Raw genomic sequence first — 72,089 nt, forward strand, 5'->3', positions numbered from 1 at the left:
GCTAGAATGCCTGGCAGCGTTTACTCACTTTACACGACCACTGCAAAAGTCCAGGGCAAAAGTTGGTATACGTATGTTGTACACTGCCTTTTACCCTTTACTTTTGCACTCCACCCTGCAAATGATGAAAATGTGGTAGCGGGGAGCCACCTATGTATATATCAATGCGCAATGGCTTCCCACTTCCAAACTACTTATTTTAAGAAAACGATCTCATATATGCTTTGTCATAGATTTACACATCATTACTGTACTCAAGCCAATATATGCCAGAACACAGAACCATGTGGAGCAACACACTCCCAGACAGGCTTATGTCGCTACACTGTAATGACCATGGCACATGGCCATTGTACAAATACCAGTATGGGAAGCAAATTGACCACTCTTGATTGAGGCGTAAAACCTGTAAAACAAATGTTTACAAATATATTTTATGTAGTGATTCGTGCCAGATTGCCATCCCTTAAATGAAGCAAGTGGTATTGCAGCGCTTAGAAGTGGAAGTAATTTGGCATGAAGCACTATAAAAACACTAATTATTACTTTTTGTTTAGGGCGTACGCCTCTCTCAGATGGGAACCCCCTTGTACATGTATGACTTATGGAGAACAATCTCCCCATTTTGCCAGTCATCGAAACATACCAGTTCCACTTATTAACATGAAAGTAGTTTAGCTCACTGTGTGTGTCTCGATGTTTGTAATCTGCAAACTGCATGCAAAAGTGACACATCTTTCGGCATGAGAACACTTAAGGTTGCCTGCCTGATCCCTGCAGTTCCGCACACGAAAGACAGATGGCACTGCAACCAAACCAGAGCACAGGCCCCGCCGCTTCTCCTCTGGGTCTAACTCCTATTATCCACTTGTAAATTAATCTGTCAATTTATCAATCAACACCATCTTGGTTCTCCCCTGTTCCCCAGCCCGGGATTGCGGTGAATTTGCCTAGTAAATAACCGGGAAGCCCCCCCCACCCCTCCACTCCGTGTTTGTTAGTATCGTGAAAGATTTTATTATCACTTTGATGGCTGTTCTGAATCCCAAAGGCTGCTGGGAGCCCGATAAGCAGAAAGCGCACACACACATCATCCAGGCCCAAACTATGTTGGAGATAAAAACATGAGCAATCGTGATAGCATCTCATTTAAATTGGAGAAAAAAAAAGTCATAACATCTATTTTTGTGTGTGCGCACCTCGGCATATTCTTGTGGAAAAGTGACAATCCGTGATGATGTGTTTTCCCTCACATTATTGTTATTATTTTAAGTCAGGGCTGCTATAACGAAGCACCCAAAACCTTTTGCCGAGGACATTAGGGGGGGCTTTTAATAGCATTGCAGGGCATGCTTAGAAAATGCAAATGGCCTCAGTCGTTTGCATCGATTCTGAACGTTGTTGTCGGTGCGCTTTAACACCCGCAGCAGGACGCGCATAGCTGTATACTCATTGCGTGTTTAATGGCATATAACGGCCCCCGGCGAGCATAACTAATACATGCGGGAGGCGGCGCGTTGTGCCTCTACGCGGTGTTTTATAGATCCGCGGTATGGATCTCTAGCGTAAACTGCACATCAGGGCTGCTGTTGGCGCGGGCCACGGGTGGGGGCGGCTTCCCGAGAGCCCCAAGGCTACGTACCGCGTGCAATGTGCGCAATCCGAAAAACAACCTGTCCCGGTAGTTTGCAACGACTACCGGGCTCAGAAGGCGAACACAGCTCTGCCTATTGGTTTCACACACATTTGAAGTTCGTTTTGTAGCGGATGCCCCCCCCCCACCCCCAACCCCTTTGGGGTATCCATAGCGCCCTCGTTTCACTTCCCTGAGGGTTAGCACCCAGCAAGTTCTTGGGAAAGTAGGGTTTCGCCTGTTTTATCATTCATATGAGCTTTTCTATTATTGGAAGTCAAAGTAGCGGTAGTGGAATAGTGAGCGCTTTGAAACACTTGCTTGTGTATAGGCGCTATATAAATAAACAAAACAATACAATTGCCAGCCCCTCAGTTAATAAGGTTGCATGAAGCAACCTGAAGTAGTGGGTATCACTACGGGAAAGAGCAAAGCGGCTGTGATAGATATATATATATATATATATATATATATATATATATATATATATATATATATATATATATATATATATATATATATATCACCACTTCACCTCACAGGCCCCTTTCAAAGTCCCTTCTAATCGCATTAGGGTGACCAGATTTAAAAAGAAAAAACCCGGGAGAGGGCAACTAACATAAAAGTAAGACTAACTCTTGAAAGTGGCTGTCAAGGCACTACACTTCAGTAGCGGTTGGAGGCGAAGGAGGTTTAAGTGTTACTGTTGGAATAAATAAACACAATTCATAGTTCATTTAATCACAAACTACTTCTATCTTAATTCATTCAAGGCAGTGGGCCTGATTCACAGAATGTTTTCCAGTGGGATTGCGCCATTATACAAGGCTTCTATGAATCAGGCCCAGTGCGAGGTGGTGCATTCCTGCCTGCCAGCTATGACAACCTACTACCAAAAACTGGGACCACTGCAGTCTCCAATGGGAACTTAATCTTGAGAAAGGGGGGACGGAGCACCCAATTCCGGGACAGTCCCGGCAAAACCGGGACGGCTGGCCACCCCGAATCACATGGAAGCAATGGCAAGACAGTCTCCCACTTGGTTTGTTTTTAGCTGCTTGGGGTGCCATGGATTGTGGACAGGGAGTAGTGGTCTGTGGTCGGGAGGTCTCGGAAGGATTCGTGGGGGTCGAGCAGCTATAGGGATTACATTATATGTATTGGCAGCTGGGCAGGCTGAAATAGCGCTCTTATTTATGTCCAGTCCATGTGTCTATGTTTATGGTGACGTTGTAGCACGTCTGGCTCTTGCGTGCGTGAGTGGGGTCAACGCAGCGCGGGAACCTGCACTCCACTCTGGACACACCGAGGCGTGCTTCCTGCAAACAGTCGTACCCCTGGATGAGCGCAACGCGAGCACTGTGCCAATACAAGGCATTGTTTTCCTCCATACATATTTTACGAGCGCTTATGGCTGGGCAGCAGATATACCATTCAAACAGCAGTACATCCCTGCCGAGCCATTTAGCGCTTCGCCAAAACGCGCATTTCATCTGCACCGCTCTACTCGCCAGGCGTCCTGTACAGTGGGGTACACCGTGGAGGGCGCGGGTCAAAGGGTGTGACTTTACATGGACTGTGGGGCAGCCTCGCCCCACGTGGCAGGCTGTTAGAGGCACGGCAAGTCAGAGATGAGTCATCTGTGCTGTGTTGTTTCTAGGTTAAAATGATGTTCTGTTGGGAGGGGGCGGGCAGCGCCATGAATCGGACACGTGTACAAAGGCCGTGAATTTCTTTGTTGAATAAACGAAGAACGGTCGAATATAGGGTACCCCCTCGTTATGATGCCCTATATATTATATAGTATATATAACACACGCACCACATTATATAAAGCAGGCATCTCACGCACACACTGACACTTTTATGTAATAGTGCATTCTCCGTTTCCCAGTGTTCATGTTGCTAAGCAAGATGTCGGACTGAGACGCACGGAGTTCAGGTGTGACCTCACACACCTGGAGAGGATGCGTGCACACATAACCCTCGCCAGGCACTATCAGACTGCACATACAAACACACGCAGCCAATAATGCACCCTCGCCTGCCTGTTAGTGCATCGTATTGCAATTTGCTGATGCTACAAATCCTATTCACTTGATCAGGGTTCTTACAAAATAGTCGTCATATTGTTCAGATCGAAAGTGCTTCTTTTGGCCGGGAGCACGAGTCCGTAAAGTGCCAGGCTTGCACTCGGCGTTGCATAGAATTCGTGAGTAGAACATGAGCACCAAATCGGACTATACACGTCTGGTGTGGCGCACGCCCTGGCTCGTCATAATACAAGGACACTCACAAATAGTCAACTCCGATTCTGGGACAGATGCACAAGACGTGGAATTCTTATGCTATTTTCTGACCTCTAATGGTGTAGACTTTTTGCCTATTTGCGAATAAAGGTGCGCACCTTTTATCTGGCAATCCTGCGGCTTGACATCTCATTGTCTGTGTTATTACTAAGAAGCAGTCATTTAGGACATGCCATGTAGGTGACAGGTCTGTCCCCTTGTATAAATGGCCAGTCATCTTCTTTTCTAACTATGCGCCCTCAGAAAAAGAAAAAAAAAAAACGATGAAAGGCATTCTGTCTTTTTTTTTTATTTTTCCATAGTCACTTCGGTGCTCAGTGTTGATGTTCGCGCCATGCCTAACCCCTGGGGTCAGAACCCATAGCATGACAAGCTGCACAAACCGAGCACCATGTGTTGTCTTGTGCAGTAGAGAGTGCAGCTAGCGTCTTGCTGTCTAATCCATACATCAGGGAGATGTTTGCTGTGGGGCAAACAGGCAGCGCGCGCCTGCCCGATTCTGTGCGTTCTTGATCTGAACTCGAGGACATTCAGAGCAATTGCAACACACAAAAACAAAAAATAGTAAAACAGCCTGACTCCTCACTTTTCTTTGTATATGAAAAAAAGAACAAAAGACATGCTATGATCACATTTCCAAAAGTGAAACATGAGATTTACCCCTGGGGAACATATATGTGCTCCCGTATGAACCATGTTATGCGTCAAATTAAGCATAACACCAGACCCCACATTTCCCTTTCATTTGATCTAAAACACATTTTTATTTGCTATATGGAAAGAAGGACAACCTGTACATTCCATAATTACTACAGAAGCAGCAACGCCTGTACAATAATTACGGTGCTCCATTTTTCACAGGTGCACAATGTTTACAATTTGCATTTTTCCTCGAGGAGACCAAAACGGTTACACACGGTTATAGGACCAAGAGACACATTTCGGTTACACGTAATTAAGTTCACACTATTAAAAAAAGAAGAGCAATACTAATATGAATGCAATTAAAATGCAGCCTTCGTTAGTGGACGCATGCGCCTTTATTAGGCGAGCGCACACAGTCCTCGCTACCTCCTCGCACGGCCGAGGCCCGCCATTATTGCCTCAAAAAGTACGTAACGTTTCTGGATTTCACGCCGTGCTCTTTTTTTGTGAGCATGTGAGAACTTTATACATAGGCTGAATGATCTAATTGGAGTGAGAAGAAGAGACGTAGCACGACGTGGGATGAGACGTGCCCGCGATGGCCCTGCACACGTGCGCGGTGCACGTTTCCGCGTCAGAGTCTAACTACGGCTGACGGGGTCAATCTTACTGTCCAGGCGATTAGGCCAGCGCTTTTGCGCGTGCGCATTGCACGCTGCAGCACCCCGCCACATTATTGTTCCTTGCATGCAGTAAACTTGACACAGGTGGATGAGCTGAGTGCATTGTTCCGATGAAGTGCAGTGCAAGTGCAGGGAGTGCAGCCTTCTAAAGACTGCACATCCTTTAGACATCACACTGCAAACTGAATGTGTCGAGTGTATTGGGAGATGGTCGTTTTTTAAATGTTTTTGTTTATTTTAGTGGATTAGTATATGGCACATTGCAAACTCGCCCCTCCCTCTTTGCACTTGTACCTTAAATACAAAAGAAAAAAAAAAACAGGCAGCAAGAGACTCCAAGTGGATACACCGGGCGTAAAGGGATTGGAGACCCCAGGGCACGACACGCACCTCAGAAAAGCCTCTTCTGAAGTGCAGGGCACGTGTCATTCCAATGTGAAGGGTCGCCCATGGCAAGGGCCAGCCACTCTGGGCCAGGAAGCAAACAGCTTAAACGTCACACGGTCCAACCTAGAAGGGTACTTCCGCAAGCGCGTGCGCCGTTATTATTATGCTATGGTAGGCTATTTACAATGCGCAGAGGTTTCTACGCACGGCCCGGGGATCGAACCTGTGGCAGCACGTTGCCCCTGAGCTATCCTCCCGAGAAGACTTATAACTATTATTATTAGTAATAGGATGCATATAATTACTGGTATTTTGTTATTTCTATTATCTATAGCCGTTGTTTTATTCTTCTCTGCTACACTATTATTATTATTATTATTATTATTATTATTATTATTATTATTATTATTATTATCATTATTAATTATTATTATCATTCTTATTATCATTCTTATTATTATTATTGTTATGATTATTAGTAGTGGCAATATTGGCAGACATATAACTAGTTTCAATTATCTGTAGTAGTTGTGTTCTTGTTCTTCTGCTTCAATATTATTATACTTATTTTCAATATTATTATTATGATTACCTTGGAAGATAGTTTTATTTTAGAAACGCAACACCTTCAGCTCAGGAATGACTGAGAGCCCTAAATGAGAAAAGGCGCTTGAATAATCACAATCTGTGCGGACCGCCCACCGGGCAGTTGCAGAGTCATAGTGTTGCAGGTAATGACACTTTTCCAATATCAGAAGCCGCCTCATCAACAGTGCTCCTACCTGTGAACAGGTCGAGGTATTGACCCGCCTTATGCTGAGAGCAGATCCATTTTTATAGCCACCCGGGGCTGACTTGGGCCAGTTGGAGAGATCAGTTGGTGGGCGTCCACAGCAAGGATCTGTGCCTAATATGCAGGTCAGAGGTTTGCATTGTGCCTACCCAGCCTTTCATCCTTCGCAGGGTGGCAAAAGGAGTACCACAGAGGTGACTCATGGCACCTACTGTTCAAGTGCTAGGTCAGTTCGTGTTGTGGGCCTCATAAATGGCCAATACTATAATGCTAATATTAAATATTGGCTGTTTGCATAAACAATCAGCTGAGCTTTGTCTATTGTACTGTCCTTATGTACATTTGTCAAGAGTAACTGGTTCATGTAAGAACACCTTCATGCCCTCGGGTTTAGTGTGCTTTATAAATGGAAAAATAAATAAATAAATACAGTGGCGTACAATGACAGGTCCCTGCTTGTTCCAATATGTGTATTATTCTGCATTCCACTGCTTGCGGCAGCCTTGCAAATCACAAGTTGATATTGGATGAAATCCCTTCATCCCCTTTAGAAGGAAACATCAGAATCCTATTTTCACCCAAACAGTCACTTGCACCTTTTCCTTATGAGATATATGTGGGTATGCGGCTGCGGCGGGGCTAGTCCCAGCAGATAATTTCCATATACATTCACTATCCCTGGAGCTCCGTCCATATCTCGCGATGAATATGGAACGCACGGCGAACAATGATCGCCGTCTCGCGGGGGAACACTTGTTGTCATACACTTTTCTGAAATCCTATCATAATTACAGTCAGGTGGATGAAGCAGGCCTCATGCTGAACACGACGCCATCCCCCAAATTTATCTTCTGTAGAATGTGATAGGAAATGAAGGCATCTCTTAGAATGCAATTTGGGTATCCTGATAGCTTGTCCATTTCACTCTGCGTATAATTAAGATAGTGTTTAAATGTGAAATGAATTCTATATGCACATTCAGTTGGCTGCCACTGCACAATGAAGACGGAATCACTTTTCATTTTGTCATAAATTGTGTAATAAGCGATACGGTAAAAACCCGGGTTAACATCCCTCCGGCGTCGAATGAGACGGAGCGACCCCAATTGCCCTAATTCATTCAGATTCTTTTTCCGTTGATTTTTTGCAGAAAGTCTCTTTATTTTCCTACTGTTCACATTATTAGCTTATACATGAGTGCGTTATGAGAAAATAACAAAGCCAAACACTGAGATGGGAGAGCAAGCGGGAGAGAAAGAGAAGAAGGCCTCCTCGAAGCACAGTGCGCACAGAATTTGCCACCGTGCGGAATCGTTGATGGTCTTTCCACAGAAATGCTGTTTTTAAAGCTGGTTAGCAATACAGTATTTTGTTTCATTCCATTGATGTATTTACCAGAGTAGATGGTGTCCAGAGCCCCTTTTCAAATGTTAACAAATCGGATCTACCAAAATTTCAGGTGCATCAAATCTTTTCTATTTTCAGTAGCTCGTCCCCACCAACGCGCACATTCTTGCATTCTTGCCTGTTTGTGTTTTTGCAATACCTCTAAGGTTTTCTATCCTCCAAATGTAAAACATGCACTACTCTGGAAAAGCTACTGACTACAACAGAGCTCTCCTAATTTAAAAATATTCTTTAGGCAATAAAAGGAGTGCATCTTTTATTCAAGCCAATCCTTCAATCCTTCACAATTCACATCTCCCTTCTTTGCAAGGGGTGCCACACATGTTTCAACCAACTACTCCCCAAAATGTTGTCCTGAGCAACCTGTACTGCAGAATTTGTCTCATTTAAAAATGGGACGCATTCAAATGTGAATGCTATTTCAGTCTTGAAAGGGTTGCTGTTGATTTTAGAAATCAAAATGGAGCAGTGGTATGTTATTTTTTATTTGACCATGAGCGTCATGGAATAAATACAGAGGGTTGGGTTCTATCCGTGTCACCAAACTGTCTGAAATCCGAATTCTGCAAATTCAATAAGCTTTTTTCTATTTCAATTTTTGCCTTCAAGAAAAAAGTGTTGCCACATTAACCTTCTGTAACAGAATATAAAGCCTGGATGCTGTGCCTACATTGAAGCCTCCCCCACCCCCTTTATTCATTTGCAGTATATCGATGGAGATTATATCCATGATTCAATGTGTTCTGGGATACATGGGGGATCCCCCCCAGAGCCACCTTTGGACCACAAACACTCCAAGCCTGGCTACTAAAAGATACCGCAATTGCTGGGCTGGAAATGGTGAAGCCAGACTAATTTCTAGCAATCTGTCCTGTTCATTCACACAAAGCAACGGAACAATTATGAACACAATGTGATGACGAACGTGAATTGCATTTGATAGACAACACTGTTTTGGATCAATTGAAATATTCCTATCATCTTCTAATTTGGAAAAAAGAAGAATTGCACACAAATTCTGCTGAGCCAGCAGGTTGCACATGGGCCGGCTTTTAGAGTGCACCATTGGGCCCTGGAATTCAGTGCTTGTAATTCTTGCCTCTTTGAGTTAGCACGGATGCCAGGTTGGATGTGGGTGCAGGGATGATCGGTGCCCAACGAATCCCAAGAAAAGAGCCTACCAGGGACGGTGCACTACAACTGCCATATCTCCTGTGAATGCTTTAGTGCAGGTATCGCAGACGCCACCCACCATCGTTCACACATCTGCAGAAACCACCTACCTCAAGATCTGACCCCACCAAGGACGATCATAGATAATGGCTGCCCAATGAATCCCAGAAAAGAAGTCTATCATGGGGGTGCTCTGGAACGACTTCATATCCTGTGAATACGTTTATTTACTTATTTATTTATTAATTTCATTTGTAAAGCGCCTAATCCCTGAGTCACCAGGGCTGTGATGCGGACCAGTTATATGAACCAAAAGCTTCAATAGAGGAGTGACAATATATCCCTGACACACCCAATGCGGTAAACAGTACAGATTGGAGCGGTAGTCAGTGTTTGTGTTCGAGTGGACGCACAAGGCAGATAGCCAGGTTTTCAGGGCCTTGCGGAAGTCCCAGTAGGAGTCTTATGCTTTTGGTTCCGGGGGAGGGCGTACCATTGGTTCGCGGCCAGAGATGGGAAGCTCACTTCACCTCCTTTGGCACTTTATTTGTCACCACCCTCCAGGAATCTGCAGAAATCGTCTTCCTCCGGGTGGTACAATATTAGGGAGCCGGAAGAACACAAATATAGCGAGGGCACCCTTACCACCTGAGCGAAGTCATCAGAACTTTAGAAGAACGCGAAAAAGTGCACTTTTCAGGGACAATTCACCAACTGCTCCATGTCCTCCCTCTATCACTCAACCAAATCAAAGACATAAAGTCATCCCATAGAATCCATCTTGTGTAGTGGTTTATTGATGTTCTGTGGCTGTCCCCTCACACTTTGCCAAGTCACCCTATGCCACAAAATCAAAATAATCCTATACGAGAGACGTCCCTTGTAATAAATGACACTGAGATTGCCCAATGATTGAGCACGAGGTCCCATGATGAATTGGGCATGTGAGGCAATGCAGGGAGGCATGGGAACTGATGTTGGTCAGTCAGCCTGCCAATAATCAATTAGTCTCAAGCAATTCCCCTGTACCCCTGTATTGGAACATACATTGCTCCCTACAGACAGGCAATCATTATGGACAGCACACACATGCCCCATCGTGTTGCTTTCTGCTGGCATTCACCATCTCAGCACCCACGCCTGCCACATAACTTTGCTTTGTCCTTTGCCCTCGCATAGCACTAATTGGGAGAATCAAGGAACCCAGACATCTCTTCAACAGTTAAAAGCCACTATGCCCAATCACTGGACTTGGTATGCAGCCTGGTCTCGGGAGGATAGCTCAGGGGCAAAGTGCTAAACTTGGAAGCAAGACGACACAGAGCACCACAGGTTTGATCCCCAGGTCAGCGCTTAGAAACCTCTGCATATTAAACGTGTTATAAATGCCATATCATACCATATCATATCATTGTATGGCCCATGTAGAAAAGGCAGCTGGGAAGGGATGGCTAAAGTGAAATGGGGATAAATATCCCTCAAAACGTAGAGGGACCTGAACATGAATACAGCTTCCAGAACAGAGACGAAGAAGAAGACTATGGTGTGAAAGATGTTTAAGGAAAGACCTGATCCAACTTGAAGGCTTGCCACCAGAAGCCCATCCTTGTCACCTGAAGCAGTTGCAGTGTCCAGGTCTCTGCATCAGGCTACATCCGTCTATCACACATGCACTGTGTTGGGAGCATTGCCTGAGAGCCAATCTCTTGTAAAAGACATGCGAGAGATATGCATTAGATGAAGCATCAACTTCTTTCATGAGTTAAAGATGTGCTTTCGACCTTTAGACCTATCAGTTAGGAGTTCCCTGCTGAACCAGTCCTAGCAGGTCCCACCACACCTGACACACTTCGGCCCAAAGCCCTGCTAACAGTGGACAGCATACACACACGTTATCTTCATTTCAGAATGTCCATCAAACTGACTACAGCACAGTTATCTACATACATCATCAATAGGAACACATGTAATTTACAGACACAAGAATCTAAAAGTCAACGCCAAACACCACGCGTCCACATTCATGATTTTACAGTGCAGGAGATGTACACATGTGGGTTCCAGGTTAATACAGGATCCTGACACAGGTGCAGAGGGAAACAAGAAGACCTCCATTGGGTGAGCCATCTCAGTTTCAAGAGCGTTCAAATTGTTCGCCTCTTCGTATCACACTACGTTCACAAAAAGGTCAAATAAATAAGGTTCTCTGATCTTCGCGGGAACTGTGGATCAATTCCAGGCCTGCTCTTGGCCCAGTCTGATGCTTTTCAAAATGATATGATATGATAGGTTATTTATAAAATGCTTAATACCCGGAGGTTTCCGGGGATCTAACCGGAGCTCCGTGTCGTCTTGCTTCCAAGGCACTGAGCTAATGACTACGGATAGTGCACTGTTGTAGAAAAGAAACTCTGACTTCTCATTTTTACTGTGTGAAGTCATTATATTCTAATCTATGCCTGTAATATACCATCAATGCAACACCAATCATATTGGAGGAACTCTCTACCACATCATTACTTAGCAATGCAGTAACAGGGATGAATGGAGCATCTCGGGAAGAGTGATAGGATGGGGAAATCCATGGCACAAGCATCAGACTCGGGATACAAACATCATGTGCCGAGGCACATTCCATGTGGAAAATGGATTATAGCAAGTCTGGTGGTTTGGGGTGAAGGATCATATGGGCATGGGTTTGGTAGAAGGTGTGGGATGAGAAGACATTATGTTAATGTGGCGTCTATCAATCAAAACACGGCAATGATGTTACAACCTCAGGCGGGAGGAACACAGGCATAACGTAAATGATACCACACACATTTTTTTAATGGCACCCTATCTAGCTCTCTGTGTGTTGTGTGCACATGTTTGGAGGATACTTTTCTAAATATACCTAGAACTGTGCTTATCATCATCTGACCGATACTGACATTCATAAAATATCTCTCACATTTTAAATATAAAAGGGTGCCATGAAAGATACAACACAACTATCCATTTAAATAGGACCATCTGTTCACTACAATAATGACACGCATAACACATTGACATATTTGCTGTTCCAGCAGATCACCTAAGTGTTTGTGTTTGAGGTTGTCTCTTTTGGGAGTAAGATAATGACACAAAGGCAAACATAAAATGAGGACATGCTGCTGACCATGATTTGAAGTGAAGTGTGAGAGCACAAGAAATGTTGAGCGTTGGATGAGTACGTAGAGCTGAGCATCAGAAGAAAAGGTATTGGTGAGCATAGAAGGAGGGACAACATTTGTCGTGATGGCACAATATTCTGACGAGCACGTGATCAAGAGATGCAGGTGAGCCTCAGGGGAGAACGCCTCAGGAGGATAGCTCAGAGGCAACATGTTCGGCCTTGGAAGCAAGACGACACATAGCAACACAGGTTTGATCCCGGGTCCGTGCTTAGAAACCTCTGGGTATTAAGCGCGTTATAAATAACCTATCATATCATAGGTGAGCATTACAGGATGAAACAAAGTGAGCATCAGGAGACAACTCAATGTTGTGGATCAAAGGCCATAACAATGGTGATTATTAGTGGGGGAGGCACATTAAACAGGAAAGAATGATCAAAGGTTAATATGGTGGAAGATATATGGAGTGCATGAAGGTATGATAATAATGTGAGTATTAGAGGAAGGAACAACGATGGAAATCAGAGGAAAAGATAAAGATAAAGGTAATGATGAGAAGTGAGAACACGGGTCAGCATATGAGTATGGAAGCAATGTGAACATGGGAGGTGAAAACAGTTGTGATCATGAGAGCAAGAACCAGTGCTGAGCATTACAGTAGGAATTAATGGTGAGGAAACAAAGTACTGATGAGAAATAGCTTGGCATAAGAAGGTGCACGAGACACGGAAAGAAAAGTGAATATGAGATGATCAGACAATGGTGGTCGTGAGAGGCGCATACGCTGCTGAGCATTGGCGGTGGAAATTTAGCCGCCATTGTTAGAGAAGACAAAGGTGTGAAAAAGCAAGGTATCCGAGATGAATAGGAGAGAGGGGAGTATGAGGGCATGAGAAGAAGAGATAGCACGCAATATGTGGGGTAGGAAATGAGGTGAGCTTGAAAGGAGAGAGGAGAGGTGAGTCAGAGAAGAAGCAACGAAGGTGAGCACAAGAAGAAGAGACACAGAAGACCATTAGAAGATGCATCAAATGTGAAGACTGAGATACCAGCCACTGAAGAGACACATGTGAGCTTAGAAAGACATGCCGGTGAGCACTGAGAGGACAAGACAATGGTGAGTAATCCTGGAAGAGACACATGTGAGCTTAAGAAGACATGCAGGTGAGCACTAGGGGTGTCACAGTAGTAGTTTTATGATGGTACAATAACCTTATTGCCAAATGACGGTATATCATGGTTATCGCGGTATAGCAGGTGGAGTTAACTAATCTTAACAAATATTTTCTAAAAGGTCATAAATTGTCAGATTTATCATCACAAACAAAACCAGGCACCCAGGGTCAGAATTGGGCTTTTCAACATTCTTTCCACTGAAATGCCACCCCGTGCTTCCACCAAGCACAAACACACATGTGGAGAGGAGGGGGGCAGCCCTGCTGCGACTGGCAAAGCAAACTGAATAGCTTTTCTTAAGTGGTCATTTAGGCTTTTAGCTCCCCCACTGGCTACTGGTGAAGATGAACATGTTGCCATCTTGATAACCTGCATGCCACAGATCATTGGAGCCTGATGGTAGTATACACTTGTGCGCATACACACACACACACGCACTCTCTCTTTACGTTACAGCCTTTAGTTTACTTGCGGGCCAAAAGGTGTTCAGTAATCACGGACATGTTACCCTTTGGTATGGCAGCAGGGAAAACCCTCAGAGATGAGTACATTTTTCAGTGTGACTTATTATATTTAAATTCAATGATAGAATCAGGTAAATCCCCCATTGTCATATGTTTAGAAAACATTATCCATTATAAATATATAAACCCCAAACCGCCAACCCAAAGTAAAGCCTTTTCCTTCTTGGCACTGTATTTATTCTTCCTATTGCTAACATATTGATTTTGTATCAGGCACGTGTGGTTTATGGAATGGCCTTAAAAACAGCTCCAACTGAAACTACTTGCAGATGGCACATCCAACGGTGAAAGACCAAGACTGCGCAGCACTTGCTTACTGCAGCCTTTCCAAATCAGATTGAAAAGCACACTTAACGGTATGAACGGTATACCGGTATAAACAATGTGACGGTTATTATTGTTCAATTAAGTGGTTCACGGTATCTTAAACGGTATACCGTAATACCGTTACATCCCTAGTGAGCACTGAGAGGTCAAGACAATGGTGAGTAAAACAGGAAGAGACGCGTGAGCTTAAGAGGACACAAAGGTGAGCACTGAGGGGACCAGCCAATGGTGAGTAACCCTGGAAGAGACACATGTGAGTTTAAGAAGACATGCAGGTGAGCAGTGAGAGGTCAAGACAATGGTGAGTAAAACAGGAAGAGACGCGTGAGCTTAAGAGGACACACAGGTGAGCAACGAGGGGACCAGCCAAAGGTGAGTAACCATGGAAGAGACACATGTGAGCTTAAGAAGACATGCAGGTGAGCACTGAGAGGTCAAGGCAATGGTGAGTAACCCTGGAAGAGACACATGTGAGCTTAGAAAGACGTGCAGGTGAGCACTAAGAGGTCAAGACAATGGTGAGTAAAACAGGAAGAGACACATGTGAGCTTAAGAAGACATGCAGGCGAGCACTGAGAGGTCAAGACAATGGTAATCAAAACAGGAAGAGGCATGTGAACTTAAGAGGACACACAAGTGAGAACTGAGGGGACCAGCCAATGGTGGGTAACCCCGGAAGAGACATATGTGAGCTTAAGAAGACATGCAGGTGAACACTGAGAGGTCAAGACAATGGTGAGGAAAACAGGAAGAGATATGTGAGCTTAAGAGGGCACAAAGGTGAGAACTGAGGCAACTAGGCAATGGTGAGTAACCCTAGAAGAGACACATGTGAGCCTACAAAGACATGCAGGTGAGCACTGAGAGGTCAAGACAATGGTGAGTAAAACAGGAAGAGGCGTGCAAACTTAAGATGACACAAAGGTGAGCACTGAGAGGACCAGCCAATGGCAAGTAAACCTGGAAGAGACACATGGGAGCTTAAGAAGACATGCAGTTTAGCACTGAGAGGTCAAGACAATGGTGAGTAACCCTGGAAGAGACACATGTGAGTTTAGGAAGACATGCAGGTGAGCACTAACAGGTCAAGAAAATGGTGAGTAAAACAAGAAGGGGAATGTGAGCTTAAGAGGACACAAAAGTGAGCACTGAAGGGACCAGCCAATGGCGGGTAACCCTGGAAGAGACACATGTGAGCTTAAGAAGAGATGCAGGTGAGAACTGAGAGGACAAGACAATGGTGATTAAAATAGGAAGAAGCACGTGAGCTTAAGATGACACAAAGATGGGCACTGAGGGGCCAGCCAATGGTGAGCAACCCTGGAAGAGACACATATGAGCTTAAGAAGGCATGCAGGTGAGCACTGAGAGGTCAATACAATGGTGAGGAAAACAGGAAGAGATATGTGAGCTTAAGAGGGTACAAAGGTGAGAACTGAGGGGACTAGCCAATGGTGAGTAACCCTGGAAGAGACACATTTGAGTTTAGGAAGACATGCAGGTGAGCACTGAGAGGTCAAGTCAATGGTGAGTAAAACAGGAAGAGACATGTGAGCTTAAGAGAACACAAATGTGAGCACTGAGGTGACCAACCAATGGTGAGTAACCCTGGAAGTTCACATGTGAGCGTACAAAGACATGCAGGTGAGCACTGAGAGGTCAAGACAATGGTGAGTACAACAGGAAGAGGCGTGCAAACTTAAGATGACACAAAGGTGAGCACTGAGTGGACCAGCCAATGGCGAGTAAACCTGGAAGAGACACATGTGAGCTTAAGAAGACATGCAGTTTAGCACTGAGAGGTCAAGACAATGGTGAGTAACCCTGGAAGAGACACATGTGAGCTTAAGAAGTCATGCAGGTGAGCACTAAGAGGTCAAGACAATGGTGAGTAAAACAAGAAGAGACATGCGAGCTTAAGAAGACACAAAGGTGAGCACTGAAGGGACCAGCCAATGGTGAGTAACCCTGGAAGAGACATATGTGAGCTTAGGAAGACATGCAGGTGAGCACTGAGAGGTCAAGTCAATGGTGAGTAAAACAAGAAGGGGAATGTGAGCTTAAGAGGACACAAAAGTGAGCACTCAAGGGACCAGCCAATGGTGGGTAACCCTGGAAGAGACACATGTGAGCTTAAGAAGGCATGCAGGTGAGCACTGAGAGGTCAAGATAATGGTGAGGAAAGCAGGAAGAGACATGTGAGCTTAAGAGGGCACAAAGGTGAGAACTGAGGGGACTAGCCAATAGTGAGTAACCCTGGAATAGACACATGTGAGCTTAGGAAGACATGCAGGTGAGCACTGAGAGGTCAAGTCAATGGTGAGTAAAACAGGAAGAGACATGTGAGCTTAAGAGAACACAAACGTGAGCACTGAGGGGACCAGCCAATGGTGAGTAACCCTGGAAGAGACACATGTGAGCCTACAAAGACATGCAGGTGAGCACTGAGAGGTCAAGACAATGGTGAGTAAAACAAGAAGAGGCGTGCAAACTTAAAATGACACAAAGGTGAGCACTGAGTGGACAAGCCAATGGCGAGTAAACCTGGAAGAGACACATGTGAGCTTAAGAAGACATGCAGGTTAGCACTGAGAGGTCAAGACAATGGTGAGTAACCCTGGAAGAGACACATGTGAGCTTAAGAAGACATGCAGGTTAGCATTGAGAGGTCAAGACAATGGTGAGTAACCCTGGAAGAGACACATGTGAGTTTAAGAAGACATGCAGTTTAGCACTGAGAGGTCAAGACAATGGTGAGTAACCCTGGAAGAGACACATGTGAGCTTAGGAAGACATGCAGGTGAGCACTGAGAGGTCAAGTCAATGGTGAGTAAAACAAGAAGAGACATGCAAGCTTAAGAGGACAGAAAGGTGAGCACTGAAGGGACCAGCCAATGGTGAGTAACCCTGGGAGAGACACATGTGAGCCTACAAAGACATGAGGTGAGCACTGAGAGGTCAAGACAATGGTGAGTAAAACAGGAAGAGACACATGTGAGCTTAAGAAGACATGCAGGTTAGCATTGAGAGGTCAAGACAATGGTGAGTAACCCTGGAAGAGACACATGTGAGTTTAAGAAGACATGCAGGTGAGCACTAAGACGTCAAGACAATGGTGAGTAAAACAAGAAGGGGAATGTGAGCTTAAGAGGACACAAAAGTGAGCACTGAAGGGACCAGCCAATAGTGGGTAACCCTGGAAGAGACACATGTGGGCTTAAGAAGACATGCAGGTGAGAAATGAGAGGACAAGACAATGGTGATTAAAATAGGAAGAAGCACGTGAGCTTAAGATGACACAAAGGTGGGCACTGAGGGGACCAGCCAATGGTGAGTAAACCTGGAAGAGACACATATGAGCTTAAGAAGGCATGCAGGTGAGCACTGAGAGGTCAAGTCAATGGTGAGTAAAACAGGAAGAGACATGTGAGTTTAAGAGAACACAAACGTGAGCACTGAGGGGACCAGCCAATGGTGAGTAACCCTGGAAGAGGCACATGTGAGCCTACAAAGACATGCAGGTGAGCACTGCGAGGTCAAGCAAATTGTAAGTAAAACAGGAAGAGGCATGCAACCTTAAGATGACACAACGGTGAGCACTGAGTGGACCAGCCAATTAGCGGGTAAACCTGGAAGAGACACATGTGAGCTTAAGAAGACATGCAGGTTAGCACTGAGAGGTCAGGACAATGGTGAGTAACCCTGGAAGAGACACATGTGAGTTTAAGAAGACAAGCAGGTTAGCACTGAGAGGTCAAGACAATGGTGAGTAACCCTGGAAGAGACATATGTGAGCTTAAGAAGTCATTCAGGTGAGCACTAAAAGGTCAAGCCAATGGTGCTTAAAACAAGAAGAGACATGCGAGCTTAAGAGGACAGAAAGGTGAGCACTGAAGGGACCAGCCAATGGTGAGTAACCCTGGAAGAGTCACATGTGAGCTTAGGAAGACATGCAGGTGAGCACTGAGAGGTCAAGTCAATGGTGAGTAAAACAAGAAGGGGAATGTGAGCTTAAGAGGACACAAAGGTGAGCACCGAAGGGACCAGCCAATGGTGGGTAATCCTGGAAGAGACACATGTGAGCTTAAGAAGACATGCAGGTGAGAACTGAGAGGACAAGACAATGGTGATTAAAATAGGAAGAAGCATGTGAGCTTAAGATGACACAAAGGTGGGCACTGAGGGGACCAGCCAATGGTGAATAACCCTGGAAGAGACACATATGAGCTTAAGAAGGCATGCAGGTGAGCACTGAGAGGTCAAGACAATGGTGAGTAACCCTGGAGGAGACACTTGTGAGCTTAAGAAGACATGCAGATGAGAACTGAGAGGACAAGACAATGGTGATTAAAATAGGAAGAAGCACGTGAGCTTAAGATGACACAAAGGTGGGCACTGAGGGGACCAGCCAATGGTGAATAACCCTGGAAGAGACACATATGAGCTTAAGAAGGCATGCATGTGAGCACTGAGAGGTCAAGACAATGGTGAGTAACCCTGGAGGAGACACTTGTGAGCTTAAGAAGACATGCAGGTGAGAACCGATAGGGCAAGACAATGGTGAATAAAACAGGAAGAGACATGTGAGCTTAAGAGGAAACACAGGTGAGCACCAACAGGGCGAGACAATGGTGAGTAAAACAGGAAGAGACATGTGAGTTTAAGAGGACACAAAGGTGAGCACTGAGGGGACCAGCCAATGATGAGTAACCTTGGAAGAGACACATGTGAGCCTAAGAAGACATGCAGGTGAGCACTGAGAGTCCAAGACAATGTTGAGTAACCCTGGAAGAGATACACGTAAGCTTAAGAGGACATGCAGGTGAGCACCGAGAGGACAAGTCAATGGTGAGTAAAACAGGAAGAGACATGTGAGCTTAAGAGGAAACGCAGGTGAGCACTAACAGGACAAGACAATGGAGAGTAAAGTAGGAAGAGACATGTGAGCTTAAGAGGACACAAAGGTGAGCACTGAGGGGACCAGCCAATGGTGAGTAACTCTGGAAGAGACACATTCAAGCTTAAGAAGACATGCAGGTGAGCACTGAGAGGGCAAGACAATGGTTAGTAAAATACAAAGCAACATGTTAGTTTAAGAGGACACAAAGATGAGCACTTAGGGGACCAGCCAATGGTGAGTAACCCTGAAAGAGACACATGTGAGCTTAGGAAGATGTGCAGGTGAACACTGGGAGGTCAAGTCAATGGTGAGTAAAACAGGAAGAGACATGTGAGCTTAAGAGAAAACACAGATGAGCACTAAGAGGACAAGACAATGGTGAGTAACACAGATAGAGACATCACAGCAACCAGCCTTCCTTTCTCTGGTGATCAGAGGCATAGACAGGGTAGGGCCTGAGCGGGCAAGGACCACCCAAAATTGGTAAATGTCCAGTCAGCAGCACTGTGTGGGCATTTACAGATGTTAATGTCACTGTGATGGGCCCAACTACATTAGCTTCAGGCCCTGACTGACTATGCCACCCTTGTCAGCGAAGAGACAAGGCTGATCCGACTGAGCAGCTAGGACTGACATTGCAGGTGAACAAATGCCAGCAGGTTTCAAGATGGAGGTCCAAACCCCAAGGAAAAAACTCCCAAAACCTCTTGTGTGGATTTTAGTGTACTGAAGACGAAGGAGAGTCACTCCGTCCTTTTTGTAGTCATCCAGAACGAGGAGTAGTTGGAAAAGAGCAGAACAACTTGGCTCAGAATGGAGAGCGTGTCTGGAAGAATTTGTCAGAAAGAAGAAGCAAGAAGCAAATAACAGAATCCAGACGAACAGGCAATGCAGAACACACAGAAGAGACTGAGCACACGGGGAAAGGAACGTAGTGCAACAAGAGAGTTGCAATGCAAGCTTACTTATTCACCGAGTCCTTTCGTGTGGCTCCCATGTCTCAGAGAGACTACTGCTATTTTGGATGACGTCATACACAACGCACGCAATGGAACGCTCCTGGCATGTTGGAAGAAACCTAGACTGTTGCTTTATGTTCCAGCTGGCTGCACTAGACGTCTCCTGAATGCAAGAGAAGGGAGCCACCCTCAGTGCTGCCACAGTGCTCGGGGATGAAAGCGGTGAGTACTAACATCACACGTGAGCTTAAGAGGACACACCAGTGAGCACTGAGAGGAATTAAGAAAAGCGAGAATGAGCCCAAGAAACAACAGATGTGAGCATCAAAGAAGACACAAGGACGCACCAGAGGGCAAAGACAGACATTGATGGAGTAAATCTGAGAGCATGAGGCAGAAAGGAGAGACATACAGTGGCACCTGGTCATTTAAAAAAATAAAATTGCACTGGCTAACCTATTTTGCACAAATACGCGTGACGACTGACAGAGCGAAGGAGCCCAAAAGCGATGTTCAGGGAACTTGCCCCAAATTATTTTGGTGCATTATAAAGAACACTTTCTGTGAAAAACTGGGTAAAAAGCCAGACAGTTTTCAATCGGTTTTGTAGAGTAACACATGGAAAAAAATCCAGACGTTTCTATGCTGTCTGCACCTATACATACCAGTAATCCATATGAGAACATACTCATGGTTGCTTTGTGAAGAATGCCAGTACTGATACTGTAAGAAAACAGTCCAAGTTGTCTCTGCCAATGTATGCCAGCACATGCACATTTGAACACACTCCTGTTGCGTTTGCCACTAAAAATGTCATGCCACAATAAGAAAACATGTCTGACATGTAATAGCACCTTTAATGTTTGCCTTATCAAAAATACTGTGCCATAGTAAGAAATGGCTACATTGGCTGCAACAAAAGGCCAGTCTAGCAATGTAATTACACTTATCAAGGTTGCTTTAGCATAGTTGGCCAGAAAAACATGTCAGTATATGTATATGCCACATAATAATTGTAAAAATGCATGCTTCATCATAAATGCACTGTAAAAAAAAATGTCACGGCACAACAAGTAATGGCTAGACTGGCTGCACCAAAATATCAATCTAGCCACATAATGATAGTTGTCATGCTTGATTTATCACATATGCCCAGTAAAAATGTCATGCCAAAGTAAGACACTTCTAGACTGGTTACACCAAAATGGCACTCTAGCCGTGTAATAACACTTATCATGTTTGCTTTATCACAGATCATCTGTTGGGCTGATGGGCTTAATCTGCACATTCAAACTGCAATAATGGAAATCTGATCGGCGAGTGCCCAAAACACTGCAGATTTCGCTGGTCACTACCGGAGGGCTGCCTGATGGTTTTGGAGTCACTGGCTCCATTCCAAAAATCTTTTTTTCATTTATTTGTCAAGACGAACTGGTAAATGAAACAGCATTTAGTTTGTTTTTGGATCATGGCTGCCACGTTAGCACAGCCTCCTAGCTGCAATACCCTTTGGGCAGGCCTTACATGAGGAGCTGATTCCTTACGCCAGCTACCGGAAACTGGCTCCCACCCAAAGCCCACCTCTAAGGCTCCTGTCTGTGCCTGACTGTGTTAAGGAGGGCCTGGAGGTCTCCTACACAAACCATGACCTGTTGTCCAGACTAGTTACTGCTCCCCCATGTGTTTTCTTTCTGATCCTTGCACATCTACGCTCCCAGCAGATCTGCAAGTGAGTGAATGCTGAACTCTAGCATTGCCTCCTCAACCAATCCATCTGAACAATTTACTGTGCATATGTATTCTGCCTTCCTTGTCTCTACTAACCTACACATTCTCTCATTGCATTTGAGACCCCTTATTTAAAAAACGAATTTAGGTGGTTGTACTTTTACATCTGTGCACCTCTTGTCTCCTAAAATTCTATTTCCTTTCGGGATTGCATTTATGCCTTGTGACTACTTCCACTAGGCTGTCTGGTGAGTTCAGCTGGAACTGTGCTGTGCAGCCACCGTTCTTTCACTCCACAAGTAGCCTCTGCCACACCTATGGCTCTCGCCATCTCACCAATCTTCTCTAACTTCTACACTATCAACTATCTGCCCCTCTCTCATGAAGTCTGGTAAAGAAAGCACAAAAAAAGACATCTTGAGTACAAACCCTGGCCTTCTTATCGCAAAGACCTATGTCAGCACTTCCTCCGGAGAAGTTTTCACTGATATCACCAAGTGGGAAGCCCTCTTGGCTGGCCTCTCATCTTCACGTTGATTTGTTAATTTCTAATACCCAGGTACTATCCTGGTTCAGGGTCCTCAATCCAACCCCTGTCTCTTTGATCGGATCCTGCCTTCTCTCACTAATTTCCTTCTCCTGCATCTCCCCTCACTACTCTATCTCTCCTCTGACTGGTGTACCACGTGCCTGTACCCCACCTCAGAAAACTTGCAAAGGCAGAGACCTCCTCCACCTGGCGACTCTTAACAACCGCTCAGTCAACAAATACTCTGCTGACATCTGATTCCTTCTTGAAGACATTGATCGCAACATTCTCGCTCTTACCAAGACATGGTTCAATGTCAGCTTACTTGTTGCTTTTTACTCCATCCCCCCTGCTTGTTTTATACTCATCTCCAAGCACTGACCTCACTGCACTGGCTGGGAGGGGTTGCCTTAATCTTCCCTGAGTGGGTGCCTGCTTCCATCTTACCCACTCAGCTCTACTTTTGCTTTGAGAGCCTGGTTTCCAAGTTGGTCATCTCTCCCATCTTCACCCTGGCCATAGCTGCCATTTACTGGCCTCCTGGCACCACCACCCTGTTCCTCTAAAATAGGCTGATTTGTGTTCTTCCTTACTTTCATCTACCTCCAACCTTCTCCTCCTGGGTGATTTCAACATCCCACTGGACTCCCCTGGCTCAGCATACACTCTCTTCATTGACGTCTTGACCTCTCTTTCCCTCTCAATTCTCCCTTCTGGTCTAACCCACTCGGCTTGACACACTCTGGATGCCCTCATATACTCTGGCCTCTGCCCCCAAAAGTCACCCCTCTCTACTGTTCAGACCATTCTCTCCTCTCCTCCCACCTGGTTCCCTTTGGCCCTCTGACCACACCCCCAAAAGCCCTCCTAACCTCTTTCCCTAACATCTGCCCAATGAAACGAATGTCAGCTGCTGCCTTCGCTTCCACCTTCATCCCCCCTAACCCCCTACCTCAGTTTTTACCTCTGACTCTGCTCTCAGCAATCTCCACTTGTCCAACACCAATACTTTTGATATTCTTGCCCCAGTCATGAGGGCCTGCCTCAAACTGTCTCTAAGCGTAACACCTGGTACGACTTTGAAACTTGCAGCACTGAAACAAAAGTACATGGCGGAGGAATGGATGTGGCAAACATCTGGTTCATCCTCTGACAAACTGGCCTGCCGCTAGCTCCAAAGGAAATACACACTCTCCATCCATGCCAAGAAAAGAGCCCACATACAGGCACAGGTTTCCGGTGCATCCAACAACACGTCTGAACTAGTCGAAATCTGCAGGGAACTAGCCAACCCTTCCACAGTCTCCTCCTCCCCTCCTCATCCCAGGCCATCTGCAACACACTGGCCACTCACTTCTCCACCAAAACTCAGGACATCCTGAACACTCTTGTTACCCACCCTCCAAACCCATCTCACACCCCTTGCCTCCCTTTGCCCCTAACCCTCTTCTTTCCCCCTTCTCCTCCTGCTCCCCTTTCACACCAGAAGAAGTTACCACAGTTGTTCGCTCCATGAAGGTCTCTTCTAAACAGGTTTCCCCTTGCTCATCCAGGACCATCAAGGATAACATTGGCTCTCTTTACCCCCACACTCACTGATTTCTGCAATCATTCTTTTGTCAATGGATCTTTCCCCTCCCCCGTTAAGCACTTGTGTGCCACTCCTGAAAAAACCTTCAACAGACCCTACCTGTCCTGCCAACTACCACCCTTTTTCATTCACCCCCTTCCTGGGAAAGCTACTGGAGATGCTGGCATTGACCCAACTCAACTCGCACACCAAACTTGTTGGTGGTCTCCAAGACCATGCATCTGTATTCTGAGCATCCAGAGGCAGGAAAACTGCTCTTCTGAACACTCATGAATAACAGCTTGCATCTCTGTACTCCAACTTCCCAGCTGTCCTCATCCGTCTTGATCTCTCCTCTGCCTTTGACACGGTCAACCACTCCATTCTCATACAAAGGCTCCACAATATGCTTGGTATCTCAGAACGGGCACTGGACTGGCTGACATCCTTCCTAACTGACCACTTTTCCCAAGTAATCCTGGACACCTTTTCCTCTCCTACTTCCTTCGGCAGCTGTGGTGTCCTACAGGGTTTTTGATCTCCCCTTGACTCATTAACATCCACCTTGCTCAGCTTGCAATGTTATGCAGATGACACACAACTCTTTTTCAAAGTTCCTGCTGACCCTCTTGCACCCTTCATCATGCCTGATTGCCTATCTACCATCCAGTCCTCCTGCACCTGCAACGATCTCTGCCTTAATGCCTGTAAAACTGAGATCCTTCCCATCGGGCCCCTGTTCCCTCCTTCTTCGGTACACTTTGGCCTTCCTCCTTGGGCTCCCCCCTTGCTCCTGCATTTGAAGCCATAAACCTTGGAGTCAACTTTGACTCCCCTCTCTCCTTCCTCCCTCACACTCAGGGCATTGCCAAGCAGTACCGCTTTCAGCTCTACCTTCAAAAGGAATTCTCCCTTTTCTCACTTTCCCCCAGAGGCTCAATGTTGCCCGAGCCCTGGTTCCCTCTAGGCTTAACTATTGAATAGCCTTCTCCGGAATCTTCTTTCTTCCACTCTGCGACCCCCTCCAGCTAATCCAGAATAGGGCAACAACTCTTATCCTTGGCCTTAAGCTCAGGGACCGCATCTCTCCTGCCATAAAAAGTCTTCACTGGCTCCCGGTTGCTGCACAGATTAAATTAAATTCAAATCCCTCTGCAACATCCACAAGGCTGTCTGGGCCAGGGGACCTCACTATCTTCAACGTTATCTTACTAAATACTCTCTATCTAGACCACTACATTCCTCTGGAACCAACTCTTTGTGTCTAAAGGGTTTTGCTAAACAGAGGGTATGTGGCCGATCACTTTCCTCAGCTGGCTCCCTCCTATGGAACATCCCCCTCCCCTCTGCGCCTTGAGCAGGACTTTCTTAAATTCCAGAAGCTACTTAAGACTTTCCTCTTTACCTTCTACTTCCCTTTGTCACTCCTCTGCTAATCCCACAGTTGTTGTGATTGGTGTCTGGGGCCCCTATGCATTCTTGGGCCCCTGACCTCCCAATCGCATGTCTACCCTCAGCCCTTGCTTTGGGCAGAACCTCCACCCTGGAGGTTCTCACTTACACCTAACATGGCTCCATGCCGTGTAGTACTTAACAATCCAAGCACCTCATCTGTGGCTCACCCATGTGCTTTGACTCCCCAGCACTTACCCTCTCTGCCCTTTTCCTTGCTGCGCTTGCATGCCCTGAATACTCACAAGGCATAGTAGGTTTACTCCTTTTCCCTCCACTGCTTTAAATATTATAATATTGTGTTTTGTAATGTGTTTCACTCCCTTGTTTCCTCCCTTCGCCCTGTGGCACTTTGAAACAGCGTTTTACTTGCTTTATAAGCGCCTAACAAGTAAACAATAAATAAATAAATAAAATACATGTTTTACTAGGCAGCTGTGATAGATGTCTAGTATACATGTCATGCCATAGTAACTAAAGGCCAGACTGGTGGCAACAAAATGTCAGTTTAGCCACATAATAACAGGTATCTTGGTTGCTTTATCATAGGTGACAAGTAAGAAATGCCTAGACTGTCTACACCCGGAGCCAGTGTAGCCACATAAGAATGTTTTCATTGATCGATTGATTGATTGAGTGTTTATGTGTTATGCGCTTATACACCAGTGTTTCAATGCACAACCATGAATGGGAGGGGAAGACATAGGGAAGACAAGACAAACAATCTTACTAGGCATGGTACATTCAGATTATGCAGGTGAACAGAAAAGGAAGTGCGTGGGGGAGGAGGGAGTCAATAGGGACCAAGGGTACCCAGTCCGTCAGAACATGGGTTAAGTGTGGGAGATACCACTCTCATCAGTCATAACCGTAGTTCTACAGCAAGTGCAGGAGACAGGTGAGGAAAGCCTTGGACCTGTGAGGCTCTGAAGGTACACCAGGCAGCCAGTCAGCAAAACTGAGCAGAAATAGATGAGAGAGAGCGAGAGAGCAGAAAGAGGTTTTAGCGGGGGAGAGAGAGAGAGAGAAGGAGGAGGCAAAGAGGATATTCTTGAGGAGTTTCCAGAACATAAGGAGATCCGGCTCAAGATGTAGAGAGGCAGGGAGGCTGTTCCAGAGGGAGGCACCTGAAGTGGATAAAGAGCTCCTCTCAAGTCTCTGCCTGGAGAAGCGGCTCACCCACAGAGAGTTGGAGAAAGACGAGCGGAGGGCTCTGGAAGGCGAGTATTTAGGAAGAGAGCGTTGTAGATAGAGTGGGCCCAGGCCCCAGAAAGCCTTATGGACAATGCAAAGGGTCTTGAACTTAATCCATTCAGTCATGGGGAGCCAGTAAAGGGATTTCAACGCCGGAGAGATGCAATCCATGTGCTTGAGGCCAAGGATAAGTCTTTCAGTTCTGTTCTGAACGAGTTGAAGAGGACGGAGGGTAGAAGAGGGGTTGAGAATGAGGCTGTTGCAGTAGTCAAGCCTAGAGAGGACCAGGGATCTGGAGACAGCAAGCCTCTGGGGGAAGATAAGAAAAGGTAGAATACCTCTGAGAAGGTGCAGTTGGTAGTGGGACTTTTTAGAGATGTCCGCGATGTGAGACGAGAAGGAGAGAGTGGAGTCGAAGATGATCCCCGTATTTTTGCCTCGTTGGTAGTTGGAAGCACAGGGATGATGTGTTTTTACATGGCTAGACTGGACCGCATTGCTGCAGATAGTGTGGTTTATTTATTTTGAGATTAATTGAGGGCACTAAACCCAAAGGCATCAAGGCACTGGTTACAACAAGACATGTTACACTTCAACTAGAAACTAGGCAGCAAACATTGCAGCATTATCAGTTTGAATTGTCAGTTGACAACTGAGCGAGAGCAAAGATCAAACCACACTTCTTGTAAAGAGGAAAGTCCTCAGCTGTTTCCTGAATGACCAATAAGACTGATCTGATCTTAGTTCTAGTGGTACAGAGTTCCAGCTTTTTGCAGTGATGACCGGGAAGCTCCGTCCTCCGAACCTCGTCTTCTTAAATCTGGGGATTGTACGCTGGAGGGTGTATTAGGAATGGGTAGGTTTGATTGATTGTGCTTTTTTATGGTTTTAAGAGAGTTATCCAGGGGCAGTAATCTACAGGTATTTGTGTGTAATGGCCATGGTTTTGAAGATGATTCTTTCTTGAATTGGGAGCCAGTGTGCCTTCTTTCTTGCAGCAGAGATATGATCCCACTTGGAAGTGCTTAGAGCTGCTCTTAGGGCATTATTTTGGATGACCTATAGTCTCTTGATAATTTGTGAGGGGGAGCCCACAAATAATGCATTATGGTAGTCTAGCCTGGGACATATAAGTGCCCAGGCTAATGTCATGCATCTGTTGGAGGAGAGGAAAGGTATATATACATCTGTTGATCAGCTCAGATGTGTGAGTTGATTTAGAGACAATGGCATTAACCTGCATTGTGAGTGATAAGGTGGCGTCCAAATGTACTCCTAGAGTCTTGACAGATTTGGAGACTGGGATGAAGTTGCCTTCAATGTGGAAAGATTTGTAGGTGCGATCAAGTTTGCTGAGAGCGTGGTGTAGGCCTATGAGAAGGATCTCTGTCTTATCATTTAGGCAGACACAATGTACAGCCATCCAGGCTCTTATGTTATGTTTTCTGAATCTGGCATGCCATTTTTTACTGGGTATCATGATTAAAGCAAACATGACAATCATTATTATATGGCTAGAATGGCTTACATTGCCGCAGCTAATCTGGTTACATTTTCTGACTGGCACGTGCCGGTGAGAGGGCCTCTGATTTGGAAAACCAGAGGACTGGGTGCATTTTTTCACACATTCATCGACATTCTCTCATACACACCTAGAACACTCTCTCCTTCAAATGCGCCCACACACAGCAAACACTCTTTCGTTCACGCACGCACCCAAACATACATAATTCCTAGACAGATAGCCACACATACATTCAAATGCATATTGTTTTCTCTTACTTGCAGCCAAGCTTCAGAATCTGGTTGTTGCCATCAGTCGAGGGTCCTATGATGACTCTCCTGCTCCTGTGAAAGAAGAACAGGACACAGGAAGCAGGGAGCACTTTGTGGTTCCTGCACATATGCACAGGACCCAGACATGCTCTGGAGTACCCTTCTGCTGCTCTGAATGTCCAGAGAGGTGCATGTGTGCCTCCTCATATATTCAGAGCTGCAGTACCCCAGTCTGTATCCCCAACAAGACATGCAAGGATGGGAAAGCCAAACACTCCTGGCCTTGCATGGCCCCTTGGACATGTGTGCTGGGGTATGGACTGTGAAAGGGAAAACATGTTTAATTTTGCCAGCTCTGGAGCGCGCTCTTGTCTCCTTTTTGAAGCTGAGGGAGCGCATCGTGTTTAGCCTGGGCTGGCTTTGCGTCTCATCCAAAATGAGTTGTTGGACACCCCGTTGCTCATCATAGACGAGCCGTCCCTGGAAATGCAATCTCTTTGAGTGGAACATAAAGTAGTTTTAGAGCAAAAGGTAATGTTTTAGGATTTGCATGAACATTCTATCATCAGTGTGTGGTCCTCCTAAACCCCTTTCACTTTGTGTGGCCACATTTATATATGCCTCAAAACAGTCTCTTCTTTAAAGATACATGAGCTCATCCTTCCACCTTTAGAGACGCACAGCTCCACCTCACTGATGATGCCCAACTAGGCTGAAACACGTGCATGGGGTTGCTGTGGTACTCTTGTTCAGAAGATAATTGCCTTGCATTTCGGTGCTGGACTGCCCCTGGGCAGGACAAAGACTGATATGCAGGGAAATGTCTTGTCTGTGAAAAGAACAGTGAGCTAAAGACTTGGTTGAGACTCTCCCAGGGGCCATCCACCCAAGAACAGGTCAATGGGCTGTGTTCGTGCTGGTAGAGAGTTTCCCAGACCCCCCTCTGTTTTGCACCCCCACTGAAGTGGGTTGCCCATGTAGTGGACATGTCGATTCATGTGCCTGTTGATTACACTTATTTATTGCATTCTCATTCCAAGAGGGAGGCCAAGATTGACAGCCTCTGTGTGACCTTGGTGGTCAAAGGTGACGGTACAGATGCAGCGCCATGTAGTGTGGGGCAGAATGCAACTTTGGTTGACAAATATTAATGGAGAAATTGGAAAGTCAATGCAGAGTGTGCAAGGTCAACGTAGGGACCTTTTGATTTTGATATCATTGTGAGATTGCTTTTTCCTCACGAGTATCACTAGGTTTTTACACACTCCTGAATTGTTTAGATGTATCAATGCAGACCCATCGTCACATATTTACTGTAAATAAAGTATTTAGTAGTCCTTTTCATAGTGTTATGAAATGAAAACATCACAATAATTGTAATAATATCACATTTGTACAAAGTCCTTCATGCCAGATTCCACCCAATTCTAAATGCTGTTATTGTAGGTGTCAATATTAATAGGCTGTATTGTGACATGTGTGCCCTTTTTGCTGAAGTGACATTTTCTACTCTAACATTACAGGCAGAAGTTTTTTTTTGCCTTGTTTTTTTGAGATCCGCCATATAATGATGATGTTTGGTAACCCTGCTAATGTCCTTTTACAAGGATGTCAACTGCTCCACACCGAATATCCCAAATGAGATGAGATGTGTATGGGGCTGTTGCATCCTTGAGTTGGCCTTGGACTGTTAACTCTATTTATAATATGGTGCATACCAACAGTGTCTTGCCTGGTGACCCTGAACTGAAGGTGCACTTCCAGGAATGGCTACTAGGCAGCAACGTGACATGTGCACCTTGTTTGCTGAAATGACCGTCTTCACTGTCACATTACAGATAGAAGGGCTTTTTCTTACATTGTTAAACCTACCAGAATATGTATGGTGTTTCTTCAAAATCCCGTCAGAAGACATAGGCCGATACAGCTAGAAATGTGGGCAGCAGCCTTACTGATGACCCTATCAAGTTGCTAACTCCACACCATGTTTGCAGTGAAACTCTCTCTCTCTCTATCTCTCTCTCTCTCTCTCTTTCTCTCTCTCTCTCTCTCTCTCTCTCTCCATCAAAAGAGGTCCCATGCAAACATAACAAATGATATATCAAACCCCAAAATAAATAAACCAACAACATCTGTCTAAAGGAGAGAAAAAATGGTATCCCAAAGCTGCATGCCATACAGAGGAAGCCAATACAGAACCCCCAAGCACTCAAGCTGTTGTGGCCTTTGGGTCCACAGCCTAGCAGTGGACTCATTGATGAAACAAGAATACCCCTTTAGTTGACCAGTCTGGGCTCTGAAATGACCACTGAGAACATACAAACAACTTAACCCCACCCTTTGTTTTAATCAGCACCCACATTCCTCCACACTGTCACATTATACCAGTGCATTGAAGGGAACCTTCCTTTACACTAACCACACTACTGTACCCTTGTAGAATATCTTAAACCAACTTAAACCCAGAATTCTCATCCCTTCCTTACCTTCACACCACACAGTGATCATCACACCAACTGTCTCCTCATAGTTGAGCTCCTGCCAAACGAAATTATGTCTCTAGATGCAAAACTTTATCAAGCAACCAGACCACCATAGGATCTCAAAATTTAACTCAGACATTCATCACACAATGTTTTACACTTCAGCGTTTACGAACAGATCACGTATTCACTGATTTGCCTTGAAAGCAAACCTCTCTCCACCTTCTACCTCACTACCGGTATCCCCCACTTCTCAGCACCCAAATGGCAGAAACTGCACTATAGAACAGACAATAACATAACATCACAAAATATAACAATTTTCACTATAATCCTGGTGAAGAGCAGTGACAACATGAACGGCATAGTTTTTTTATACATTTTGACAAAGACAGGCCACTTTCTTGTGGGAATATTTGTATTTTTATACGTTGAAATCCTAGGCTTTGCTTGGTGGTCTTCCATGCATTTACTCTTAATTCTAAATTGTACCCAACAAACATTTCTACTGCTTCCATTTAAACAATGCTTCAATGATAACATTAAAAAGGGCAAATGTATGCATTTTCATATGGACATATTTCAAACAAATGTTCTGAATGCTTGTTTTTCTTCAGCATCAAAACAAGTTTGGCATCAACGAAATGAAATGAATACATAACATTTGATACAAATATTCCTTTGACTTATCACCCCTGTATAAGTGTGGGGTTGTGAATGTATTGGCTATGACTAGGCCATTTAATGAAGACAGTGGTCAACTCAATTTGGCTCCTGCAGGATTGAATTTGAGAAATTATACGTAAACATATTCTTGCACTGAGCTCTGAGTATCAGTGGATGGTGCCTTCTTAGAATATGGATGTATAGCTTTCTCTGAGCATGTGTGTGTGTGACGTTCTGTAGACATGAGTGTTTTACTACAGCCCATACCTGGGTGTGTGTGACTTTGAATGCAGCCGTGTGTGCAGCTTCAATTAAACATGTTTGTGGTTACTACTTTTAATATATTTGCATTTGCAGCTGTCAATCCATGTATACATTCACAGTTTTAGCATACCTGTCTGTAGTTTTCGGCCTGGGTGTGTTTTGAGGCTGGTGATATACTGTTCCCCAGTAACATGAACAATGTTATACATCCTATCCCCTTCCATATTACACATGTGACTGTTTGTGCATTCAAAGATAAGGTACTGCAGGGGACTGACACAGTTTAACATTTTGCACAATTTATATTGAATAGAACTAATTCCCTGTGCTCATTTCTGTTGCACAAACAGCACATTCATGCCTAGGCCTCCCCCAGCTGCTTTAATGAATTATATCTCTCAGAACATTGTGTGTCCTGGCAACACTATGATCCAAATGACCCTACACTGGTTAAAGCCACACATCCTATTTAAAAATGGTATTTAATTGTAAGAAATTATATTATATGGCATTTATAACGCACCTACACACACACGTGTTTCAAGGCACGAAGTGTACAATGGCAATTCTGCATTAAAGTGTCACCAAAACACATTCAGTTGTAAATTGTGTTTCTCGATACAAATACATTGGGCTTAAAGAAAATAACATCTCACTTCATGCTCAATGTAAATGGGGACAACATAGGGCATTATATTTAACACCCGTCCTGTGTTCCTGTTATCTAATTGCATTTCGCTCGATTCCCAGCACTCTATCCACCCATATTTCTTCTTGGACCATCTATAGGAACAATTTGTAAGTTATATTTGGGGTTTATTTACTTTTTTAAATGTGGCATTTTATTTTGGACAATGCCATTCAGGGTTCTATGTCTGAAGCTGCTACACTCAGTTTGGTCCTTGCTATGCTCTCTGTCTCTGCTTATCTCTCTCTGTTATCTCTCCAGGCTGCCTAGGGTCAGTCCTTCAAAATGGTGTCAGCTAAGCTCTCCCATCTTTCCCATCTCCAGTTGATTCCAAAATCCTCACTGTTCAATGCCCCATATTCCATAATAATCCTCTCTCTATCAGCAAGCATATGTATTTTGTTTCCCAGAGCTTGGAAGAATCTGCCCTTGGTGGTGTGGTGGCCGGTGTGCCATGGTACTGGGGGCAAGATTGGGGAAGAGGCCAGTTGCATGGGGTAGTTGGCCTGGTGTGTTGCGGGAGGCACACCGGCCACCACACCACCAAGGCCAGATTCTTCCAAGCTCTGGGACCCCTCACACTCCAGCAGGCCACAACATGCCAGGACACCAACAACCATTACTGACCTCAACAGGAGCCATTACCTTACTTGCCTTACAGGGCCGAACAGGAGCCACTGCCCATACAGGACGGCCACCACCACTTCGAACCAGGATCCCACAGGGGGCTAGAGACTACATACCATGTATTGCTCTCTTATAGAGCTACAGGTAATTGTACTGTGAATTCGTGCTTATATTTGACATATCAAATAATGAAAACTTATCTTAACATATTTTCAGGTTTTAATTGCTTGAAAGGCAAAAGTGCATCCAGAGAATCAGTGCCACTATTGTGGTTTGCCAATGCATTTCAAACCGAGTTCGTCTTTAGGGCTAGGGCACTGTGTACATTGAAAAATGAATACACACCAATAATGGCTGGCATACAATGCTTTTAACTTTGTTTTGTTCTGTATGGTATGGAAACATTTTTTTCTGTTCTTGATGAATTTACACACTAATAATGGCATGCATACAATGCATCGAATTTTGTTTTGTGTTTTTTAAAAATTTGAATGTTGTAAATAATGTTAATCTATACCAATGTACACAGGGCCCTAGCCCTCAAGACGGACTCGTTCTGAAATGCATTGGCAAACCACAGTAGTGGCACTGATTCTCTGGATGCACTTTTGCCTTTCAAGCAATTAAAAATTGAAAATATGTTAAAATAAGTTTTCATTATTTGAGATGGGAAATGTAAGCACAAATTAACAGTACAGTACCTGTAGCTCTACACGAGAGCAATACATGAGCATACCTCGAACTAGAATGCCTTTCTAGTTATTTCTCTCTAACAATTTCATTTTTGGGACCTTATTTTTGATCTGACAAGTGATTTTAATAAAAGTAACATTACCATATTCTGTAGATCATGCACACAAATAGGAGGTGAATGATTTTGCTGTGATAACCCTTGGATGCTTTACATGTCTTTACTCTTTATCCCATAATCGTTACATGGCACGATATGTACATTTTTATCTGGTTCGGTAGATATAACTTCCAGCTACAAAAAAGTTCATTTGTTTTATGTCAACCAGGCCTTGCATTACAGAGTTACAATTATTTTAATTATTAAATATTTGGAATTTCCATGCACTGCTTTCTATTCAATTTTGAAAGTGGAGAAATGTTGGCCTTCAGCCCCAATAGGGCACTGTTGACACATATGAAGTATACGCTAAAATAGATCATTTATGTCAATAGGCCTAATTACGAGGCTGGCGTCCCGTAATGAACGGTGCCGGTACAGGTCCGGCACCGTTCATTACCGGATGCCTGATTATGAGGTCCCCTTGCGGGACCCGGAACAGACGTCTGGTAAAACCAGACCTCCTTTCCGGGTCCTGCGAGGGGACCAAGGAGCTAATAACGTGCCCGTTATTAGCTCCATCCTCATTCCCATTGAGCCCTATGGGGGCTCAAATGGGAATGGGGAATGGTTCTGTGCATGAGGAATTACCGGGTCCTCCAAGGTCGGAATGACCCGTAATTCCTCCTTCACGGAACCCGGTATTGGAGCCCGGTATGGAGGCAGCCATGGAACAAATAGCACCATGGCTACCTCCAAACTCGTAATGAGGCCCAATATATGGTTTCCCTTATGCGGATTGGCATTTCAAGAGTGGGACAATGGTATCCCATTTGATCTTCCTCCAAATGTTCCAGATCACCATTGTAACAAATTTAAAAGTGACTACAATACACTGCCCATGCTCTGAATTCCTTAAAAGTAAAAACAGGAATTTTTTCAAGCAAATATAGTTCCTAGTAAATACAGGAACTTTTGAGTAAAACCACCTCCTGATGATCCACTGGAAACACAGTGGTAAAACACGTGTTCAGGGTACTAATCAATGACACACACACAATGGAGAGAACATAATACATTTCTAGAGTGAAAAAAGGATAAAACATAAGCAGTTGAAGCAAACATAAACCCATGTGTACTATTACACAAGCTACACATTTGCATGGAATATGTTATGGAATGCAATTCTGACTAAATAAAACATGAATTACATCAAAAGATTTTGTCATTTACCTTTTTGAATTTGCAAGTGATGATTTAAATATTATAAACTGACACATTTTGATTGATTCTTGTGAAAAAGATATGGTTATCCTTAGATGCATGGAGATCTGTTAATGTCTTGTGGATTGTAACAAGTTTATGATGAGTCTATCCGATATGAAATGTGTGACAGATGTCTTTGAATCTGACAGGCCGATATCTATTAAGCCAGCCATATGGCAGAAGCATATGAGGTTGTCCATTAGCAACACATTTCTGCCAAATGGATTGGTGGTTCTTTGTTGGCCCATGGGATTCCTCAGCTGGGGTTGGTGTGGGAAGCTGAATCTTCAAAGGATTTCACGTTTTCCCTTGGACAGTTTAAACTCCCTTCCCCAATCACAAGATTCTGGCAGATCTCTTCAAATTTAAAATACAATGATTTCAAAAATACATTCTGGGGCCCGATGAAAACCTTTGAGCTATAAATGAACTCCAAAGTTGCGTACCTTTTCTTTCCAACTTGTGGTATAGCTCTTGTTTAAATACACTCCATTCTCGAAAATGCCATCAGCATCATTGAGGCAGAAATTGAAGAAACATGTTGGCACTGTTGAGAATTGAATCCTCATGTCATCACAGTTATCAGCATTTTTCCAGCACTGATAAGCGAGTCTCTAAATTCACTGAAAAGAAAACATTTGGGCATTATTGTACATTTTAATCATAATCTTTTTCAGATGGTTTGAAATGTCATTGGGCATCACACAGATTTAATTTCACTTTACAAGGCATTCTCTTATAAGGGCAGCAAGCTAATGTGCACTGAAACAACACACTCTTTTTAACAGTGCCTCTCTTGCGCATTGTGAGGGGCTGTCTGTCTTCAGTGTATTATAGGCCATTATCCATTGCTCCAAAGTGTTTACATTCTTCCTTGGAGGGACACACATGCATGCTGATTGTATTCTGCAGTAGGAATTCTCTGTAGCCAAAAGCACAAGATGCTGCATAGATTTTACATTTTTAATTCCAAAGCTATTGTCAAACGATTTGAAATTTAGACTGGAAAATATGGCAAAACCTTTAAGATGTCACTATCAAGACTTTTTCACTTTAAAGGAACTTTATAAACACACACTAATCTTTAGTAAACAATCTTTAAGTGGTTATATGTACTACATGTAAGCAAATCACACTTGTTAGACATGCTATAAAGGAGTTCGTAAATGTGTTGTTGTTACTTTAAAGGTTATCAATGCTATCCAACAATTGTATACATTTCTAAATATAAAAATTTACTGTAAGTGTTATTTAAAACTGAATGGCCCTTCTTCTTGAAAGAAAGGCTGAGGATATATCTCATCTGTTGAGAAAGACACTGCACATTTTGATATTCATGTTTTAACCAAATTTAATTCTTAAGCATTAAAACCATTGTTTTTCTTTTGACAGCTGGAGGAGGTCAAGTTTAATAATGCTAAACAACTTTTCTATTGATGCACAAATAACACAATCAAATGCAAAGGCCACAAAAAAAAAAAAACAAGACAAAATCAATGCATTGGAATCATCTTTCGGTTTGGAAGCTTGGAAGCATATACGCCTCGCCTTGTCCGATCTGCAGTGGCTACTGGTTGTTTTCCTTGTGAAATGCAAGATGGCCATTATAGCCTTCAGATGTTTGCAGGGCGCTGGGGGCATCTCTTTGCACTGTTTTTTGCTTTGTACTCGAAAGAGCTCCTCGTAAAACCTTAGTTCCTCAGAGAAGGACCACCTTGCAATGCCAGTGCAGTTTCAGGCAATGTTGAGAGGTTCCTGCTCGTCAGTGCCATGCTACAGGTATGGTTCGCTCTGACCCATGCCATGTTTTGGAATCTAATTCACATCGAGTCTTCTTATCCTGCGATATCTATGAACTACAGGACTTAATTTACAATATCAGATATCATGGGCATTTTTGAAGCGTTCCTGTCACCATCACAATCAATACAAGGGAGCAGGGAGTTAACAATGTGGGGGTGCGGGGAGAGGCAGTTTGGCCGCAGAGGATCTATAAGCAACCAGGGTAGACACTGGGGGGGGGGGGGACAGGTGACCTATTATTAGTTTGAGGGGCAAGGGAAGTGTGTGTGGCCATAGGTGTTAGGGCACAGGTGATGTGTGAAGGCCTGAATAAATACCTTTGATGTCGAATCCAGATGTCACAAGAGCTTTGATAACATGTGGCTATGCAATTCACACCCATTCATCATTAGAAACAGAATAGCACTGGGGCATTATTATGAACGATTTGGTGGCTAACAATCCAAACAAAGTGAAACATGTTGCATGTTGCAGGTCGAAAACATTTTGCACCTGAGTGTTCTTGCAATGTTTTCCTCGATGTCATGGGATGAACAGAGCATGCGTGCACTGTCATGCATGCACTGGGAATATGTATGTGCAAATCGAGGACACAGCAATCTGAACACAGCATGTGCAGCAATTCACCCATTGGCTACGTTTTCCTATGGCATGAAGATAATCCTTTTCATAATAGCATCTCCGGTATCCTAAGAGCTCTGTCAAATTAATACGCTGCACGGTAAGTACATTGCTGCTTGGAAACAGAGAGGTCATATTGGTTGAGGGGGGTACAGTTGCGGATCCACCAACATATTAATAAAAACTGAGCTTCTATGTTCCACTGTGACCTGCACACTCTTGCTACAGTCTTCTAGGGTTACATGTCTTTATACCGAGATATTATATGCTGAATCACTTATATATCAAAACATATACCTTGGAAACCCATATATTGAATTATTTATTTATTCATGTATTTATTTTTATTTTTTATTTTTGGAGAGGACCCCCCACAAACCCCTGTTTCCGACCCCGAAAAACCCATCCTGACTGTTGCCCCCCAAAAATTAACCCTTTAACCCACCAGAAATATATTCGATATATGGGTTTTCAAAGTATATGTTTAGATATATAAGTCATTTGGTTTATAGTTTTCGATATGAAGACTGTATACTGTCTTCTAGATGTCCTCTCCCCATGGCTTTCCTTAATAGTCCATCCTTCAAATGGATCCATATTATTTAGGGAAGGGCGAGCTGGCTCAAAAAAAGATTCAAGCCTCTCTTAACAAAAGTGGCTCGACTCGTCTCGAAAGATCCACACCATTTGGAGCTGGGGCTCAAAATGGATTGAAACTATGTCGAGCCCCAGCTCCAATTGGGGTCACTGTTTGGAGTCACTCTTACGAATATGAGTACTTGGGGGTTTTACTCAGCTCAAACTCTGCGCCCTGGTAATACCAAATTCTCAGGGCCTGATTCAGCCTCGCTTGTGCCAAAAAAAGCTCCGCGAAGCTGCCCCATTCTTTCTGAAAATCCACATGGATATGATACATTTTTTTAAATTCAATTCATGCAGTGGTCTTATTATATATCCCTTCATTACCGCACTGGCCAACTATGAGTTGTGTAGAAAGTTTGAGCTATGGTAAATTCACCGACTTTCTGCCCATATTCGGTGGAATTACCGTGGCGGAATTACTGGCACAGTAATTCTGCAAAAAAAGGCCCCATTGAGTTCCAGCAACTCCAAAAAATGTGGACTACACCGGACCAAGTGGCCGTAATGGTAATACAGTGTGGTGGTCTCTGGGTGTATTTACCACCCAGATACCACCAAACTCGAATTGGGTCTCACACATTTAAGCTGAATCAGACATTTAGTGTCTTAGTTCGATTCGACTGAAGGCCACCTCTATGACGGCTCAACTAACTCGCTCGAGCTAATTCAAAGTTTTCTTCAAAGGTTTGAACGGGCATCCAAGTCGACCCCTTTAAGTCTCACCCATCCCTAACATTAGTGCACTCTATCAATGTACCCAAAAAACCTACCTTTTTAACATGGAGTAATCCTTATGACCCTTTCTGATCCTGCTTGCTATCTCTTGTTGTCCTGTCTATGTCTCTGTTTTATGGGCGCCCTGAGGCCTACGGGCATGCAGCGTGTTATAAGAATTAAAAATAAATATAAATAAATAAATACATTTCTTTTTCTTTTCGTGGCTGCAATTTATCTGGGTAGAATGAGACCAGATGTCACTTACAAACACAATCATTGGTCAGATCGCACAAACTCGAAGTGACATTTAAAACACTTGCGGGTCTGAATTCCATCATTGCTAATCCTGCAGTCCCTAACGCAACTCTTGGATGTTAGTGACTTCCAGTAAATGTACACATTACCCCTTTTTAAGAGCTGGAAGTGAATACTCCAACTTTCCCCAAAACTCGTAATTGAGCGGTGCAGTACTGTGAGGGTAACGCGATTACCGCCACATCCCACACCACCCAACTCGTGATGAGGCCCTATTTACACCTTGCTTTGACAATCTGCTTCTAGTATCATGAGACCTGAACAAAAAAGGCAGAAATTCACTTACAAAGTAACCTGAGCACATTCATTTCATTGGCTGCTTCTGTATTTTCGCTCAGAATCTATACATGTATGTGGGCTCATGCTCTATGCTTACTCTCAATATGAAATACAGAACATTTAAAACATAAAGAAAGGTGTGAAATCATTGCAATGGCTAAAATGGAGCAACACATGAAGTAACAATTGAAGTACTTGAATTGACAGGACACATTTAAGAAACACTTTGGGTTAAACAGTGCTAGATAAATTCAAAAGAATCAATAGCTGGACTTTAAGAAACAATAATGGGTGATAGTTACTGTAATCTGTGTTTACGACCAATAAGTTGATTATGACTGGAGAAGTTGCACAGCATCTATGAACTGCCAAGTTGTTCATATCTTCAACAGGATGCAAAATATCAGTAGTAGATATTTTACTCTTCCAAAGTATGCACACAACTGATATTTTCCCTTCAAAGACACTATTAATTTTACAAGTCATTTGCAGAAATCTCAGTATCATAGCATAATAAATACTGTAGCCTTATGGATGGAGGGATGGGTCATTATCACATGATAATGACCCACTACCAAGTTATGGCCTGAGGCAAGCCAAGGGTCATAAGTTGGGGAAGGGTCGTTATGCAGAGAGAAGGACCCCTCCAGAGGTCTGTTAGTCGATGAACACATGGTGCCAGGAGCAATACATGTTTTGGAGTTTGGGTGGTAAAGTACGTTACTTTAAGAGTGTGTAAAGTAAATTGACAAACTGAGTTAGTAAATGAAATGCTTTTTGTAGTATTTAAATAACATTGTTGTCTCCATCAGTTAAGCCTTTTGATTGTAAATGAGTTGAACTTGAACATGTTTAAACTGAACATACTTTAGGTGTAATGTAAAATTAAAGATTTCTCCTAAAGAAAGTGACAGCATTTCCCCGTGTATTAGCTTTCTCTTTCGTGTGTTTAAATGAATGTTGCATAAAAAAGGTCCTCCCAGAGAGGAAGTGTTTTGTTGAAACAAAATCATGCCTGGAAATTGCATTTTTGTTTCTCTCCTACTGAAGACAGAATGTTCAGAATGCTGTCAATACCAGTAGTTATTCACGGCCCTCTAGGCATTCCAATTGGCAGAGAGGAGGTCATTAACAATTTCCAAGTGCTAACGTAGATTTAAAGACAGAGGGAGGGGTCATTATCACTGGATAGTGATCTCCCACTTCAACCTGTATCATAAATTGGGAAAAGGTCCTCATCCCAAGCAATGATGACCCCTCTCTAGGGCTATAAGCCTAAGCCTATTAGCAAATCATCGTAATAGCATTAGACGTTTTGAAATTGTGAAACACTCAAAACTGTGTTGATAAATAAATGTGCTTTTATTTTGTAATATTTTAAAAATATGTTTGCCCTTATTGGTTCAACATTTTAATTACAAACTTGGTGAATTGAAAATGTTTTAACATGAGGACTACTTTAAAATTAATTGGTTTCTCTATTAGAGAGTGAAAGAACTTTACTTGTTTTTGCTTGCTTTTTGGTTCATTAAATTGTGTTGAAGCGAGAAAAAAAAATGATCCTTCCAGAGAGGGAGTGTCTTGTTGAACGAAATGCATTGTGGTTTCTGTGTCTGCTTTTGAAGTCATGACATTCAGAATGCAGTCAATACCAGTGGTTGTTGACTGCAGTCTGAACATTCTGATTGGCTAAGAGGAGGTCAATAACGACTTCCAAGTGCTATTACGCATTATCAGCCTTTTAAGTGCTCAATAACCTTGCTTCGACCTGCAAAATATATCTCCTCAAAACCTCATGAAATCTCCTCCATTTCTTTTTTAAACCACACACACGCGAAGGCAAACGTGTGGTGTTCAGGCATTGTTTCTGTGTTTGTAGGTCATAGATTCTCAGGCAACCCTGCTTTGATCCTGTTTGCAGTAAAACGAGGTTTTCCTGTGCATACAGAGCGAGAGTCCAAAAGCTCACAGTCAAGCCAGTGCCTGGACAGACCCGCAAGGCCTCCTGGGCCCTGGGAGAAGAAGGCGGCTTTCATTTGCCTTCCTCTTTAGCTTGCTGTGGAGTTCGCTAGGATAATGGACCCCTGCACCAGGCCTCAGAAGCAATCGGAAATTAAGTGGTTTGAAGGGGGTGCTTCTGGACGGCCGCAAAAGGTTTCAGGTGTGAAACGCTTGTCTTGAAGAGCACTAGGCTGAATGTATAGTTCTCCTAAAGGAAAGGGACTGGAGGGGTGCGAGGGTAGTTTGGAGCTGGGTGGGGGCGGGTAACAGGGAACGACAAGGACACTCAAAAGCAATTTGCTATTCAGCGCCCTGAATGTTGTGTGCTTTCTTCCCTCTCCTTGCAGGGCTGGTGAGGAGGACAAAGTGTGATGACACAAAGAGCAGCTTTCAGCACAAAGGCAAATCAAGAAAAAGCCGAGAGAATGAGTCTGGGAGAGAAAGGGGGCCTGAATGAATGAGGGCCGGCGCCATTCTTGTGAGCCAATGTGTTCCAACAGTGAAAAAGGTTCATGGACTACTTCAAAATTACACCCTGGCAATAGGTGGGCAGGGTGTCAGCATAACACGTTCCAGCTCCTTTTAGGATATGTAGGAGAACATCTGCCCCCTTTCATTATGCATTTACAGGGTGCAAAATCTGTTTGTGTCTGTGTGTGCCGTGTGCATATGTGTGCCCGTGTGCATGTGTGTGCATGTGTGTGCCCGTGTGCATGTGTGTGCATTTGTGTAGGGTGCCAGGATAAGACATTCCAGCTCCTTTTAGGAAATATAGGAGACATCTGCCCCTTTGCATTATACATTCAAAGGGTGTTAAATGTGTGTGTCTCTGTGTGCCTGTGTGCATGTGTGTGTGTGTGTGTGTGTGTGTGTGTGTGTGTGTGTGTGTGTGTGTGTGTAGGGTTCCAGGATAAGACATTCCAGCTCCTTTTTGGAAATGTAGGAGGACTTCTGCCCCTTTTCATTATGCATTTAAAGTGTGCTAAATGTGTGTGTGTGTCTCTGTGTGTGTAGGGTCCCAGGGTAAGACATTCTAGCTTCTTTTAGGAAATGTAGTAGGCCATCTGCCCCCTTTAATTATGCATTCACAGAGTGCTAAATGTGGGTGTGTGTGTGTGTGTGTGTGTGTGTGTGTGTGTGTGCCCGTGTGGGTGTGTGCATGTGTGTGTGTAGTGTGCCAGGATAAGATATTTCTGCTCCTTTTAGGAAATGTAGGAGGACATCTGCCACTTTCATTGTGCATTGATAGGGTGCTAAATATGTGTGTGTCTGTGTCTGCCCGTGTGCGTGTGAGTGTGTGTGTGTGTTTGTAGGGTGCCATGATAAGACATTCCATCTCCTTTTAGGAAATGTAGGAGGACATCTGCCCCCTTTCATTATGAATTCACAGGGTGCTAAATGTGTGTGTGTGTGTCTGTGTGTGCCCGGGTGTGTGTGTAGTGTGCCAGGATAAGACATTCCAGCTCCCTTTAGGAAATGTAGGAGGATATCTGGCACTTTCATTGTGCATTGACAGGTTGCTAAATGCGTGTGTGTCTGTGTGTGCCTGTGTGCGTGTGAGGTGTGTGTGTGTGTGTGTGTAGGGTGCCATGATAAGACATTCCAGCTCCTTTTAGGAAATGTAGGAGGACATCTGCCCCGTTTCATTATGCATTCACAGGGTGCTAAATGTGTGTTTGTGTGTCTGTGTGTTCCAGGGTGTGGGTGTAGTGTGCCAGGATAAGACATTCCAGCTCCTTTTAGGAAATGTAGGAGGACATCTGCCACTTTCATTATGCATTTACAGGGTGCTAAATCTGTGTGTGTCTGTGTGTGCGCGTGTGCGTTTGTGTGTGTGTGTGCGTGTGTTTATGTGTGTGTGTGTGTGTGTGTGTGTGTATGTTGGGTGTCAGGATAAGACATTCCAGCTCTTTTTATGACATGTAGGAGGACATCTGCACCCTTTCATTATGCATTCACAGGGTGCTAAATGTTTGTGTGTGTCTGTGTGTGCCTGGGTGTGTGTGTGTAGTGTGCCAGGATAAGACATTCCAGCTCCTTTTAGGAAATGTAGGAGGACATCTGCCACTTTCATTATGCATTTACTGAGTGCTAAATGTGTGTGTGTCTGTGTGTGCCTGTGTGCGTGTGTGTATGTGTAGGGTGCCATGATAAGACATTTCAGCTCCTTTAAGGAAATGTAGGAGAACATCAGCCCCTTTCATTATGCATTTATAGGTTGCTAAATGTGTATGTGTTTGTGTGTGCCCGTGTGCGTGTGTGTGCCTGTGTCTGTGTAGGGTGCCATGATAAGACATTCCATCTCCTTTAGGAAATGTAGGAGGACATCTGCCGCCTTTCAATATGCATTCACAGGGTGCTAAATGTGTGTGTGTCTATGTGTGTGTGTGCCCAGGTGTGTGTGTGGGTGTTTAGTGTGCCAGGATAAGACATTCCAGCTCCTTTTAGGAACTGTAGGAGGACATCTGACACTTTCATTATGCATTTACAGTGTGCTAAATTAATGTGTGTCTGCATATGCCTGTGTGTGTGTGTGTGGGAGTGTGTGTGCGTAGTGTGCCAGTATAAGACATTCCATCTCCTTTTAGGAAATGTAGGAGGACATCTGCCCTCTTTCATTATGCATATAAATGGTGCTAAATGTGTGTGTGCCTGTGTGTGCCCGTGTATGAATGCGTGTGTGTAGTGTGTCAGGATAACACATTCCAGCTCCTTTTAGGAAATGTAGGTGGACATATGCCCCCTTTCATTATGCCTTTACAGTGTGCTAAATGTGTGTGTCCGTGTGTGTGTGTGTGTGTGTGTGTGTGTGTAGTGTGCCAGAACAAGACATTACAGCTCCTTTTAGCAAATTTAGGTGGGCATCTGTCCCCTTTCATTATGCACTTACAGGGTGCAAAATGTGTGTGCGTCTGTTTGTGCCCTTGTGTGTGTATGTGTGTGTGCAGTTTACCAGGATAAGATATTCAAGCTCCTTTTAGGAAATGTAGGAGGACATCTGCCCCCTTTCATTATGCCTTTACAGTGTGCTAAATGTGTGTGTCCGTGTGTGTGTGTGTGTGTGTGTGTGTAGTGTGCCAGAATAAGACATTGCAGCTCCTTTTAGCAAATTTAGGTGGGCATCTGTCCCCTTTCATTATGCATTTACAGGGTGCAAAATGTGTGTGCGTCTGTGTGTGCCCTTGTGTGTGTATGTGTGTGTGCAGTTTGCCAGGATAAGATATTCCAGCTCCTTTTAGGAAATGTAGGAGGACATCTGCCCCCTTTCATTATGCATTTGCAGGGTGATAAATGTGTGTGTGTGTTTTTGTGTGCCTGGGTGCCTGTGTGTGTGTGTGTGTGTGTAGAGTGCCAGGCTAAGACATTCCAGCTCCTTTTAGTTAATATAGGAGGTCATATGCCCCCTTTCATTATGCATTTACAGGGTGCTTATATGTGTGTTTTTTTGTGTGTGCCTGTGTGTGTGTCTGTGTGTGTAGTCTAACAGGATAAGATATTCCGGCTCCTCTTAGGAAATGTAAGAGGACATCTGCCCCTCTTCGTCATGCATTTACAGGGAGCTAAATGTGTGTCTGTCTCTGTGTGTCCGTGTGTGTGTGTGTGTGTGTGTGTTGTGTGCCAGGATAAGACATTCTGGCTCCTTTTAGGACATTTAGGTGGACATCTGCCCACTTTCATTATGCATTCACAGGATGCTTAATGTGTGTGTGTGTCTGTCTGTGCCCGGGTGTGTGTGTAGTGTGCCAGGAAAAGACATACCAGCTCCTTTTAGGAAATGTAGGAGGACATCTGCTACTTTCATTGTGCATTGACAGGGTGCTAAATGTGTGTGTGTGTGTCTGTGTGTGCCTGTGTGCGTTTGAGTGTGTGTGTGTGTGTGTTTGTGTGTGTATAGGGTGCCATGATAAGACATTCTAGCTCCTTTTAGGAAATGTAGGATGACATCTGCCCCCTTTCATTATGCATTCACAGGGTGCTAAATGTGTGTATGTGCCTGTGTGTGCCCAGGTGTGTGTGTAGTGTGCCAGGATAAGACATTCCAGCTCCATTTAGGAAATGTAGGAGGACATCTGCCACTTTCTTTATGCATTTACAGGGTGCTAAATCTGTGTGTGTCTGTGTGTGTTTGTGTGTGTGTGTGTGTGTATGTAGGGTGCCAGGATAAGATATTCCACCTCCTTTTACAAAATGTAGGAGGACATATGCCCCCTTTCATTATGCATTCACAGGGTGCTAAATGTGTGTGTGTGTGTTTCTGTGTGTGCCCGGGTGTGTGAGTGTCTGTGTGTGTGTGGTGTGCCATGATAAAACATCCCAGCTCCTTTAGGAAATGAAAGAGGACCTCTGCCCCCTTTCATTATGCATTCAAAGGGTGCTAAATGTGTGTGTGTGTGTGTGTGTGTGTGTGTGTGTGCCCGGGTGTGTGTGTAGTGTGCCAGGATAAGACATTCCAGCTCCTTTTAGGAAATGTAGGAGGACATCTGCCACTTTCATTATGCATGTACAGGGTGCTAAATGTGTGTGTCTGTGTGTGTGTGTGTGTGTGTGTGTGTGTGTGTAGTGTGCCAGAATAAGACATTGCAGCTCCTTTTAGCAAATGTAGGAGCACATCTGCCTCCTTTCATTATGTCTTTACAGGGGTTTACAGTTGTATGTGTATATGTGTGCCCATGTGTGCCTGTGTGTGTGTGTGTGTGTGTGTGTGTAATGTGCCAGGATAAGACATTCCAGCTAAATTTAGGAAATGTAGGAGGACCTCTGCACCTTTCATTGTGAATTTACAGGGTGCTAAATGTGTGTCTGTCTGTGTGTGCCCGTGTGCACACGTGTGTGTATTGTGCCAGGTTAAGACATTCCAGCTCCTTTTTGGAAATTTAGGTGGGCATCTGTCCCCTTTCATTATGCATTTACAGGGTGCAAAATGTGTGTGCATCTGTTTGTGCCCTTGTGTGTGTATGTGTGTGTGCAGTTTGCCAGGATAAGATATTCCAGCTCCTTTTACGAAATGTAGGAGGACATCTGCCCATTTTCATTATGCATTTACAGGGTGATAAATGTGTGTGTGTGTTTTTGTGTGCCTGGGTGCCTGTGTGCGTGTGTGTAGAGTGCCAGGCTAAGACATTCCAGCTCCTTTTAGTTAACATAGGAGGACATATGCCCCCTTTCATTATGCATTTACAGGGTGCTTATATGTGTGTGTTTTTGTGTGTGCCTGTGTGTGTGTGTGTCTGTGTGTGTAGTCTAACAGGATAAGATATTCCGGCTCCTCTTAGGAAATGTTAAAGGACATCTGCCCCTCTTCGTTATGCATTTACAGGGAGCTAAATGTGTGTCTGTGTGTGTGTGTGTCCGTGTGTGTGTGTGTGTGTAGTGTGCGAGGATAAGGCATTCTGGCTCCTTTTAGGACATTTAGGTGGACATCTGCCCACTTTCATTAGGCATTCACAGGATGCTAAATGTGTGTGTGTTTGTCTGTGCCCGGGTGTGTCTGTAGTGTGCCAGGATAAGACATACCAGCTCCTTTTAGGAAATGCAGGAGGACATCTGCCACTTTCATTGTGCATTGACAGGGTGCTAAATGTGTGTGTGTCTGTGTATGCCCGTGTGCGTTTGAGTGTGTGTGTGTGTGTGTGTGTTTGTATGTGTGTGTGTGTGTTTATAGGGTGCCATGATAAGACATTCCAGCTCCTTTTAGGAAATGTAGGAAGACATCTGCCCCCTTTCATTATGCATTCACAGGGTGCTAAATCTGTGTATGTGCCTGTGTGTGCCCAGGTGTGTGTGTGTAGGGTGCCAGGATAAGACATTCCAGCTCCATTTAGGAAATGTAGGAGGACATCTGCCACTTTCATTATGCATTTATAGGGTGCTAAATCTGTGTGTGTCTGTGTGTGGCCGTGTGTTTGAGTGTGTGTGTTTGTGTGTGTGTATTTAGGGTGCCAGGATAAGATATTCCAGCTCCTTTTACAAATGTAGGAGGATAAGATATTTCAGCTCCTTTTACAAATGTAGGAGGACCTATGCCCCCTTTCATTATGCATTCACAGGGTGCTAATTGTGTGTGTGTGTCTGTGTGTGCCCGGGTGTGTGTGTCTGTGTGTGTGTGTGGTGTGCCATGATAAAACATCCCAGCTCCTTTAGGAAATGAAAGAGGACCTCTGCCCCCTTTCAATATGCATTCACAGGGTGCTAAATGTGTGTGTGTGTGTCTGTGTGTGCCCGGGTGTGTGTGTAGTGTGCCAATATAAGACATTCCAGCTCCTTTTAGGAAATGTAGGAGGACATCTGCCATTTTCATTATGCATGTACAGGGTGCTAAATTAATGTGTGTCTGCATATGCCTGTGTGTGTGTGTGTGTGTGTGGGAGTGTGTGTGCGTAATGTGCCAGTATAAGACATTCCATCTCCTTTTAGGAAATGTAGGAGGACATCTGCCCTCTTTCATTATGCATATAAATGGTGCTAAATGTGTGTGTGCCTGTGTGTGCCCGTGTATGAATGCGTGTGTGTAGTGTGTCAGGATAACACATTCCAGCTCCTTTTAGGTGTATGTTTTTGTGTGTGCCCGTGTGCGCGTGTGTGCGCGTGTGTGTGTAGTGTGTCCGGATAAGACATTCCATCTCCTTTTAGGAAATGTAGGAGGACATCTGTCCCCTTTCATTTTGCATTTATAGGGGGCTTTATGTTTGTGTGTGTGTGTGGGTGTGTGTCTGTGTGTGTGTGTGTGTAGTGTGCCAGGATAAGACATCCCAGCTCTTTTAAGGAAATGTACAAGGGCATCTGTCCTCTTTCATTATGCATATAGATGGTGCTAAATGTGTTTGTGCCTGTGTATGTATGTGTGTATGTAGTGTGTCAGGATAATACATTCCGGCTCCTTTTAGGAAATGTAGGAGGACATCTGCCACTTTCATTATGCATTTATAGGGTGCTAAATCTGTTTGTGTCTGTGTGTGGCCGTGTGTTTGAGTGTGTGTGTATTTAGGGTGCCAGGATAAGATATTCCAGCTCCTTTTACAAATGTAGGAGGATAAGATATTCCAGCTCCTTTTACAAATGTAGGAGGACCGATGCCCCCTTTCATTATGCATTCACAGGGTGCTAATTGTGTGTGTGTGTCTGTGTGTGCCCGGGTGTGTGTGTCTGTGTGTGTGTGTGGTGTGCCATGATAAAACATCCCAGCTCCTTTAGGAAATGAAAGAGGACCTCTGCCCCCTTTCAATATGCATTCACAGGGTGCTAAATGTGTGTGTGTGTGTCTGTGTGTGCCCGGGTGTGTGTGTAGTGTGCCAATATAAGACAATCCAGCTCCTTTTAGGAAATGTAGGAGGACATCTGCCATTTTCATTATGCATGTACAGGGTGCTAAATGTGTATGTTTTTGTGTGTGCCCGTGTGCACGTGTGTGCGCGTGTGTGTGTAGTGTGTCCGGATAAGACATTCCATCTCCTTTTAGGAAATGTAGGAGGACATCTGTCCCCTTTCATTTTGCATTTATAGGGGGCTTTATGTTTGTGTGTGTGTGTGGGTGTGTGTGTGTGTGTGTGTGTGTGTAGTGTGCCAGGATAAGACATCCCAGCTCTTTTAAGGAAATGTACAAGGGCATCTGTCCTCTTTCATTATGCATATAGATGGTGCTAAATGTGTTTGTGCCTGTGTATGTATGTGTGTATGTAGTGTGTCAGGATAATACATTCCGGCTCCTTTTAGGAAATGTAGGTGGACATCTGCCCCCTTTCATTATGCCTTTAAAGTGTGCTAAATGTGTGTGTGTGTGTAGTCTGCCAGGATAAGACATTCCAGCTCCTTTTAGGAAACGTAGGAGGACATCTGCCACTTTCATTATGCATTTACTGAGTGCTAAATGTGTGTGTGTGTCTTTGTGTGCCTGTGTGCGTGTGTGTATGTGTAGGGTGCCATGATAAGACATTCCAGCTCCTTTTAGGAAATGTAGGAAGACATCAGCCCCCTTTCATTCTGCAATGACAGGGTGCTAAATGTGTATGTGTTTGTGTGTGCCTGTGTGCGTGTGTGTGTGCGTGTGTGTGTGTAGTGTGTCTGGATAAGACATTCCATCTCCTTTTAGGAAATGTAGGAGGACATCTGTCCCCTTTCATTTTGCATTCATAGGGGGCTTTATGTGTGTGTGGGTGTGTGTGCGTGTGTGTAGTGTGCCAGGATAAGACATCCCAGCTTCTTAAAGGAAATGTACGAGGGAATCTGTCCTCTTTCATTATGCATATAATGGTGCTAAATGTGTGTGTGCCTGTGTATGTATGTGTGTGTGTAATGTGTCAGGATAACACATTCCGGCTCCTTTTAGGAAATGTAGGTGGACATCTGCCCCCTTTCATTATGCCTTTAAAGTGTGCTAAATGTGTGTGTGTGTGTATGTAGTGTGCCAGAATAAGACATTCCAGCTCCTTTTTGGAAATTTAGGTGGGCATCTGTCCCCTTTCATTATGCATTTACAGGGTGCAAAATGTGTGTGCGTCTGTTTGTGCCCATTGTGTATATGTGTGTGCAGTATGCTAGGATAAGATATTCCACTCCTTTTAGGAAATGTAGGAGGACATCCACCCCCTTTCATTATGTATTTACAGGGTGATAAATGTGTGTGCATGTGTTTTTGTGTGCCTGTGTGCCTGTGTGTGTGTGTAGAGTGCCAGGATAAGACATTCCAGTTCCTTTTAGGAAATGTAGGAGGACATCTGCTCCGTTTCATTATTCATTTACAGGGTGCTTTTATGTGTGTGTTTTTGTGTGTGCCTCTGTGTGTGTGTCTGTGTGTGTAGTCTAACAGGATAAGATATTCCGGCTCCTTTTAGGAAATGTAAGAGGACATCTGCCCCACTTCATTATGCATTTAAAGGGAGCTAAATGTGTGTCTGTCTGTGTGTGCCCGTGTGTGTGTTTGTAGTGTGCCAGGATAAGACATTCCGGTTCCTTTTAGGACATTTAGGTGGACATCTGGCCACTTTCATTATGCATTTACAGGGTGCTTAATGTGTGTACGTGTGTGTGTGTGTGTGTGTGTTTTTGCGTGTATCGTGTTGTGTGCACACACATGAATGCACACACCGAACCACATAAAAGAGACCCATCTACAAACATCTTTTGTATCATGCGATCAATGCCTTCATTTCAAATTCGTCTTTATTGCAATTTGGACATTCAGGAAGACGCTACAAGTAATTACAACATTCTAATGACATGACAAATGGACTGAGACTATATCAAAGGGTGCGGTAGACAATTAACTAGAGTGCGAGCTTGTGTGTAGATTAAGCTGAGCAATGAAGGCAGTTAGGAAAGCAGGTAAAAGGGAAAGCATAGGTGCAAAGCCTACCATAGTACAAAGGTCTAGCAAATTTGTAGCATCAAGGTCTACTGATCGTTCTCATTATCAAGAGAGATGTTTTAGTCATACAGATAAAGAGAACCACTCCATATAATATGAAGCGGTCACCATCATCTCTGACCTTGGAAGTCACTCTTCAAGTTCTTTTTGCCCAGATTCAACCTGAGGACCTTCCGATGATTTGCAATGCTTCCATTGCAATTGTTTGGACAATCTGCCTGGACCAATCAGGAAGAACTGGGGCTGTCAATATCACAATGCAATCAACAGAAAACGGAGGTGAGCACAAGTTCAGAAGACTCTATCAAAAAGGAACCCCAGCTGAGCCACGCTGCTGTTCTTCTGCCACACAGACCTACCTGAGTTCATTATAGACTGAAATCTCGCAATCAAATCAAATATTGAAAAGCATATCCAGACAGCCTGGAACAACAGTTTTTACTGCACATTCGGCATGATACAAAATTTCTAATGCCAAAATAGGTGAGCGAGGGTTTCAGGGGTTGTCTCCTGCTCCTCTAGTCCGGCATTATGAGCTTCAGGGTTTACGGGGGTGTCCCCCGCATTCTTTAAAGGGAAAGTGGGGGACAAACAAACAAAATGCAAAAAGCTTGAGTCACAAAATGCAAACAAGTGGCCTTTGTAATTTTGTAACAAGAGCTTTTTTTGTATTCTGCATTGTAACGTAGATCCTGGTACAAGAACTCCAGGCTCTGAAAACTCAATTTCTTTGTCTCCATGATAAAGTTCAGAATCTTTGTCCAAGCTTGGGTTCCCTCCCTCCTGGATGGAAGGTCTCCCTGCCCTACTCAAGACCACGCTGAAGGCCATCCGATATGTTTGAGCCCACCACTTCACGGGACATATAAGGAGCCATAGCGCACCCATTTTGAAGTGCTCCACTGGCTTCCTCTGTAAGCCATCATTACCTTCAAGTTGGCCTACACCACTTACAATGCCATGAAGACCACTCTTGACCAATCAAGAACATGCATAACATTTGCAGACATCTCGTAAAAGTGCTGATTGATCAATTGAGATATGTAAGGTACGTCAAAAATGATTAAACAAAATCTTTGCTGGATTTCCCATATCCAAAGTCCACGAACAGCACAGTGAGAAAATATTCCAGAACATTACACATGTCTTACATAGGAAACAACATCTGCGGAGGAAGAGTGAGGGAGGGGCCATCATTTTTAAGTGGACACGAGGGAGGTCAGATGCAAAGTAATCAATATAGTGTCTGTAGAGGATGGAAAAAGAGAAACACTGTGAAATGAAGACATGGAGATTGTAGTGGGTTGTAGGCATTGAGGATAATGTGAAGGCAGGATCCAGGAGCTTGGTAGCACTGGATTCGGAGTGGAGGTGGTTAAAGTAAACGGGAGCAAAGAGACAGATGCGTTAGCCTTGCAGACCAAGAGTTCAAACCCACACTTGTGTCAATAATTCAGGCAAGAGGGAGAACGTAGCTGCACCAGTGAGGAGGAGCTAGACGGGTGGCTGTGCAATGCATGTTGATCCAAGTCTCAGCAAGAGCCATGACTCCAAGATGGTGGTTATGAGATCCAAAGTCATCAGCAAGGTAAACATGTTTATATAGAGATTGGCTATTCCTGAGACCAGCATGAGGGTAGTAGGAAAGGGGTAGAGGTGTGCCAGAGAACGGGAACAGCTTAGGGGAAGGTGAAGGGGGTATCTTAGGTTGGAGCTGGAGAAGCAATCAGCGTACCTTTTGTTTGAGGTTTGAACTGCTGTGTTGAGACAGAAAAGAGAAGGGGAGTAAGACGGGCTTAAATGTGTTCATGAAGGAACAAGCGCAGAATCCCCAAGAGAAGAACAGGGAGAGAGGGGTAAGTAAGAGGATGGATTGTAGAATCTAAACATGAGGGGGGGGGGCTGGGTTGCTGAGTACCAATGTCTCAATAGAATTTCACTGTCAATCAGATGAACTGTTGCATACAATGTAGGGGGACTGGAAACCAGAATTACAATGTGCCATTTGCCTGATGGCCAAAAGTACATTTCTTTATTTTTTTTAAATTATATTTATTTATTTAATTCTTATATTGCGCAACATGCCCATAGGCCTCAGTGCACACGAACAAGACACACTACAATACAAAGCATAATATTGGGTAAACATAACAAAACCAGAGGGTATGCAGAATACCAAATGTTTATTGATGGTCCACTATCATCTTCAAATCAGAGGGCAGGTTGGAGAAATGATTCCAATTTTCCAGGGAAAAAAAAGGAAGATCACTGTGGCGTGAAGGTTTACCGGCAATCAGAAGTGCACTGTGCCTGATAACCAGTAACCAGAAGTACAGTAGACAGGTTTAATGGTGAACGAAGGTACAATGTGCGTGATTTCGGGTGACTGAGTAGAATAGAAATGATCACTCAAGATTGTGGTGATTGATCTAGAACAGGGAGGATTGACAGGAGAATGATCTTAGGTAAGATAGTCTTTTTGGCATGACCCGTGAATGAGCATTTTACCCTGTTAGGTTCCTATAATTGTGGTCCAAATAAACAGTATGGTGTGGATGCCATCAGGGACCGGGGGTGACAAAGAAGCCAAGTGGTAAAACAGCATCTCTGCATCCAGTGTAGGACCTAAATAATGCACTTCGAATTGGAGTGGTGCTTTTAGGCTGGGATTATAGAAGCACTCACACCAGCTCCAAGATGTATGTTTCCTGTTGTGAAAAGGGCACAGAGGTGAAGAGGTACGCTTTTGCTCGCCTTCTCCGAAGCAGCTGGTGATGTCTGTTTGGGCTGCTGCACAGCCAATGCAGGAACCAAGCAGAGGGGTAGATGTTTGTGGGGTGCTGAGAGGGCGGGTCATCTCTGTGATCAATGGAGGAGGGAACAGCAGTGAATTGAGGATGGAGTCTGGAGAAGGTGAGGGGAGATGATCGTTCGGCCGCCAGGTAGCAGCTGGTGATGTCTGTTGGTGCGGATCCCCAGTTTTTGCAGATTTGGGAGGGGTGCTGGTAGCCAGATCAAGGGAGCACTCTTACCAATTCCAGGATTGATGGACCCATGGTGGATGTTCTTAATTACCTCTACCAATGTTGATTTAATTTCCAAACCAGTTTTTGGCTGAATACAGAGAGTGGCATTGTATCCATCCCAGTCACTGTGCTATTTCGAGCAAATACTGCCACATTTTCAGAGAGTCTCCAAAATGATAATATTAATGAGTTCTGGTACAAGCTGAAATTTTGGGCTCAGAATTAATATTATTTAAACAATATTAATCGAGTTGGAGGGGGCATTACCAGTCCATGTAATGCCCTGGGCAAGGTAGAAGCCCAAGCAAAGTGAGGGCTTTACCGTTAGGGTAATGTTGCTATTACGATCCATCACAAAGTACTGGATACTAATAGTTATTTATTTTTTTAAGTTGAGAAAGGTCACAGTCGTTTCTCAACTTATAAATGTGTCTTCTGTGGATCCGGAGAAGGGACTATATAGTCTCTTCTCCCTTTCCATGGCTGCCATTGAAAAGTGAAACAAATAAACAAGATGGCCCCCATGAAACCCATGAAACCGGGAGAAGGGACTCCACATAGTACCTTCTCCCTTTCCATGGTGGCCTTTGATGGGTCGGTGACCTGCCAGGAACACTAGTGTTCCTGGTGCAGGAGAAGGACAGAGAAGTACAGGTAAGTGGGGTGGGGGGAGAAGATGTGGAAAAGGGGTATGGTAGGGAAAGGGGATGCGGGAGGAGTGCGCACTTACTGGTGATCCGGCAGGGGAAGATCGCGGCCTCCAGCGCTGAGAAGGCTCGGAGTGGGGGCTATACTGTGTTGTAAAGGCTCCATTCTAATCCTCCGCATTGGCTGGGAGGCCAAAGTCACGCCCCTGTCAGGGACTAAAATACAGTGATACCTAAGAGATGTGTTTATTCTGTACCCACACCCATATGACGTCCCTCACACTTCGACAACATTATCACTGAAAATACCATTACGGAGGGCGGCGACTTCTGGGCCATCATGGTGGATGTTTCAGACACTGACCTTTATCAATGCATTGGTTTTATCAGGTGTGGAGTACTCTCCCTACAAACACAATCAAAAACCTGCACCCCTTTTCATTAATAACCATTCCTTAATGTGTGACCACTGTGTTCACCATGGAAATAATGAACTTCAGATTTGGGGAATGGCGCATTGCATGCAAGGACCTCACAGCGCTTAACTCTTTCACTGCCACTAGGGCCTACATACACATCCAAGTTCCTACCGGAACTCCTTGAAGCAAAAAACCCTCAACATTAAGAGGACAACCAAAAACATCAGCAGGGCGTCCAGGAGTATACATGGCGTGTCAGAAGAGTCCTAGGACTCTGGGGGCTGTGGGGCATGGGGGGAGGGGTCAAGAGCAGTTCTCCAGGCTCTTAGCATGACAGGTTTGTATCTAGACATGTTTCTTGCCACTGCGTTACTTGAACTGAATTATAGATAGAAAATGATGAACATATGGGCCCGATTCATTTAATATTTGCCCGGTTCAAAGTGAATTTGCACCGCTGAAAAGGGACTTTGCACCTCCGACACACACACTGATTCATGGAACCGTGCAAAGTGAATTTTTGCTGCACAAAGCGTGCTCAATGTCCACGCATAGTCATTTTTTGCAGTACACAATGACTTTGCCCGGACTTTGCACGGTTCCATGAATCACGGTGTGTGTCGGCAGTGCAAAGTTACTTTTCAGAAGTGCAAATTCACTTTAAACCGGGCAAATATTCCATGAATCTGGCTCTTTGCGTCTCCCACTGTATCTGAAGCATTTATGGTAACTCAAGAAAAGAAATAAAAATATAGCCTTATATCTTTTGGTAACATTGCAAAGTATGCAAGCTCACGGTCAATTCTCCTGTTATTCCCTTTTCACACTTCTCTTTGGACGTTTTCAAAATCTATAGTTTAGATGAAAATGATGCGAAACATAGCATCCTATAGATTCGAAATTCAACTTTTGTATTTGTAGTTTTGTTAACACATCCTTGAGGCAAAGCACAGGCTGCTGAAGGACACTCACCTTCCCTTCCTTTGTGAACTTTTTCGCTTGACAAAAATACATGACTTCGATTTCCCCTCGTCTACCCCTGTATCCATGTGTACCCCCAGGGAGATCCCCTCTGAAAGGGTATAGAAACTGCGCGGATCCCGGGGCGGCCAGCATGGACATGGCGCGCTATCAGACTGAAGTCAGTTTAACACTTTGATTAAGGAGTTTAATCAATCACCCTGCCGGGCTGGGTATTAATCACTTTATCAAGCGGTTGATGCATTGCAGGTTTTAATAGAATCCATTTATTTTGATTTCTCGCTACTTCATCTTTGTACAGGGCTATCCCGATCATATGTGATGAAACGGGAGGTGGGCGCCGCCGCATCGGAGCACATGGGAAAGGGCCGCAGACCCCGCTCGCACACACTTCATTATCGACGCTCTGGGCTGACTCGCTCAATTTATTTAAGTGGGGGGGTGGAATACCTACGTGGAGTGAGACTTCTGGCGAAGCGTGCGGTTAAGCTCAGATAAACCCCGGCCATTCGTTTCCTTCCACACCTGACACCCCCGCGGTGTGCAGGTCTAATAAGATGAAGTGGCCCCCTCCTTTCGCCCTCTCCCACCACCGTGGTTTGATTTTTGCACCTGGGCGTCCAAGACTTGATTTCCTTTCACCCATTGCGTCACTTTTGTTTCTGTTTTTTTGGGTTGAAATTGAGGGGTCCAAAGCTGCTTCAAAAAGTGATATTCTGATTTGCATGACAAGGCCAGTGCCCTTTTTTACCTGTAAATCAGTTTGATTTGTACAAATAATTCCAGATAATTTTCGACATATATATATATATATGTATAAATATATATATTTATATATATATATATATATAAACAAGGAAAAAACGTTAATTGCGGGATGTTAAAGTGAGAACTTAACACATCATAACCCCTGAAATTCAGATAAAACCGCCTTAACTTTGCGCCCCTGTTGCGCAGCCTATGGCCACAATGATGACATCACAGATCACATCACTGAAAAAATCACTAATTACATTTTTGAGCACACTGATGACATTACAAATCACATCACTGATTGTCGGAAGCAGCCTCTTTCTGCGCACGTACGAGAGGTGCGGTTTGACACGTCCCTGCAGGTTCTTTTCTCTAACTTCAGCAGAGCGAAGTGGCGAGCGAGTGAGCGAGCGGAGAGCGGAGAGCGGCCAGATAACCGATACAACTTGGTTCCGGGTCTCGCGTGGATCCTCTGAGGCGCTGCCCTAGTCGCTCGGTGAATGCTGCAGTGGAGTGGAGCTGCAGAGCTACGGGGACGCAGCCGAGCGGTGGGTGAGTTCACTGAACGCACTGGCGAACAGTGCTGTGGCTGGCCTTATTAGGTAGCAGGTCAGATGGGGCGTAGAGAGTCTACAAACCCGGGTTGACTTTGGGGGCGGAACCCCGTGGCCAGATTGTGGCTGGTCTTGCTGCAGGCCACTCCGGTCAAGGTCACAGTTTACTGCTCCTTATGACCTTTTGTCTGGCACATAAGTACACTCCTTGCGGTGCCGGAGGCGGCCTCGCGCAGTGCAATATTGCATACGCTGGGTGGAGGTGCGGCCTGACACGGCTATTTGATCTCCCTGCCCCTACTTAGAAGCGGTGTTCTCCTCTGTATTGTCTTGTCTATACAAGAGTTACAGGAGGAACTGATCAGTGCCATGAAGAATGGACACTAGAGATGGGAGAGGGAGTACTCAAGTGCTGGGATTAACATTATTTGTCGCAGCCTTAAGTGCACAACTACAATTACAAAACGTGATCCGAGTCCTGGTCTAGTGCCTGGTTGGTCGAGGGATTGCGGGTGGCCTCGAGTAACTTCCCATTGGTGAAATCTCGTTGTATAGGGTCTGTCTGTCCACAACCTTGGAGGTGAGCAGGGAGTCGGTAGTAACACTGAACTCAGCCCATTGAGGCTCACTGCCCAGCATAGCAAATAACCAGTGCAACACACTAACAGTGCTAAGCCAGGTGGATCTACCGGAATAGTCAGCCCTCTGCTATCAATCCAAGTGGATAATACCTGGAGACTGTGGGCTGATGCCTTTGATCCAGGGATAGAACAACAACAGTGCCCTAGCTGGAAAATAAAGTGGGCTGAACCCTGCAAATTGTGAGTCGCCGAAGCGAGCGGTCCTGGTACTCGTAGAGAGTCCACTTGAGACGTCTCTAATGCAATCAGACAAGAACCTGAATTACCCTGTGTACAACTTAAGGAAGACCAAGTCAAGAACAGTTGCTTGGGGCCCCGCTAACAAGAAGGCTGAGATGGATAATCTGATACCCAAAGTAAAAGCAAAAAAAAGCTCTCTGATTAAGCAAGGTGTGATTACTTCCTTCTTTCCCCCACGAGAAATAAACTCAACTACAATTGAAGAAGTTACATCCGACCAACAAGAAAATCCTTTATTGAGTATATCTAATTTTGAAGATATTGACAATAACTCACTATTAGACCTATGTCTAAATATCCAGAGAAACATGACACCACAACCTGAAGTAAGATTCAATAATAACAGCAGTCTACCGATAGATAAACCTATGATCATACTTTCAGGGATTTCCACGGTCAGAGATCGACTAGAGAGACTCTCTGCATCTCCTAACTTGGCGTTAGCCTCAATGGAAGATGATCCTGATGAAATAATTGATAAATCGAGTACAGGGATAGCCGAAATTGCCGAGATCCAGGCATCGGTAGCCTCGCTGCAGTTTGCACTTAAGATCTTGCTGAAAATGTCGGGGCGGATCCTAGCCAATATGGACATCCTCATCAGGGGAAACGAAGAAAAAACGATTTCGGTCAAAGATGTGGAGGCAAATCTATCTGAGGCAATTCATGCAACAAGTGAGATTGAAAAGCAACAAAATTTGGAGATCAATGAGGAGTCAGACAGACCCGATCCATTTTTTTCCAAAAAAAAGAAGCGATTAGCAAGAAAAACAAATAAGGGCAAAAGAGACAGTGCCACACAACTAACACCGACAGAGAAGAATGAGAGGGGAATGACTACCAAGAAGAGTAGGAAAAGAGTCGCAAGAGCCAAGAAAAGAAAGGCAGCTCGCGATGGATATTTGACTAGCTGGCTACTCCCCGAACAGGGACTGACAGTGGACCATGAAGAAAGAGCAGAGACTGTGGAAGAGACGGAGGCGAGCCATAGCATTGCAGTAGATACAGCTATGGTAACAAGTCAATCGACAGCACAGGAAGATCTATCTCTTGAAGTAACGGTCACTTCGGTCAATAAGAACGAGAAGAAAGGCAGTCGAATATGCCTGATCAAAAATCTTTATCAGAGTAAGGTTAATAAATGGCTATCGCGATCGGAGCTATTGACAAGATTATATTCTGTCCCTCAATTGCGGGTACTAATCTCAGATGACTTTCAATTTGTTGAACCACTGAAAGGTCCGAATCCTAATGTCTCAGCCCTTCACTGTAAATTTGCAGCTACGACGGATCTGTTAAGAAAGTATAAAGAGGAACTAAAAACAGTAGACGTGGAAGTGGATGTTGACCTAAATGAAATAGATCCCAGCTGCCGGGAGGAAGAGGTCGCCGTTGTTGTGGAAACAGTACCCTGCCCAAATATACAGACTGATAAGAAAATAGAAGCGTCTGATGTCCAACAGGTTTTGAAATGACTGGCCGACGCCCTTCCTGAGATCTTAAGGAAACCATGAGATCTATCTGTTGTATCTTGGAACTGTCGGGGTTTTACGCATTTACTCACACCAGAGGGCTCTACGAAATTGTTTGACAAATCCAGCTGTTTCTGCTTGCAGGTGACTTGGGCATTGGACCCTTTGGTATTAGATGGGTACACGCTGTTCCACGCAGCTGCCAAAAGAGGTGAGAAAGGCAGGCCTTTTGGTGGACTGGTGACAGGAGTGGCTAATACCTTGGGCTCCAGGCAGATTGGCTGTAACTGTGAAAACAACTTACTTGCAGTCGAAGTGATATTTGATGACATAGATTCTATGGGTTCTTTCTTGTTGGTAAACCTTTACAATCCACCTGGAGCAATATTAAGTGAACATTTGCAAGACTCATTGCAGGATGTGCTGGCAAATTGGACACCTGCAGCTACTAATTCGGGAGTAATGGTTGTGGGTGATTTCAATTGCCATATGAGAGGACGGGTGTGCAAAATGCAGAATCCTAAACTGAAAGAGAAGGGTATTATGGTTCATAACAAAAAAGATACTGAGGGCAGCGCCTGGGTATCCCTGTTTGAATTTTGGGATATGATAATGCTTAATGGCAGAACAGCTAGTGATCACCCTGGACAATATACTTGGTCCAACGGTGCTTCTAATAGCACGTTGGACTACATATATATATATATGTCCAGGGCTTCAAGAGCAGATTGAAGATCTGACAGTTATGCCCAATGTTTGGAGTGATCATGCCGCATTAAAATGTATGATGAGTATTCCCCGACAACAGCCCTCAGTTAGCAATATGGGTATTGTAAAAGTCAATAAGACAGGTACCAGGATTTCCTGGTCAGACAAGAATATCGCACTTGCGGCAGAAACTCTGGGAATAGTAGCGCTTAAAGAGCTGCACAAATTTAATGACATGTCCATCAACTCCATAGAAGACTGGATTAGTGCTTTTTCAGGCAAACATGCAGCGGCCCCTATGGGGTGTATGATAAGTAGTGTGGGGAATAAGCTACCATTCGATAAAATAATCAGAGACATGAAGCGTAACCTTAGAGCTGAGCTTCGCAGAGCCAAGAGATCAATGGCCCCCGGGGAAGCCCACTATCGGACAATTAGAGTGATTAAAAATAGATATAGATCGACCATTAAGGAGAAAAAAAGGGTGGACAAGGTTCTTTCCTGGCAAAAATTAGTGAAGACCATATGTGAAAAGAAGAACCGTAACGTCTGGTCTCTCTTGAGCGAGGCTCAGGGTACACAGAGGGGGGTATTAGTTAACCTATTGAAGCGAGAGTGTGGGTTAAATTTCTAGAAAACAGAAATATGGAGGGTGAGGAAACAACAATACTGGGCAGACCGCCTTTTGAGGCCCCATTTTCCGTAACGCACAAGCTCATTTTGAATAAAATCAAAGAGATAAAATCATCAAGAGCACCGGGACCCAACGGTCTGGCTAATATTGTCATGAAAGCGTACCCAGAGTTTTGGGCAAGTTTGCTAAACATCCTGTTTCAGAAAATATTAAAGACAGGTAAAATACCCTGCTCTTGGCAGACGGCAATATTAATTCCAGTTTTTAAAAAGGGCAATAGACTCGACCCAGGCAACTATAGGTTGCTTTCCATGCTTGATGCCACTGGAAAGATATTTGCCTCACTTTTGCTCAATGAGTTACAATCCTGGGCAGAGGGCAAAGGAGTATTGTCTAGATTTCAAAGTGGATTTAGACAAGGCTACTCCATTACCCATAACATCATGATTATGGATATTCTGCGAACCAGAGCCTTACGAACTGGATCGGTTCCGCTCTACGCATTATACATAGACTTTTCAGCGGCGTTCGATTCCATACCTCGTAGTCGGTTGTGGAACAAACTGTATTCAATGGGCTGCCCTGATGGTCTAATATACTATCTAAGACTCTTGCATTCAAACAATTCAGTTAAATTGAAATTAGACCAAGAAGGCCATACAACTCAAAATGTCATACAAAATAGGGGTGTGAAGCAAGGATGCGTAACGGCTCCTTTAATCTACAATCTATATGTCTATGACATCCCTGATGCATTAAATAAGGTTAGCAATTGCCCGCCGAAAATTGGGAAAGCTAGCTGCCCAGTACTAGCATACGCCAATGATTTGGCGATATTTGATCACACCATTAGCGGGATGCGAAGATCTGCGGTTGCATTATGGGAATATGCCGAAGAGAATGGCCTGAGCGTTAATTTAGGAAAAACAAAGATTATGAGATATACAAAAAAAAAGGTCTCCCGCGTGCAACTCATAGTAGGGGTAGCGAATATCGCATATGTCCCTCGGTATTGCTATTTAGGCATTGACTTTGAAAATACTGGGGATTATTTGGCATGTAAACAAACACGCTGTATTAAAGCTGCACAGCTGACCACCTTATTTTATAGATTCACGATCAGCCAAGGCGGTTTCACTTTTTGGGGTACAAGGCAACTCTATATACAGGTGTTTGCCCCGGCGATAATATACGGCCTGGAAGCACTATTAGAGTCTGATCTGAGATGGCTACAGATATTAGAGGGTACATTTTGGCAACGTGTGCTTGGTCTAACTCCCTCTATTCCTATGGCTATCATCAGATTAGAATTGGGTCTAACCTCTCTAAAGGCATTAGTGTTAAAGAAGAGAGCCGCGTTATATCTCAGAATGACTCGAGATACAAGTAATGAACTATTAAAAGCGGTACATCAAGAAATAAAAAAGGAAGGCTCGACTTCTTCAATTGTAGATCAGATGAACGATCTGTTCTCCGAAATAGTCTGGCAATCCAGAGATGGTAAATATTCAGAGAAAGTAAATAGAGCATTGAGTAAACGCATTGATCTCTGGGATTGGCTGGAGAATTTTGAACATCTTAAGAGTTTGAGCAGCTACCATTTTGTGCAATATAGATTATTTGAATTTAGGAAACCCCAGAGATACTTGAATATCTGCCCATCCATCAGACTTAGACGGTTTATATTATTGCTTCGCCTAGAACAACTACCTACCCTAAGCAATACGGGGAGAAAAGACAGGATGGCTGTTGAGGAACGTATCTGCCGACTATGTAAAGCACATAAGCAGTTGGAGACGGCAAAACATTTGCTGACCGAGTGTTTGGAGATGGCTGGTACTTTTCTTCCCCTTCTTGGTAGCTATGTGCATGAAACAACATATATTGGGGAAAGCCTTGTTTTGGCACCATTGCCTCAACTCTAATAGTCTACGTCTCTTAATAGCTCTGTATACTATTTGGTTGCGAATTGAAATAAGATTGGGTATAACTCTGTAGAGGAATAGGTTCTAGGAAGGTAATTCTTATATAGAAGGTATGAAATGTATATATATCTGTGAATAATATGAACCATTTGTTTTAAAATAGTATTTTGTATTGCAAATTATGTGTATTTAAAAATTGTATTTGAATTATGTTAGTATTTTACTATGTTATTTAATGCTAAATTTGTGTAAAGTTTATAATTTAAACTATAGCACAATAAATATTAAATTAAATAAAAAAAAAAATATATATATATATACAAGGAAAAAACTTTCTTTGCAGGGATGTTAAAGTGAGAACTTAACACATCATAACCCCTGAAATTCAGATAAACCGCCTTAACTTTGCACCCCTGTTGCGCAGCCTATGGCCACAATGATGACATCACAGATCACATCACTGAAAAAATCACTAATTACATGTTTGAGCACACAGATGACATTACAAATCACATCACTGATGCCATCACTGGTGACAAAACCAATTCCATTCAATATAACTGATTACATTAATAATGGAATTAGACATAACATTATTTATAAGTTAGCCCAATTAAACTTTGACTACCTTAATAACTATTTAGGCCATGGACTTGGTCATGACAAAAGCCAGTGTCACTGGCCAGCACCAAAGGTCATAGCTAGTAGTTGGTTAGTGTTAAAAAATACCAATGCGCATGGTTACAAGTGATGCCTAGTAGCCCATCACTGTTTTAAAATATACAGTGTGCAATGTTGAAAGCTGTAGTCTGTGGCCAGTGGCTAAACGCCATAGCTAGTGCCCATTAATATGTCAGAATATACAGACGGCACAGCCAAAGGCTGTGGCCACTGCTAGTACTGTGTGGTGCGGATGAAGGCCATCGCTTATTGCATTGTATTATTTTAAAATATACAGTGGACATGGCCAACAGATGTACAAACTCCTCAATGTCAAAGGCCATGGCTAGTGGCCCATTTATATGTTAGAATATATAGTGGGCACAGCCAAAGATAATGGCAACTAGCCTGTATTGTATAACTGTATATACGTTATTCATATATATTTTTTTAACATACATGAAAGAACTGGTAACAACCTTTAACAAATATATTTTTTGCAATACATACTGATGTGTGTCAAAGTCATGGTTGAATTACCTATGGCACGAGGCTTGACCATGACCCCAGCCCCACCAAACAACCCCAATTATCCACTGAACCTAACCTGCATCCTAGTTCAGTGTACACTATACGCTCATAATGTGACCAATAGCCAGTGCTCATGGCTTGCAGCCATGGCCAGTCTCCTCAATCCAGGGGGCATTTGCATCGGCCATGCCGCATTCCCCAATAGGAAAATCAGAGTAGACATATTGTCCTTGCCGAGGGCCAGACCCACTGCCCAGGCAGCACATTTATACCACTATTTTTTGTACTTACTTTTTGACACTTTCAAAATAGCAAAACACAGGACACCTTTAAAAAAGCGTGCTTTCAGGTCCTAGCTGATGCTTCTAAGACAAGTTTGCTGCAATCGCAATCAGCAGTTCGGCTGCAGCCGCAAGCAGAATTCTGTTCTCCCATTTAAACCTAGGGCTTTGGCCATGCTGCATGCCCCAACAAGGTTTCAGAGTGCATATATGTTTCCACATGTATGAAATCTGGAAGATTTCATTTATAGGGACGTTTTTGGTTTCTGGTACTTGTAGTATGTAAATAAGGCATACTTGTGGATCTTTCTGCCTGTTTAAGGTGAATTTTAAGTGTACTTATTGCCTTATGCCCGAGACACTGTAAGTGTTGTTAGGATTATTTGTGACACTTGTATGAATGAGGACCATTTTCAAGCACAACTGGTTGGAGCCGTTTAAGTAAATATTGTGTAACCATTGTGGCTATTGGAAGAGAAGAATGGTTGCTACATTTGCATAGCAAGTTGCTGCGTTTCTGAATTTAAACGGACCTGATAGTTCTGCTTTTGTATTTTTTGATGGGCCTGTAGTTGTTTTTTTGAGAAGAGAAATTTGCCTCTTTCTCTTCTGATGGATCTACAGTTGCTTTTTGACTAGAGTGATTTGTGGTTGTATTGTTTGTTTGTTCTTTCAGTGGTATTGCTGAGAGATCTTGTATACATTCTGTTTGTATTACTTTAGTCTTTAAAGATTTTCTATTTTCAGGTACAGGGTACATAGCTGGGTGGGGGTGTACAGTGCACATAGCTGGTTGTATTCTAGGATGCAAGGAATGTCAGCATTGACTTTGGTTGCATCACACTTAGACCATCAAGTGTACGCAGACATGAAAGTGCTAGGTAACTCATACGTTCTTGAAAGACTCTGCTGCCAATGTCAATCAAAACATGATCTAGGGTTAGATCTTGCAATTTGTGAATAATGACAGCAAATGCAAGAGATAGAGAGATTTTTTTTTCTGCATATGTACATGTCTTTGAAAAGAAGAAAACATGCTATTTGCTACCGTGCAGCCTATTTTCTTCACTTCTGCACGTTTTGTCATGTGGATATGTTTGGAAGCCAACAACTGTACCAATTGCTCCTTTGACTAAACCTTGTTCTACATCAAGGTTATGTTTTAGGATTACTCTGCAGTTTAGACACAGGGCCTCATCACGAGTTGGGCGGTAATGCCGGCACTATTACCGTCGGCGCTATTAGCCCTACTGCCAAACCCCCCGGCGCTATTAGCGCCGGATCATGGGTTTGGCGGAACGGTTAGTGCCCATTCCCCATTGGACCCATTTGGGAATTCCTCATTCCCCATTGGGCCCAATGAGGAAAATGTGCGCTATTACCGCCAGCGGATTTCCCGCCGGCGGTAATAGCGCTGAAAATTGGCAAATTTGCAGAGGATTTCCACCCAGCTCAGAGCTGGGGGGAAATCCGCCAAGGCCATGATCTGGCGGACCTTATATGCAGCGGTAATAGCGCTACCGCCGCATTTAAGGGTTACCGCCAGACTCGTGATAAGGCCCACAGTGTTAATACTTATTCTAATCCAGCTGTGTTTGAGATACATTTTTCTAGGCTATTTATTTGTGCTGTTGCTTGTTGACACATAGTGAGTGTCATACCTTGCACTTCAAGTTTGTTTGTGGAACTGATATGCACTATTGATTGCATTTCTTTTTTCAACATTGTGTTGTTGAATTGACTGCAGCTTGCAAGGGTTGGCATTAAGGACATGCATTTTATATTTTGTTGAGTTAATTGTTCCATGACATCAGGGACAGATGTGTTTTGCCCTTATGGTTCCTGGATTAGCCTAGTCTTTAAGATGGATTTTGCATCTTTAGTAAGCAGACCACTTTTAATGATTTTTTAAAATGTTAGCATAGGTGAGATCTGCAGACTGGCATATGTTTTGAATTAGTTTTCTGTAACAAATGTTGCTAGTGATTTACTTTTCCAATGCTGCTAAGTGTGTTACGGGATTGTTTGTGTTCATCTTTTACTGGTTTAAACTGTAGAAGGTCTCCGAAGAAAATGATGTGTTTTCCTCCAACCAGTTCTTCATAGTCGTTTTTTAGGACATCTTGCATTTTAAGTTACACCTCCTACATTGCAGGCAGCTAAACCTGTTGAGTATTGTAGACATGTGCTGATTATTTTAATTAAGAACGTTTGACCAGAACCAGCTTCACCACTTACATACAGGAGCAGATTGTTCAGATTGATACATGGTATTTTCTACCTCGGTCATGGCTATGTCTGCTTCATTTAGAATGAGCGGTTCTCCAATTAGTTCTTGGCTTCCTGTAAGTGAAGGTTGACTGCCCTCAGGAGTGTTTTTATCTAGTATAGCTTCCATTTCTTCTTCTTGTTGGTGTTCATTGTCCAACATCTGTTTGTATTGTTTGAAATTGTCATTTGTTATACTTCTTTCATTTGCTTTGACTGCAGCTTTAAATGAGTCATTATCAGCTAATAATTCTTCTTCTTTTCTCCAAGGTTTAAAAAATTACTATAGGGTCATGTAATCCAGCTGTCTATGTTGCAGAGGTTTAAATGATAACATTATATGATTAATTAGGCTGGGTTTTGTAAGTTTTACTAGGCTTTCTTCTCAAATTGAGACAGAATATTTGTCAGTTGTCTCATCTGGTGTGACACTGCTTTTGTAGGAGTACTTTTAGGCTATGTCATATAAACACATATTTTCCAAACTAGTACTCCTGTTTGGGTAGTATATGTCAAATACATTGTTTTTTAAAGTGTCCTGGTTGTTAGTATGATATGTGGCTATTGTTTCTATCACTTGGTAGGATTTTAGTACTCTTTTTCGGGATGAAGCTGGGCCAATGTTTAGCCAGATAATGTGTTTAGATTTGCTATATAAGGATGTACTTGTTAAACCGTCTGCAGTTTTCTAGCACCCGCATTCTCTATGGGAGAGCAATTTTATACAGAAACTGTGTACATTTTGTGACAGTGTTTTGTCAGATGATATGTCATCCCCGAGGTCTTTTAGCTCTGTTTTCTCAGCTCTGGTGGGATAGGCTGAGACATATCTTGCAACTGCAGTGGAATTGTCTGCAATGAATTGGATGGCTATATTTGCATTCCACAAGAGGGCAATGATTGCATTGTAATCATTGATGTAGTTGGATGTTTCATCCCTTTCAATGTGTATGTGTTTTAGGGGACACATTCCCTTTTACACTGTGTCTAACAGAAGACATTTACCTATTTACTTGTCCTGTTGTGCAAACTAGTCTTCGGAAACCAAAGTGACATTTGATATAGTATTTACCTTTGTTTTTATATTGACGTCGGCAGTATTTGTCACACTTATGTTTTTGGAAGATTAGGATTTGTGTATCTAGGGCACGATCTGTGGTTCTGAAGGGATGTCACATGCAATGTAATTTTGAAGAAATTGTGAAACAGTGGCATCGCTGTCCTGGCCAAATTATGGATCACTGTTAATCCACAAAAGCATGTGGATGTGTGGTGCTCCTCTGGATTGATATTCTTTTCTCCAAAAGAAGTGTTCCAATTCTCCAAGTGGAGAGGCATTTATATTGCAGATGGAGTACAACAAGGCAATGAAGTAATGGGATGGGGTATCAGAATGGGAAACATAAATGGTAGCATTTTGAATTTCTATACACTGATCATCAAGGGAGGAAGGAAGAGAAGTTTCATCAAAGCATCTTTCATTTATATTTTGGAAATTTGATGGGGGTGATTGCTGGGTTTAAGGGAGACAGGTACAAGAAGGACATTGATAAACAACATTTCAAATAACATGATTTTTAAAATAATTTAAAAGTTTCTTAAAGTTATTACTAAGTTGATCTAATTTTGCAGAAACAATCATGATTTAATTATGTACAGCTCAATATAGCGACTGTCTTTGTGATACTTGGGATTCTCCATAATTAAATTGGGGTGTTGTGTCTTCATATAAAATATGTAGTATAAGCAAAGAAGAAGTTATTATTTTAATGAGCTGTGTATAAATTGCATTATTTGTTTATATTGAAAGATGTACTGTTTACCATTAGAGTTGTTATCATCACTCATTTCTTCTTTTGGAAAGTTGTCTTACAACCAATCAGGTGTGTTTGCCATTCCCATTAGAATAAAACAACAGTGGTATTTGCTTACATGAAATGTTTACATAATACATGGTAATAATAGAGAAATAAATACAGTGTACTTACTATTTGGTACGGGGTTGTTTTAGAATGAGCTCCTGCTTTATCTGCGGCTGTATGAAGAGGAGTACTTAAGTGATAATATGAGGTGTACAGTTATGGTTTGTGTTTGGTGCATTCTATTATATTGTTTGCTAGAAGAAATATATTTTTGACATTTAAAATGATAAATTGTACAAAAAGGTAAACTAGGGTGTAGTAAATATAAGTAATCTTGATTTATGTATATGTTTATGTTGGTTGATGAGCACATCATTTTGTGTTGTCCTCTGTGCTTCTGGGTTTTCTTGATGCTACCTAACACCCGCGGACATTCGTGCTGTCCACAGACTCTATGGCGTTTGCATTGGGATGAGTATGATACAAAGCACTTGTAACAAATTAAGGAGGAGAAAAACTTTGCTAAAGGGGTGTTATGGTTAAGTTTCACTAATTAAAAGGCTATGCAATTCAGTGAAAAACATTGTGAAAGGTATGTTATGGTTATGTTGTATTAATAAATATCTATCAAATTCATTGAAAAACGTTGTTAAATAACATTATGATTAGGTTGCACTAATAAACACCTATTAAATTCAGTGAAAAAAACATTGTTAAAGCAATGTTATGGTTACAAGTAAAACAGTAAGCATTTTGCAAATTTCAAATGGTGCTATATATCTAGACATTAACCTTGTCATGTGTTCTTAAATTACTTTCCTTAGAGTTTGATCTTAGCTTATGGTGCTTATACATGTGACAATAAGCAGGCTTGAAACACACAATTCATGTGTCCACATAATGATGAACTCTGATGTTATTGTTATTTTGTAGTGCTATTGTTTCTCTCCATCATAATGGAGTTTTTTTGAATGTGCCTCAGATTTCTGTGCACAGTGCCTCTGCACATTTATTGTTAGTACTAACACAAGTGAGTAGTAAGTCTTGTATTGCTAGCTATTAATTTCAAGTTTGAAATAAGTCACGATTCTGGTAGGTTTGCATTTATTATTGTACTGGAAAATATTACAAGATTAAACTACTGTACTTGTATGGTGCCTGCTGCACCCATTGCCTATGCATATGTATTATTAGATTCCTGTATTAAGAACAACAGTCCAATATAATGCTTTATTTAGATGATCACATTATTTATTACATTACGTAGTTTATGAGAGGTCTCCTGATCACCCCTGACATCTTGATATGATATGATATGATGTGTCATTTATAACGCACCTATACACAAGTGTTTCAAGGTATGACAAGGCAAGGGAGGGGGAACAGAGGGAAGACAGACAACGATCCTGCTAGGCCAGGTGTCTTTCAGATTGTGCAAGTGCATGGGAAGGGGGATGGGGGAAAGTGCAGTACATTGGATAAGGAATAATAAACAATACGTAAAGTACAGCCAGCTGGTGGCAAGTGCAAGTGCCGACATCAGGTGTCAGGTGCTGGTAGTAGAACTGTAGGGATACAGAAAAAATTCCCAAAGTTAGAGGTTGCCAGGAAGGCAGTGCAGGTGTGTGACTGGCGGGGTTGGGGACCTGGGCCCGAGATCAGAGGGTGGCCAGGTAACCAGTGCAGTTTCAGCCAGGAAGTCAGCAGAGGAGAGGAGGAGAAAAAGCAGAAGCAAAGAGAAAGGTTTTGAGGTGCAGAAGCTGCCATCCACCATCTGGACAGTTGAATATTGAAGATCCAGACCTTGATGGCTTCTGATATCCGAAGAAATTGCTTCTCTACACCCAAATGGACTGGGAGTTTACCCCATAGTCCTACCTTGACGTTCTATATGGGCTTCACATTGGTATTGTCAAAGTGTGCCTCAATGATTTGCCTAAATCTGCCATTTCACCCTGAAGTTTGTGTGAGAGTGAGGGGCCAGTAGGCCCCTCGCAGCCTTCACTTCTCAGTACAAAACTCGGACCAAGTGCCTCCAGTAGCGGGTACGCCCCTTGCCCTTATGTGATGTTAACTTTCGGTGACATTTGCGTAGATGGGACCACTGAGCAGGACACAGGGCATCCATTTTTGTACACCCTTTCGACTCCATCTTGTGGACCAGGTCTCACTGTGATAGTACAAAATGCTTCTCTCCCTTTCCTCGCAGCAGCAGGTCGGAGCACATGGCCCCCACCTTTGTTCCCACTCTGACTGGAAAACTCTGCAGCTCCATTCTCACGCTGAAGCCGGAGGTGCTTGCAACAAATAATAAATGTAACACATCTCTTTTCCTCTGAGATCACTATTCTGCATGTGAACCAACATGAGCTAAGCACATAGCTTGTCCATCTCCACTTACCCTCGCCAGTGGAAACGTATTGCCATTCTAACCCTGTGTCCCTGTAAGATATTCCTATCATGTGCCAGACCACTGACCATGCCGTGATGCCCATGCGGCAAACCTTTAACTAACATTAGAGCCCTGCTGCAGTATATCATGCCCAGAACTAACAAACGCCACATACCTGAGATTCTTGCACGTATAAGATACACTCTGGTCATTGTATTATAGTGGTCAAGACCCTTAACCTATGACTTGTGTAATCTAAATACCATAGATAATATAGGCACCTGAATGACTTTTATAGAAGACATGATAAACTACTGACAATCTTTTTGAACCACTAATATTTAGTGCATGCATTATAGAGAATGAATTATATTAGCTTAGATAGTGACCACCGTGTTTCACAGCGACCTGACCTTCACCCATCCGGAGCACAGATGTCTGACGTCAATCCTCCAGCCAACCAAGCAACTAACCCGGAGGAAGAGATGCCACCCACACCTGAGACAGCGTGCAACTGACCAATCTGGGATCGACATAGTATCCTATGTTAATTACGTCATACTACTGTATAAAAATGTAATGTAACGATAATTTGTCAGAGTGCTCTCAGAGATCTAGATAAACTTTTCCTTAAACTCTTGCAGCCTGCTCTCTTTGCCTTATTCCCTGTCTGGGGAGTGTTTATTTTATTCTTTTGCATGTATAAGACTGGGAGGGCACAAACATTTGGTGACCCCCTGCGACGTGATTCGGAGAGGTGCCTCCAGGCCGGTGCCGTGCGGCGAGATCAAGGACGCCCCCCAGCAAAACCATTGCCTCCGGTCAAGGGTTCCCGGTTGGAACCCTTGTAAATGTAATGTAATGATAATTTGTCAGAGTGCTCTCAGAGATCTAGATAAACTTTTCCTTAAACTCTCGCAGCCTGCTCTCTTTGCCTTATTCCCTGTCTGGGGAGTGTTTGTTTTATTCTTTTGCACGTATAAGACTGGGAGGGCACAAACATTTGGTGACCCCCTGCGACGTAATTCGGAGAGGTGCCTCGAGGCCGGTGCCGTGCGGCGAGATCAAGGACGCTCCCCAGCAAAACCATTGCCTCCGGTCAAGGGTTCCCGGTTGGCGAATACCCAACTGAAAAGCTGCTCGCCGAGGTGGGCAGCGGCTTGGTTGGGGTGCGGACCTGGCTGGGGTCAGACCGCAAGTGGTGACCCGCGAGTCACCTGACTGAACACGTGAGTGCCGGTTCAGAAGG

The sequence above is a fragment of the Ambystoma mexicanum genome, chromosome 11, assembly GCF_040938575.1.
Source record: "Ambystoma mexicanum isolate Mex_15411 chromosome 11, UKY_AmexF1_1, whole genome shotgun sequence".
NCBI lineage: Eukaryota > Metazoa > Chordata > Amphibia > Caudata > Ambystomatidae > Ambystoma > Ambystoma mexicanum.